Consider the following 72089-nt stretch of genomic DNA (forward strand, 5'->3'; position numbering starts at 1 on the left):
CATGAAAATAATGATAAATATAATTTGTATATTAGGTATGTTCCCCATTGTGTAAAGCCAGCATGCAATTGTTATAACAAATAAAAGGTTGCAAACAGCATTATGGTTATTATGGTCCTTGCAGCAAATAAATAAGCTGCATTTCTATGGGCACTAATGAAAAAGCAAGTCCCAATGAACAGGAATTGATTTTGTATCAACATACTTTACGGGATATGTTACAATGGCATGAAATGGCCATTGGGATATGGTGTGCATTTAGGGACTGAGTAATCATCATAGTAACTGTGTAAAATAATTTGGGCATCAATTTTAGATTATGCTACAGTAAGGCCTTTTGGTCCATATTAAAAATAATTAGGGCAATAAATACTAAATAGCGTTTGGAAAAAAAAACCAAGCAAGGAACAGTTTTTTGAGTGAAATTAAGTTCCTCATTGAAGTACCTGGACATGTATTAAATAGATCCTACACAAAATCATGATTGGACAGGATGTCTCAGTCGCAATGAAAGTTTGTTTTGAACTGAAAGCTTTAACTGCTCTCTGCTTGTTTGGTACTAGTTCTTGGGTTTTGCTCGGCTTTTCTTTAAAAAGGCCAGTGAGTTCCCCATCAATCTCTATCATATAAACAATTCTGCATATAAATAAATATATAAATCACACACACACACAATCTTCCAAGGGGAGAGCTGCCTAGAAGCAGAACTCATTTCTTTAAATATAGTTATCCAGAGGAGTGGCAGAACCTGGGGACACAGTCAAAAGAGGAATCAGCCTTGAGTCTCTATGTACCCACAAATGGACTAAGTGCAACCCTTTTGACTTCCTTTGATCCTTATCTAAGGCCAGAACAGTGCTAACCATTAGTTGAGTAGATTCCTGTGCATAGGCAAGAGTACTAATAGATAACTTTAATTGCAACTTCACATGTGGTCCTGGTCTTTCCTGCTTGACATTATCTTAAATGGGACATTCCAAAGACTGAAAGAAGATAGGACAGAGTACTCATTTTCCTACAGGAATTTGCTTCTCCAAAAATGCTTAGTAAAGAGGACTCCATTATGAAAATCTTTTTATCAAGAAATGTATCCGTGTGTGTGTATGTGTGTGTGTGTATACACACACATGTGCATGCATAATATATATAATGCAGAACTATGCATGCAGATAGAGACACTCACAAAACATACATACAATCAAAGGGACTGTATATACAGCTATTAGTGCATCTGCACCAAAACAAGCACACATACATACAGGGCCTATTCCTCCATAACTGTGCAAAGTCATACTTCAAATAAATTTTAGTTTTAGATGTCACTGTTGGCCTTGAAAAGGCATTGTTAGCCTATCTTACTTGCTCATGTCATAATTGTTTTAAAATTTTAAATGCAATCACAGGAAACTCTTGAACTCACCAAACACTCCCATTTTCTGTCAGTTGATTAACACCTAATTAAAAAATGGATTACAGTTGTTAAGTTGAGTGGGCAAACACTTCTTCAGAACTGTGTTGCAGCTTTTCCATCAGTCCTGGGTTCAAAATAATGTGAGACAGGAAGTGTTCTAAAGCATGTCTCTTGTGTTTCGGATCGCACAACAAAGGACCATGCTGAAGATCATGCCAAAGATCTGAAAAATGAGAGCATTATTTTAAAGGATGCAACATTTGTCACATATGAGCAATACTTCAGAGAATTTGAGTGATTGTTCTTTGGAATGGTTCTCTGTTCACTAGACATTTTGGATACTTCAAGATCACAGTATGATATCAAGTATTTTGTAAAGGTTTTTTTCTCCTTACTTTTCAGGAAAAAAAATATCAAATCTCCAGGTATCTAACTGATTCTATTTTATTACTATTATGTTCCCAGCCAGGCCCATGTGAATTATTCTGACTGGCAAATAAAACTCTGGGTTCTTGGTGCTCTGAGAGCTTGGTTGTTTTGTTGCAGATATTTTATTACCAAACTAGATAACATCATCAGTGCTACTAGGGATTTTGCTTTAATGCCTGATCTAACATCCCTATCTCAGAACCTACCTACCTACCTACATAGATAGATAGATAGATAAAATAGGTGATTGTTTATTTTAAATTTAACAGCTAAAAGAAGTTAAAATATATATTTATTTTTTAATGTTGTGCATTTTACAATTTTAAAGCTATTATTATTATTACTGTTATTATGCATAATAAAACTTGTTCGTTTATATTGTTTTTAGGTTTTTTTTGTATACCACCAAGAGTCACTTACTTTGTGGTGAGCAGCCATATAAATATGATTAAATACATGAAATAATGAAGTGCTATAAATATGGAAGATTAAACTTCGAAGAAAGCCCTTTTACTTCCAAGATCCTGGTCTTGCTTGTGTGGGAGCAATTAACATCTATATTTTCCCCCTAAAACATGCCATTTATAGAGAAGGAGCAGGATTGCATATTTTAATTTATTATATGGCACATTCACATCATATTTTCATAAAAACCCAAGGGATAAAAATATAAAATATGAAAAAAGATCTAAAATACTATAAACATACTGTATATCTAGATTACAGATATAATTTTTTGCTTCATTTTTCACAGCCAGAAAATCAACAGTCTCACTATTGATTCTATTTTGGCACTCTGACACTATGTGTTGAAAAGTTTGTTGTTCGGCCCCCAAGTCATAATTTGGTGATGGTATTGTGACTACAGTGGACAAGGAATCTTACATCTTGCATAGCTTCTAGAACATATTTTTCAACCTCAGCAATTTTAAGATGTGTGGACTTCATGCCCCTGAATTCCCCCAATCAACATGCCAGCTGAAGTCCATGCAAGGGACACTTACGGTGATTCTCTGTTCTCTTTAGTAATCTGCTATCATTTCAGTGGCTTGAAATATTTCAGGTTTGTATAAATACAGTGTTGTTGTTGTTGATGATGATGACAACAATAGTCAATATAATCAGAATTACTTACTGTGATTCCAGCAATTGCAATCCCCACAATGCCAAGTAAATGAAGATTTGAATTAACGAGACTCTCTATTTCAGTCAGACAGTTCTGTTCAAGACATGAAAGACATTAAAGTCTTCAATCCTTTCCTAAATCTACTAATATGAATTCTCAACAACCACTGCTATCTCTGGCAGATATGTTTTTTTTTTAATCCAGCACCTTATTATCTCCTTTTCTTATTTTCCTTTCTCTGATTCAAAGGGATGCTAGAACATCCGTTCTACTCCAATTTCTTCTATATTTTGCTAAGAATAATAATTTCAGCAGTGTCCTGGAAACAGCCATAATTGTTTCTGGCTGTATCTTCTGTTCCATCCTTCCTTCGTTGCCTTTGCTATAGCTGCAATGCAAACCCTGAACTGCCAAATATAGGAGGAGGGATTCATTTTAAAAGATGCACGTTTTCCCAAACACAACTGCAAGACATTTGAATTTGTGTAGAATCATAAATACTTTGCAGTTTTGTCTGGTCAGGGTCTCATGCCATTCTCCTAGTCTATGGAAATACTTGGTCCTCACATCATGTATAATTTCATTAAACATATACTCTTTATTTAAATCAATGCAGTTTGTGAAGACTATATCCAAAAGCTGGTTTAATGTAAGGATTTTTCGGTTTAGAAAGATGGAATTTGTGGAAATGGTAAAATTGACCTGTTTGATCAGTGATAAGATAATAAATACTTTTAATAAAGATGGAAACCTCTTATGCACTTTTTACTGAAAATGAAAAAAAAAGAACTGGTGACATTGATTTGTTGATTAAAAATGGTTGAATATGGGAAGAAGGGAAAATGAACTAATTTTAATGAGGGAGGAGAGATAATAAATTTGTTCGTCACTGCTGTAAAGAAAATTAGAAGTCATTTCTTTATATATATATTATTTGTATTTCATACTTTTTGTATATTTTTTATTTTTAAAATATCTTACTGTTTATTATTTTTTATTCTTTTGTAAAATCTTTAATTTAAAAAAAAAGATTTATAACAAGATGGCTCTTGTTTAACTGTGCTGCTGTTCCTCTTATCAATATAGCAAAGCAGCCTTGAATCATTGAAATAGTTGTATACATGGGCATCTGCAGAATATGATGGTTTTATCAGAATGACACAACAACTATCACAATGTCAGGATGCAAGCTGAGCCTCTTGTGTTTTTAATGCAAGCTTCCTCATTTGCCTTCCCTGCAGATGCCTACAAATTCATTCTCTTCTTTTCCTGGATTTCTGCCTCTCTAGTTATACAATGCGATTTTCCAGGCCTACACATAAAGTCAGTTTATGAATAAAAATACTGGAATACAGAATTGCAACGCATCACAACGTGGGGTAGTATGCATGGACAAGCTATTTTTGCAGGCAGGAAAATCAGTGAAGAGGAACTGAACTGAATTATCTATGACATTCACATAACTTAATTCTATTTTCACAGAAAATAAAATTAGACTGTCAACTATATATGGTTTATCTTGTCTGAACTAGTATGAAAGTTCACATAACCAAAATTAAGTTCATTTGATTAGGTCTGCCATATAGTTCAATTTGGCCCCAGCTCTAACTGGTCTCTAAGGGAAGGTCAACCGGAAATTTTGGCTCAGGAGCAGAAATCATATTAAGCTAAACCTCTCAAGAAGCCAGTCAGTAAGGGTGAGGGAATCAACAAGGTCTTTTAATCCAACAAGCTGCATGAATAATATAGGCATCCTTGCATGTACAAGTAGTGCTTGACTTACAACAGTTTATTTAGTGACTATTTGAAGTTGCAAAGGCATTGGAAAAAGTGATTTTTCACCTTTTTTCACACTTATGACCTTTGCAGCGTCCCCATAGTCATGTGATCAAAATTCAGACACTTGGCAACTGACTCATATGGAGAAACCAGATTCACTTAAGAACCATGTTACTAATTTAACAGCTGCAGTGATTCACTTAACAACTGTGGCAGAAAAGGTTATAAAATGGATCAAAACTTACTTAACCGCTGTCTCACTTATTTATTTATTTATTTATTTATTTATTTATTTATTTATTTATTTATTCATTCATTCATTCATTCATTCATTCATTCATTCATTCATTCATTCATTCATTCATTCAATTTTTATACCACCCTTCTCTCGAAGGACTCAGGGCGGTGAACAGTTAAAATAACATACATATAAAATGTGAATATAAGATGATTAAGCCAATTTGGTTCATTGGTTAAGAATCTTCAGCATAAAGATTTAGAACAATTAGAAGAGATTTATGCCAGCCCGGCTTGGTGAAATAGAAAGGTCTTAAGTGCACGACGGAAAGTACGAAGATCTGGGATCATTCGTATCCCTGGGGGTAACCTGTTCCAAAGGGTAGGTGCCCCCACAGAAAAGGCTCTTTCTCTGGGAACCACCAGTCGACATTGCTTTAGTGATGGCACCCTGAGGAGGCCCACCCTGTGGGAGCGTGCTGGTTGGTGGGAGGTTATTGGTTGCAGAAGGTGGTCTCGTAAGTACCCAGGTCCTAAGCCATGGAGCACTTTAAAGGTAAGAACCAACACCTTGAAGAGCACTCGGAAGACCACCGGGAGCCAGTGCAGCTCACGTAGGAGACGTGTTACATGTGAGCGCCATGTCGCTCCCAATATCACCCGCGCAGCTGCATTCTGGACCAGTTGGAGCCTCCGCGTGCACCTCAAGGGGAGCCCCATGTAGAGAGCATTACAGTAGGCCAGATGGGAAGTGATGAGGGCATGAGTGACTGTGCGTAAGGAGTCACGATCTAGAAAGGGTCGCAACTGGCGAATCAAGCGAACCTGATAGAAAGCTCCCCTGGCCATGGCTGTCATATGGTCTTCTAAAGACAGCCGCGTGTCCAGGAGGACACCTAAGTTGCGAGCCCTCTCTGTGAGGGCCAATGACTCGCCCCCAATAGTCAGCGATGGTATCAGCTGGCTGTATCGGGACGCCGGCAGCCACAGCCACTCAGTCTTGGAAGGGTTGAGTCGGAGCCTTTCTCCCCATCCAGATCTGCACGGCTTCGAGGCACCGGGACATCACTGCAAGGGCATCACTGGGGTGGTCTGGGGTGGAGATGTACAGCTGAGTATCATCAGCGTAAAGATGGCACTGCACCCCAAAACCATGGATGAGCTCACCCAGCGGCTTCACATAAATGTTGAACAGAAGAGGTAAGAGGACCGACCCCTGCGGCACCCCACAAATAAGGTGCCTTGAAGTTGACCTCTGCCCTCCTGCCAACACAGACTGCGACTGGTCAGAGAGATAGGAAGAGAACCACCGTAGAACAGTGCCTCCCACTCCCAGCCCCTCCAGCTGGCGCAGCAAGATACCATGGTCAATGGTGTCAAAAGCTGCTGAGAGATCTAATAGAACCAGGATAGAGGAGCAACCCCTATCTCGAGCTCTCCAGAGATCATCAACCAATGCGACCAATGCCGTTTCAGTGCTGTAACCAGGCCTGAAGCCGGACTGGAATGGATCTAAGTAGACAGTTTCATCCAGGTACTGCGGGAGTTGGTGTGCCACCACACACTCAACAACCTTCGCCACAAAGCGAAGGTTGGAGACAGGATGGTAGTTTGCTAGAATAGCCGGGTCCAGAGATGGCTTCTTGAGGAGGGGCCTCACCACCGCCTCTTTCAAGGCAGAAGGCAAGAAACCCTTATGAACAGAAATGTTGGGTTCAGTTGTGGTTGTAAATGGAGATTACCTGTATGTCGAGGACTAGTACATGTCTGTATTAACCAAACAATAGAAGGTATGTAATTATTTTCTTTTTAAAAAAATTAAACCACAAATTAAAGGAGCCTTGGTGGCACAGCAGACTAAAGCACTGTTAAGCTGCCTGCAATTACTGCAATTTCAAATCTCACCAGGCTCAAGGTTGACTCAGCCTTCTATCCTTTCGAGGTAGGTAAAATGAGGACCCGGTTTGTGGGGGCAATAAGCTGACTTTGTATAAAAAAAGAACACTGGTTGGGGGCCCCTGAAAGCCCTACTAAGCAGGTATATACAAAAGTATGAAGGCTATTGCTTAACGCATTGTAAGCTGCCCTGAGTCTCTGGAAAAGGGCGGCATATAAATCGAACCAATAAACAATAAGTAAACAATATAAATGATCACACTGGGGATGTTAATCTTTTCTTCTGCATTATGAACTTGATGAGGATAATTCATCCATACTGCTATTTGTTATGGAAGGAAAGTTTCACTGGTATGACGAGTAAATTAAAAAAAAAATTCTGCTAAGATGTTTCATTTTATGGAAACCAGGAAATGGTAATGACCAGTTCTGACATCCCAGGAGGTTGCAAGCAAATTGGAAGGGCCGAAGAAGCAAGTTGGCTGCAATAAATACTGCTTGCTTTATTTTGCAGTCTTCTTCAGATATATGAATGTGTGTATAATTGGCAAAGCAAACAAATTGCTTAGAAGTCATCTTGCTGGCATCTTACTTTGGTGCCAAATGGCTCCTATCCAGCTAATCTCCTCTGGCTCCAGGGATGATATTCCCACCATGTCTTAACCCATTCCTAGGCTATTTTTGACTTCACTGTCAGAATGACATGACAGAAGAGAGGCACTTACTTTAGACGGTCCAGCATCTTTTGGACAGGTGGGTTTTACTTGAACGTCACTGTCTTTCCCACAGCATTGAAGCTGGAGGGAGGGAGAGAGATAATATATTACAAATCTTCCCGAAATAAACATTTTCAAATGATTCAAAAAACCCAAAATATGTTTATCCCAATGATATTATTCAGAATTCATACTTATTGCAAACTATAACATGTATTAAGAAGGTCAATCCAATTTATGGATGCAAAGGAATCAACTTCAAACAAGTCAGTGTGATTATGGATATTAGAGCTGCCTAGGTCTGGAGATATTCCATCTTTAACCTTGGATAGGATAGTAATTCTCCATTCAAGAGCTGTGCGCAATTCAAGGGATCCTCCAGCACTCATAGCTCCTACCTTTTGAGTAAGTGGCAGCTATGACCAGGAAAACCTTTGCACAGCTTCATCTGGAGTACCAGTTGTGCCCTTTCCTGGAAGTCCTTTCAACAGTCATATAATGCCTGGAATGCACTACCTGACTCTGCTGTTACATCCTCAACCCCTCCTAACTTTAACCTTAAACTGTTTACTGTTGACCTCACCCCAATCCTAAGAAGTCTGTAAGGGGTGTGCATAAGCGCACCAGTGTGCCTTCCGTCCCTGTCCTACTGTCCCCATTTATTTGTACTCATTTCTTGTAGTTTATACTTATTCCTGTTATCTCATACATGTTTGTTTATACTTATTTGTTTATACTTATTCCTGTTATCTCATACATGTTTGACAAAATAAATAAATAAATAAACAAACAAACAAACAAATAAATAAAATATCCCTAATTATCTCATGGATTGATTTCTGTGACATACTGTACATGAGGCTGCCCTTAAAGAGCACTTGGAAGCTTTTTCAAATCCAGCATGCAGCAAATGTCCTCTAGATTTCTATTGATATTGTGAATGTTGATTTGCTTCTCCATAAGACTATAGATTTTTAAAAGCAAGCCAGAGGTGGTATTCAGCAGGTTCTGACCAGTTCTGGGGAACCGGTAGTGGAAATTTTGAGTAGTTCGGAGAACCTGTAAATACCACCTCTGACTGCCCCGCCCCATCTATTCTTTACCTCCGGAGTCCCAGCTGATCGGGAGGAAATGGGGTTTTTGCAGTAACCTTTCCCCTGGAGTGTGGGGGGGGAATGGAGATTTTACAGTATCCTTCCCCTGCCACGCCCACCAAGCCATGCTAGGCCCAAGCCACGCCCATAGAACCGGTAGTAAAAAATTTTGAATCCCACCACTGAAGCAAGCTGATAAGATTCCCTCTTCAATCCCCCTGCCTCCAGTTGTTTCTCATTTCTGATGTAGCCATCTCAAGAGGGACATCTCTTCTTTTTAAAACAACTTTTCTAATTTGAGATTCAGCCACTTCTGGTAGTGTTTGAAGCATGAGCTACCAGCATCTTGTATAAACTATTGATAGCTAACAGAGGAATGGTATGTATAAACAATCAAAAACTTTTCAAAGTACAGGGATGACTTTCAACACAGGCCTGCCAGGAAATGTGCTATACACTAGCCAATGTATTAGAGGAACATTAAGTATTGTCTGTGATAAGGACGGGCTCCCAAAAGCTGGAGGAACATGAATTTCTGCATTCACATTCTTCTATTGAATGTTACTGTTTCTTGGTTTATTGCTTTATCTCTGAATATTTCATGTATATTCAACTTTGCAGTTAAAGTTATTCTTTTGGTCTACTGTATTTTATCCAAAAAAATCCCCACCTCAGCTTCTATCTCATTTGTGGGTCTGTAGTTTTTGAATCCATTAACCTGCTGTCCATATATCGCTGTGGCAAAGCAACATGTTATTTTAAATCTTATGGCACTGGAACTAAAGGAATTTGTGTTTCTTCCCGAATATTAGCTGCTAAATGGCACTCCAGTAGTATGCAGTAGAATCAGGTTGGATTGGCTTAAGTTCAGTTTCTAACAAAGTCTCTTAAGAACTCAGGCTCAGCCAAGCATACAAAAGAAACAAACTGTGGGCTCTCTTGAGCCTTCTCTAAGTCTTGCCCTCTGCCATGGATTTACACACTTACCACAACTAACTAAGAAGGATCAATAAATGGCCACATATGTGGTAAGAAGTTATTCTAAACTTGATATTATAGCTGTTTCTGTGGTTAATCAGACTGAAAACCTACCAAGGAAATGAGGCATAGATCAACTGACAGGATAAATGATTCACTGGGTGTAAAAAAAGACACATATTTAAGACTCAAATAAATACTTACCCTGTTTCCCCTAAAACAAGACATCCCCTGATAATAAGCCCAACCAGGTTTTTGAGCGCATGCACTAAAATAATCTCCCCCTGAAAATAAGCCCTCCCAAAAAATATTTAAATGCATGAGCAGCCGGTCCCTACCATTTCCTCTGGTTTCCTTCATGCACCCCAAAATAATAAGACCTCCCTGAAAATAAGGCCAAGCGCTTATTTTGGGGTTCAAAAAAATATATGACAGGGCCTTATTTTCAGGGAAACATGGTAGAGTTCTACTTATATTAATCCTTGCATTGGATAGACTTGAAAATAATGATCAAATCTTTTGTGTGTGCTCTTTTTAAAAAAATATGACTGCATTTAATATGTTTATTATTTTAATATCTTTCTGCTGTACCCCATACATCTCACTTCTTGTGAGATGGGTGACCTTATAACTTTGATCTCTCTCTCTCTCTCTCCCTCCCTCCTATTCTCTCTCTCCTCTCTCCTCTCTGTCTATTCCACCCCCTCTTCCCTCTGGAGCTCAAGGCTCCAGACCATCAGACCACCTTTCATTTTTTTGCTCAGTATTACCTTGTTTGTTTTGTTTGTATTTTGTCAAATCTGGAGGATTCCAGATTTTACCTGCACAACAATAACCTGTGTGGTAGCTTTTGCTGAGAGTGTATTACTGGCCCTTAGTTTCTATGCTGAGGATGGCCTTGAACTCCAATCTTCCTAGTGCCACATAATTACTGTACTACACTGGTTCTCATATAGGTGTGTGCATATGTGCCTGGTATAAAGTAACTGCACGGTAACAATATGGCTAAAAATAAGAATTTGAGCCTTCTTTTAATAATAAGGGAGACAGCTCAACTCCAAATCTAAATCTGGAAGCAAATTCATTGCGGTGTTGTTTGTTTGTGGCCTACTTTTAAAAAAAATTCTTTATACACATGCAAAATGGAGGATAGACTATTGCACATGCTGAAGTAAATTTTTAATGCTTAGCAACACTCTAGGCAGAAACTTCAGAGAAAAGGTTTCCACTTTCCCTCTCAATTAGAGTATTTGGGAGACTGTATCTAGCAATTCTCCATTGCTAGACAGTAGCAATGGGAAAGACAGGGAAAAACAGTAAGCATTTAGGTTTTTTTTCTTTTATAAAAACTGTAATCAACAGACCACACTTTGGAAAACAGTGACCTAGGCCCTGTTAAGGAAAAAGTAAACTTAGCAACTGATGTCAGAAATACATGTGGCAGTGCTTTATCTCACCATAGTCATGCATAAAACAGACTATACTGGTACAGGTAGTCTTGCAAAAACCAAGAGAGTCATAATAAATATAATAAATAAATAAATAATAAATATTTTTTTAGAAGAATAGTGGTGGAAATATAGCCTCTATGCCTGAATTCTTACTATGCTTTCCTGCTAATGATGCCCACAGTGCTTCCAAGATATTACATGTGATTTAATAAAACTTCAATGCTTTACCATAGTCTTCCAGAGGGAATTTCCATATTTAGGAAGTTTAGAAGAATGTGTATGCCAAAGCCTGGAGAGATTGCTGACCATTATAGTAAGTTAAGAATACACAGGAAGGACTGAGAAATTGGGTGCCAGATAGAATCTTGCTTGATTTCAATAAGAATAAAAATTCCAGAAGAAGGGGAAATACAAACATTATGCAAACTGAATCATTGGATTCATTGTCTAATCCTGGTATTCTGAAACCATCTAAATGCAACATTGGTGAGCAAAATTTTTGAATTCATATTACTTACTGCATCATGAAATTTGATGAGTGTTTTGTTTTTGCTTTGATCACTGATGTAGTTTTCATAAGCTTTCTCATAGATAGCTTGGACTTCGTTGACAGCCTGCAGAAAGAACAACCACAACAAGCAGATATCCTAATTAGATATGAAGGTTAGTGAAGAAACCAGCAGAATTTCAGTAACAGGAAACCCATGGTTTTCCTCCAGTTCTCTGGTTGTTCTATCGCTTGAGATTGTGGTAACAACAGAGAGGGCTGCAGTCAACTTTAAGAATAGAAAGTTTTATCTATTTACATAAATAGATATGTTGAAGGTTGAACCGGTAGCATTTTGGGAGCACAAGAAAACAAGCTCTAGGCTTCAGCTAGGGTGCAACATTATTGATGGATGGGGCATAGCTAGTAAGACACAAAAGGAAATTGTCTGGGCAGGTTGGGTAATAAAATAATTGCCACACCAATAACAGAATATGCAGTTAGGAAATATCAGATCTGTAAATTAGTCTAAGAAGTAAAGAAAAATGTTCTCCAAAGAAAGCAATAAAAACTCTTTCTGTATATTTGCCAAGACACACCCATGAAATCACATGGGGTTGTGCATAATTTTAAAGAGATTTTACTCTTTGAAACTATTTTTCAGTTTAAGATATTTAGGGTAGCACACAATAAGCATTTCACTTACCGTTTTTTTGCCCAGAAAAGCAAAAACCCCTGCAGCAATTTCAGCAGCAAAAATCACCAACAAGCAAGAAAAAAACTACAAAAGAATGAAGATAAGATTACAGATTAAATTTTTATGGAAACTTGAATGCAACATGAAAATTCACTCTCTGGGAATTAGAAATAGTGGTTTTAATAACAGAAATACTTTACATAGGACAAGATTAATGATGCAAAAGGAAAGGTTCTAGTTCAACTTTCCTTAAATCAGAATAATTTCAAACTTTAAGGAAAGGATGGGATAAAGAAATATCAAAGAAGTATTTCTAACACTGCAACTTATCCAAAGCCTTTGCAATAGAATAAAACAGTGTGATTGGACACATAGAATTCTGTTTAAGTTGCATTGAAAGAGGCTGCATTCTAATAAATGAATACAGAATTGCAAATTAATGCTTCGTGAATTCTTATAACCTCTTAAATAGAAATATGTCCTGACTAGGACTTAAGGGTCATTACGGGTAGATAATAAAGGAATCTCCAAGTTATAGAATTTATACAAAAGTTTTACACGATCCACCTTCCTTTTTCTTCCAATGTACAGCAGATTGAATTTAATACATTACTTACTGCTCCAAGCAGGCACTGAGATTCTCGTGCTGCTCCACAGCATCCAAAAAATCCTACTGCCATCATCAGCACTCCTGCTCCTATCAGTACATACAGTCCTGCAAGGAAAGACAGTATTATCATATTATTTACGAACTCCCATGTGTTAGTTGGGAATCAGATAGCGTTTTTGTCACCATGGAGACCCACAAGTCCTGGTTTCTTGTAAAGAAATCATTCTAAGCTACCCACTTACACTGACCATCAGGAAGAACTATGTGACCAGTTTCCTCCTTTACTGGGACTTTTTAGATGCAGTTGCCAAATTCTATGGAGTTCAAACCCTCAACTGGGAACTGAATGCATGAGCCTTTGCACTTTAGATGACTACATGCAGCACATGTAGCTGGCTGACTACATTGGCTTTAGGAACTACTCACATCCTGGTGGTCGATGATAGCAAGAGGCAATATTTAGAAATTATCAAGATGTATATCCCATCCATTTATCTGGAGCAGAGAAATACATGGGGACATTTTAGAATGTAACATTTGTATCTAAAACTTATCTTTCTCACCCAACAGAACTGAGATAGTTCTCTTTTAACCAGTCCCTCATTTACAACTGTTTGTAGTTATAACGGTAATGAAAAAATAATTTTACAAATAATTCTTTGCAGGTCTGTAAAGTAAAGGAAAGCTGAAGTAAGATCATAAGAACAGTCAAGATTTCACTTGGTGACTATTTCGCTTAACAACCAACTGGCCAGCCCCAAGTGTGGTTATTAAAGAACTACCTTTATAGATATTTATGGTAAATGTATCCACAACTGTGACAGACACTTGAGTAGTTAAAAAAATTACAAGAGCACATTACAATATTCTAGATCAGTAGCATTGCTGTTGGTTTTTTATTAAATAATTCTTGTAGCATCAGGGGTATCTTAACTCCCTTTCTCTCCTGAAATAGCAGAACAGAAAACAATAAAACCACTCTCAGCGGCAGTGTTTAATGAAATAAGAGGGAAAGTAAAGATTTGAAAGATAGCAAGAATTTTTTTAATTACAGCCAAATAACAATAAATAACTTTTTAAAATTCCAGAATTATAGACACAAAAGTTGGATGAATGATTTCTCTAAGTAAGGAATAAATTTTCCAAGAATTTCTCAAGAGGAGGAGTCCTGTTCTTCCCTTCAATCAACACTACTATTGAAACCTGAAAAATCCAGTGGAAGCCCATTGTCTTCCTGATGTCTTTTTTTGGGATTTAATCAAAGCATGGAGAGCTAGGGAAGAACAGGACAGTGAAAGGCAGGACACCCAGTCATGCATCTAAGCTACCTTCTTAACTAAACAATTCAAGAATACCACTCTGCATCTTTAAATTTTTTCTGTATTCTGTATTTTCTGCTCTTTCCTGCAACTCAAGAAAATATGGCTATGAAGAAAATACAGCTGCTATATATTCTTGAATCCTGCTGAGTAATATATAAAATATAGCTAAGAACAACCCACCAAATTATTTTTGTAGTTCTGGCTTCCATTTTACACTTTATTTAATGCTCTCATTTGAGCAGAATTAGAGATCTTAATTTTTGCCTCCAGCTTCTTTTGCCAAAGATTATGTTATCTAGACAATTCAAATATATTTTCTCAAAAATAGAATAAAAATATAGTGCAGAATTTTAAGAAAACAAAAACTGATGAAGAAAATGTTCAGGAATGTTTTTACAAATATTTTAGTTCAATCTACAACAGACGCCACTATTCTGCCATTTAGAAAGGAAGTGAAGTCTTCTATGTGAAATTAATTAAAACATTTTTAATTCTGTAACGTTCCCAGCAGTTAGTTCTTGACAAACCAATTTATTGTATTGTTGTACACCACCTAGAAGTATTTTTTGTGAGATGGGCAGCAATTATAAATTTGATTAATAAATTAATTAATCACTCTTTAGAAAGAGAAAATATGACAAGTTGCAAAAAAAAAAGATAAAAAAGTGAAATATTCAAGATAACTATGTAAACTAGATAAAGGCTCAAAATCTGCCTGGCAATAAAAAGTTAGCAAAATTATTTGGAATAGAGCATATGGTTCCCTCTATATTAATTTATTTGATTCTTTTTGTTAGATTTTATTGTTTTAAATGTGGTTTTATATTCTGTAAACTGCCTTGAGTTGCCTTGGGCGAATAGGCGGCAGTATAAATTCAATAAATAAATAAATAATATATGTTCTGAATAATCAAAGTCAGTTAATGGATAGGCCCCAAACACTTCTTCCTAATAAGCAGCTTAGTACTAAATATTTCTGAAGCATAAAAGTAAAGCAAACATTAAGTACTTACAAGAGTACAACTTATGGTCTTGGAAATGCATAATGATTAATAATTAACTCATTTGAAATGAACATCTTCATCCATAATTTTAGGAATTGAATGATTCAGCAACCTGCTGTAGGAAATACAATATGCTGAATATCACTGCACTTACTTGTTCAAAAGGGTCATGTGGTAAATCACATTGAATGGAAATATGAAGACTGAGTTGATTTGGGAGTACACAGATTGAAAGGTGGGTGATTATCTGAAAATACCTTTTGCGGTTGGAGATGAAATAGATGCAAGGCTCCATTACTCCACAAGAGGGCGCAATATACTAACTCTTTAAGAGGTTATTTTTTATTATAAATGAATTTGTTAAAAACACGTCATTGTTTCAAGGACTAAACCTGCTGCCATAAGAATTTATTTTGATCCTTCAAAATAAGTTTTTGATCTACCTACATTATGCATAAATTAAATAAAATTACTCTGAAAATATAATATAGAGACAGATCCTTATTAACTAAATGCTTGCAACCTGAGTTTTGAAGCCACCTTAAAGCATATGCTTACTCTAGTAGATAACTTTGGTATATGTATACTTTGCTATTTTCCAGAAAGTTCTGATCTTTGCAGAATGGACCATTTTTCAAGTTGTTTTTACCTCTTTTCCTCCTAATTACTCTGTAGAATCAATGGCACAAGCTATAATCACATATTCTCTCTTCCAAATGCAATTGAACATTACCCGAGACACAACCATGATATATGAAAAATTTGACAAGATTTTTTAAAAATATATTATTTAGTTATTTAAAATATGATGAATCTTGGACAAGAATCTTGGCTGCTATTTTTGAAGGTAATAGATATTTTTGTGCAGGCATTATAACAGTCACTCTGACAACGAATGTATTTTAAGTATTTTAAAATATACTCTGCCTTTTGCATGGTGTAAACCAGGGAGCCCAAGCTGACTGCCTATTTAACTCCAATTGCTTCTTGAAAGTCAACTATGGAGCATGGCACTCCTTATATGGAAGAGAGGTGCAGCTTGAAAAAATCCTCTTGCTCCTCGGCCCTTCACTGTGGCCTCTTAGAATACATAAGCTCACCATCTGTGGTTTAAATACACTGTGAATGATAAAAACAAAATGCATGGGTCCAAAATGACTTTATCTTGTTTGAGTAATTTCTCTCATTCATATTTTCCAGATGATGTCACCACGAATGGAGGGAGGGATGCAACTCAGTACCAGGCTCTATTAGAACTTTGCAAGGCAGGGTCAAACCTGTTTAAGAGTGCTAATTTGCCACTCTTTTCCTTCTCTGGAGGTAGCCCTCCATAGAGCATCAGACCACTGCTCTTCCAGGAGAGAATGGGGGGAGTGAGATTCCTATTGCTTCCTGTTAGCCAGCCTTAAGAGAAAGCTTTACCTAAAGAGGACAGTTTGGCTTAGTGACTTATATGAGTGAAATGCCAACAGCTCCACTAGTGAAGGGCAGCACACACTCTTGTGTGTGGACAGAGCAGCAATGGTGGATTGCTACCAGTTCTCCCCAGTTCGGGCGAGCTGGTAGTGGAGATGGTGAGGTGAGAACGAACCGACTGTCAGTTCCAACCGTCAGTTGGGCCCTGGTGGTAACACCGGTTGAAACCCACCACTGCAGAGCAGGCTACCCTGTTTGCAGGGGCTGCCATGAGCAAGGAGAACAACATAGTCTTAGGCCATGGAGCAATTAAGTGTTATACTTTGTTATATGAAACACTTTCAATGTTTCATAGATTTAACAAACTATTTTCTTAGGTACCTCTGCTCTGTGGCCATTGTCATTAAGGGAAAGGTACACAATCAATCAAAAAGTGTTTGATGCACGAGAATAACATTATCCGTATTTAATAAGTTTAATTAGATTCAGATTTTAATTTAATCTATAGAATTAAATTTAATTTTTCATTTGCCAATTTCCTCATTTTTTTTTGTCCTGGTCAAATCTTGCTTGAATATTTGTGGCTCCTTTCATGCTATTCAAGAGCTGAATGTCTCTAAGTAGGTAACTGTGGTGAAGATGCACACCCTCTGTGTGACAAACATCCTTGGAAGAGCCTCTACAGTCAAATAAAGTTGCCTCATAACATGACCATCTCCGTTCTACTTTTTTTTCCAAAAATTGCCAAAAAGAAAAAAGGAGCATTGGCTTATTTCTTCTTACTTGAGGTCAAAGCTTTTTCCCCTTTGATTTGCTCTTAGCAATAAGAGAGTCCCATCTGAGTATGGCAGAGACATCAGTTGCCTTGCAACAAGGCCAAACATCTAGCAAGAAAGAAAAAGAGTACTTTGTATGAGGATCGAAGATGAAGACCGTCTTTGTCTCAAGTGGTGAATGCAGAATTCCATCTCACTGCACTGCTTATGGGATGGTTGGAGAGGACTCTGCAGCTGCGCAGAGGGTGGAGCATTGTTGGCGACATGAACTACTATATTACAGACAGAAAAGCTGGCCTTTCTTTGTTTCTTCTCTGCTTCAGAGCCCTGTCTCTAAGGTGACATGCAAACTTTCAGCTAGTGTTTCCACACATAATTAACCTCAGAGGAAGTTTCCTTGTTTATGCAGCTGATATCTAATTTACTTAAATCCCGCAGCACCAATTGCACCATGTCTAATGATGTAAGTCCTTCCTAGCAAAGCTAGTAACTGCAACCATTATGAAGAGACCAGACAACAGACAACTAGATAAGGAGCTCTCTGGTTGGTTTATATACAAACTGATTTAAAACAAAGAAAAGCAAAGCCAAAGAAATCATAAGACATACAATATTTATTGTAGCACCTTTATAGATGCTTGGAGACAAACATCAACACCAACACTTCCAGGGTTGTTATATTCCATCGATAGAATATAATTTGGAATACGAAAGGAACTATTTGTCTTTGTAATTTGGAGACAATTTGGAAGTTGCTCAGAGATGGGCATTGCAAGCTACTGGCTTCTTGTGGCCTCCAACCCGTCATTGTCATCATCAGTTACTATTATTAATATTGCGGTACATGCTGTCTCCAGAGTTTTCAGCATAAACCATTAAATAATAGAAATATATTTTCTAGCCAATTTTTGGATTGAGTAAAGAATGATAATTTAAGTCACAAAATTTTTCCTGACCCACAAATCAAAAGGATCTTAAGTCCCATTTTAGTTTCTCTAATGACATCAATATGTCACTGTCCTCACAATGGCCCTTGCTCCCAAAATGATGCATATTATGCACATGGAAAAAGTCTCTTTCCACATCTAAACGTTCCAGGGAGCTCTAGAACATTCACTTTTCTTGTTAGACCAGCTGTTCAGATTGTGAAACAAAAATTTTCCAGAAATAAACTCTCTTGAATAACATGTTATTTATGGTGTTCCAAATGTGTTGCACATAATTATGGATATGCATCAGGGGTGAAATGCTCCCAGTTCGGACTGGATCGCCCAATCCGGTAGTGATGGTGGCGGGTGGTTTGGAGAACCGGTAGCAAAAATCCCTGCCCCCCCCCATGTCCAACTGAACCGCGCAATCATCAGAGGCTGTTTTTTTTAACTTTTAAAAGCATTTTTTCTACAACCTCTTCAGCCGATAAAATGCTTTTAAAGGTAAAAAAAAAAAAAAAGCATCTGATGATCATGTGGCTCAGCTGGGATCATCAGAGGCTTTTAAAAGCATTTTTTCTACAACCTCTTCAGCTGAAGAGGTTGCAGAAAAAAATGCTTTTAAAAGCCTCTGACAATCCCAGCTGAGTTGCCTGATCGTCAGAGGCTTTTAAAAGAATTTTTTAATAATCTCTTCGGCTGAACAGGTTGTAGAAAAAATGCTTTTAAAAGTTAAAAAAAAAAGTTGGACATGCCCACCCAGTCATATTACACCCCCCTACCAAGCCACACCCACAGAACCGGTAGTAACAAATTTTACATTTCACCACTGATATGCATGTAGGTCCCAACTCTGCAGAGGTATCTACTACTATCCTATAGCCAGTCTGTAAGGTCAAATTGCACTGAATAATTGATGCTTTTGAATTGTGGTACTGGAGAAGATTCTTAAGAGTTCCTTAGACTGCAAGAAGATCAAATCAGTCAATCCTAAAAGAAATCAGCCCTGACTATTCTTTGGAAAGACAGATACTGAAGCTGAAGCTCAAATACTTTGGCCACCAAATAAGAAGAGGGGACTCATTGGAGAAGACCCTGATGCTGGGAAAGATTGAAGGAAAAAGGAGAAGGGGCTTAGGAGGATGAGATGGTTTTGGATAGTGTCATCGACATAATGAACATGAATTTGGATAAATTCTGGGCGATAGGGGACTCTGGTGTGCTGTGGTCCATGGAGATGGAGTTGCAAAGCATTGGCCATGACTTCATGACTGAACAACAATAACAAAAGGCCAAATTGGATAGAAAATAAATTGCTCCAAGTCACCCAGTGAAAGGCTATTTAATCATAGTATCCAGATTTGGAAAGCTCAGAACTTTTTTTTTTTTTTTAAAAATCAATGTTTCTCCTGCCCAAAAGACATAACGAAAAAGATAAAAATCCCTAGAAGTTTGGGACTTGTTTTTTTTTTTTTTTTGCTTTAATTTATATGCCGCCCTTCTCCGGAGACTCAGGGCGGCTTACAATGCGTTAAGCAATAGCCTTCATACTTTTGTATATTTTATACAAAGTCAGCTTATTGCCCCCACAACTGGGTCCTCAATTTACCTACCTTTGAAAGGATGGAAGGCTGAGTCAACCTTGAGCCTGGTGAGATTTGAACTTGCAGTAATTGCAAGCAGCAGATGTTAATAACAGTGCTTTAGTCCACTGTACTACAGGCTCTGTTTACAATAGGTTCATCTTTGCCATTCCTTTTCCACTTGATTAACAGAACAGAGACAAGAGGTGTATTGCCTTCTTTATGTTTGAAGTGCTGACACTGGAGTGTCTCAAGCTTCAAGAGTGATATAACTATAACTCCTTCCTATGTTTTTGCATGCTCATGTTTTATCATGACAGTATTATGAAGCTGAGGTTTGCCAGTAGCACACTAAGAAAGAACTAGTATCTTAAAACTATTGGTTTCAGCAATTATTTTCTTCATAGTGGATACTTTTCCAAGTTTTATTGCCAAGAATTCTAAATAGGTTTTTGTAGCATAAACAGCTCCCACAGATGCAATTGCATACAAGAGGCAGATATTAAAAGAGAAATTAAGATTTCCTCATTTTGAAAGAGAATCGAGAGACTTAATGGCTCAAGATAACTAGAAGCAAGGTAATTATATTTCTTTTCTCTCTTCCCTCACAATTTTGCCAGTGAATTGGAAAAAAGGATTATTTAGATTTATTTGTGTACTTATTTAATTGCAACAGTCTTTGAAACCATTTTATAGGATCAGCTCACAATGGTAGATAAACATTGTACACATATTATATAGAAACTTCTCTATGCCTGCGAAAATGTCTCTAACGTAATTAAAGACTTGGCGTATAGGACTCTAGCATGTGTGTTACCACAAATTTTTATTTGGGGATAGTTGAAGTGAATTGGTGGGGATGAAAGTATCTGATTTCTCTACCTAGCCAGTTCTATGGCAGCCAGATTTATTCTATTAAAAAAAAAGAAAAGAAAATGGTTCACAGAGAACCATTGAGAACTTTCTATATCTCTCTGCTGTTATCCAGTAATGCTCTAGTTTTCCGCAGCCCACAAAATCCATCAGGAAATTTCAGTATCTTAAAAACTGCATTGTAAAGTGGCCTCGTAGTAGTAGCTTTAAATGATTAATTAATTTTTACAATAGTTCTTTCATTATGGAAAAGAAGGAGGAGAGACTGGGACAGCCTTAGCAGTCTTTCATCTCTTTGTTCATCACAGATCAGAACAACTCAATCCACTTTTTCAAGTAGACACTGTGACCCAAACAGCATGTTACATAACATTGTTTGAAATGTCATCATTTTCCCCACCCCTGTTTAACAGATTCTCAGACAAGTCCCTGCGGTTTGCTTGGTAAGATTATTCAGAGGAGATTGCCTCTTCTGCCTCTTTGCCTCTTTCCTTGGACTGAGAGAAAATGAGTAGCCCACAATCATCCAGTTGGCCAAACTAGGATTCATGGTTTCTTACCTTACAGAGCCCGGGTTAAATCTCGGATGAAACTTAGGTCCCAACCAAATACCTTGCCTCTTTTCAAAACACTCCTGTTATAAAATACTAGACTTGTTCCTTATTACCTAAAGTAGAAAGCTACTAATTTAAGCATATGTCTGCAGGAATTACCTTCAAAACTGGGTTAAAGCTGATTAAATGTAAAAAAAGTATGACAGTGGGAGATCTGAAAGTAAATAATATTTATTGCCAGATTTACATATTATGCTAAAACCTGCCACATCACAAGCCAGTGAGTTCTCAAGCTGTACAGACACACAGAATAAACGCAGACTGCCTGTCTCCCATGCCACTTGCTGCAATTTGCAGTCTATAGGGAGGTGAGTGGGGAATCCTCCTCTTTTATGGAAAGGCATAAAGAGGGAGACAAACATGTTTTTTTTTTTCCTGAAATAGAGGCACATTGGCTGAAAAAGATCTGTTTACTAGTGGATTCATTTCCTTCTTTCAAAATGCCATCATTGCATAGTAGGTGGCAGCTAAAAATGCTGGGAGTTTCCCTAGAGGTAGATACTAGTTTTTCCTGCTTATGGTAGCACTGTATTATTATTTGGTTTGGTTGTTGCTTAATGTAACATATGAAACAAGCCTAGCAAGTCATATAACATGGCTTGGTGTTGCATGTTCAAAACTGCTGTCAGATTTCATTCTCCGGTACTCCACTTCTATATGCACCTTTCTTACAGTAAGGTTCCCCTTCCTTTGTAATTTCTTATCACATAATTGATATAATATACATTCTGGGCAGCAGGAGAGTTGTTTCCTCTCCCCCCCCTCTGCTGATTGTATGTGTAACTTCTTGACATCTTATAAGAGCCAGTTGTAGTTTCTTCCCCTTAGTAACAGATTTCATTTGGCTTTCACAGTTTGCAAAGTCACTAAGCAGGGTTTAATCAAAAGTAGTAAAGCACAGAATATAATTTTTAACTTCACAAGAGAAGGAAAGCTGCAGCACGCCTGGATGAAACAAGAAGAAACTTGCTCTTATTTTAGCTACACTTTTGTGTAGGCACCCACTTCTAAGGAGGAAATTTGCTAGCTTTGAGGGCAGACATGACTTCATATCCTAAAAGCACAAGCTGTCCCATTAAGGTTTTTCTAAAACAAACAGCAGCAGAAACGCCTCAGAAAAGGAAGGGTAGCCACTCCCTACCTAAAGTTTTACCCAGAGCATATCTGGCACCAAGAAATAATAAGATGGCAGAGAATATGCACCAAGTCAAATTCCTTGTGTGTCCAATCACTCTTGGCCAATAAAAAATTCTATTCTATTCTATTCTATTCTATTCTATTCTATTCTATTCTATTCTATTCTATTCTATTCTATTCTATTCTATTCTATTCTAAGCTTTCTTCCCAAATAAACCCAATAGAGGAGGTAAGAGATGCTAAGAAGGCTAGAAAGAAGACAATTTCTATTCAAGAATTCCCAAATGTTTTGGTTTGGTTGTTGCTTAATGCAATATACATCTTTCAACAAAATAAATACCCACACAACTTTATCAAAAAGTGCCTGACCACTCAACACCCCAAAGCACAGCCAACACAAGGTGTGAAAAAGATACTACTTCCGTATATCAAAAACATTGCTAAAAGCATAGGAAACTGGCAAAGAATGCTGTAAATTGTGATCATGTGACTGCAGAATGATGCAACTGGTTGTAAATGCAAGCACCTGAAATGCAATCAGATTACTGTGGGAGGAGGGCAGGAGTTGTAACTTCAAGGATGGGTTGTAAGTGGATTTTTAAAAGTCTGTAATAACCTTAAATGATCATTAACCCACCGGTTGTAAGTTGACAACTACTTCTATCAATTAATGGCAGAAAGAAGTATTGGTTTGGAGCAGAGTAAGGCTCAGTTTAAAATGTACAAATGAAGAACATGTTATTACTAAAATGTATAAACTTCAAACTGAAATTTGAAACAGAAGAAGAACAAGTGAAAGAATGTATGATAAAATGGGCTAAGAAATAATATAATATAATATACAAATGGAACAGTGGGAAAAGATATGGTTGAAAGGACTGACATTTATATTATTATAAATATTATATTATAATTTTTGTGAAATGAGAGTAAATCATTGGTATATGTCACCGGAGAAACTGCTAAAATGCATAAAGGTACTTCAAATTTATGTTGGAAATGTGAACAACAAGATGGGACATTTTACCATACTTAGTGGATGTGAAAAAAACTATAAAATGTTGGATTTAAATACATACTAATGTATTAAATAAATACTAATTCAGAAGATTTTAAAAACTAATATACAATTGAAGCCAATGACTTTCTTTTTGGGACTGATCAATAAACAAATAGAAAAAGTCATGGCATTTTGTTTTGATACCTAATAACTGCAACGAGGTTATTGTATGTACAAAGTTGGAAACACTTGAAATTACTCAGACAGGAGGAACAAATAGTGAAGATATTCACTATTCACTATTCACTAGTGAAGAATATTTACGGGACCGCCTACTACCACCAACAGCCTCCCACCGACCAGTACGCTCCCACAGAGAGGGGCTCCTCCAGGTGCCGTCGGCCAAACAATGTCGGCTGTCGGCCCCTAGGGGGAGAGCCTTCTTTGTGGGGGCACCGACGATCTGGAATGAGCTCCCCCCAGAGATACGGAGGATTCCGGATCTGCGCACCTTCCGCCGCGAGTTGAAGACGCTTTTATTTCATCAAGCGGGCCTCGCCTAAATCTTCTCCCTTTTAAGTGTAAATTTTAAATTTTTAATGTATTTTAAAATTATGGGTATTTTAAATTATGGGTATTAATTCAGCCAAATTTATTTAATTCATTTTATTTGATTTTAAATTTTGTATATCTATGTGTTTTATTTCATGGCTGTACACCGCCCTGAGTCCTTCGGGAGTAGGGCGGTATAGAAATTCAATAAATAATAAATAATAATAATAATAATAAGATGAAGGAACTTGCTGAGATGGCCAAATTGACATCTTCGATCAGAGAACAGACATTATCAAAGTTTATTGTTGGCTGGAAATCCCTTATAGGCTTCTTACGTGAAACAGAAAAAATGAATTTATGATCTATGGTTTTGATTATTTGAAAAAATAGATGATAGAAAAAATGAAAGTCATGTTGTAACTATGGTGTTGGTTGTCACTTTTAAAGCCCTACATGGCTTGGGACCAGGTTATCTGAAGGACTATCTCTTCCCAGTTAAATCCATCTGACCCCCCAGAGTAGGGAGACAGGGAATGCTGTGGGTCCTCTTTCCTAAAGAGAGATATCTGGTGGAATCCAGAAGAAGGGCCTTCTCCATGGTGGCTTCCTCCCTTTGGAACATCATCCCCATAGAGATTAGACTAGCCGCTGCTTTGAAACTCTTTTGCAAGGCCCTGAAGACCTGGTTTTGCCAAAGGGCCTGGGAAACTCAGAGTGAGATGGAGCCCGTGAAGTGGCTTGTTTGATTGCTTATTGTCATTAAAGGGATGGGGGTTACTGTTTTTACTCTTTGATATTGAGTTTTTTATTTCTTGTAAGCCACCTAGAGTCACTGAAAGTGAGTGGGCTGCCATATAAATTCTCTAAATAAATAAATAAACAAATTCTCAAAATAATTAAATAAACCATAGAGTAAGAGATAACTTTATACTTTTATGTTCTGTAAAGAAAATGGGAAGTTATTTTTTTAAAAAATATTTTCTTTCTTGTTTTTTACGTTTTGGGTTTTCTATTTTTTCTTGTATTTTTTTCTTTATTCTAGATATTAGCTTCTTTAAGAGTTTATCTTTATTCAAATCTTAATACAGTTACATCAACAAAATAAAGAGCATCGCTACTAATGGACCCCAGATCACATAAATACTGGTGCCGATCTTCCACTCTAAGGTACCTACAGTTCAGTGGTGGATTTCAAATTTTTTTACTACCAGTTCTATGGGCGTGGCTTTGTGGGCGTGGCATGGTTTGGTGCGCATGGCAGGGGAAGGATACTGTAAAGTCTCCATTCCCACCCCACTCCAGGGGAAGGATACTGCAAAATCCCCATTTCCTCCTGAGCAGCTGGGACTCGGGAGGCAGAGAATAGATGAGGGCGGGGCCAGTCAGAATTTTTACTACCGGTTCTCCGAACTACTCAAAATTTCCGCTACCGGTTCTCCAGAACTGGTCAGAACCTGCTGAAATCCATCTCTGCTACAGTTGCCAAATTATGAATAAAATTGTTTCTGTTTCTTGAACTGGCAGCCAGTTGTCTACTCCAAGTAGGTTAACATACTTGGATTGCAAACCTGTGGAGTTTTCTGTCTCCCTTTGCTGCCATTTCATTGATGTCCAGATCTGTGCAGCCCAAATACAGCAGCCTTTATTTCAACATCTATTTCAGGGAGCAAATGAGTGGAGGGTGGAGTCTGAGTCCTAACTGGTTTCTAAAAAACCAACTTGTGCTCTCATAATAGAGTTGATTTGAAGTCAGGAAGCTGCTACTAAAAAGAGCTTGAAAGTGGAGCCATGTGCAAAATGGGGGAGCCATTTCCCCATTGTGTCCTACGATTCATAAACTGGAATGGCCATATATGCAAATCCAAATGTCTAATTTATCATTACAGTTCTATCAGTGGTTGCCCCTGGATCAGATGCTGAGGAACAATACCAGAAAGGAACCATGACAACGTTTCCCAAGATTGGCTGTTGTGGGGTCTAGAAAGGTGGACTAGCAACACTAACATAGGATTAACAATGAGTACTACCTCCTCTGATTAGTGTCAGATCTTCAGAGTTTTAGGAATAACAGTTTAAAAACTTACTTTGTGAAATCTAATTTAACTGTTAAATCATAAGCTCCTCTGATATTTTTAATAACTCATTAGAATTGGTTGGGATGGATGGCTAATTTATTTATACCCATCTTTCAGATGGAGCTTTTCATCTTTTCAGATGGAGGGACCCAATGGCTCAGTGGCTAAGATGCTGAGCTTGTCGATCGAAAGGTCAGCAGTTCAGCGGTTCAAATCCCTAGGGCTGCGTAACGGGGTGAGCTCCCATTACTTGTCCCAGCTTCTGCCAACCTAGCAGTTCGAAAGCACATAAAAAACGCAAGTAGAAAAATAGGGACCACCTTTGGTGGGAAGGTTAACAGCATTCCGTGCGCCTTTGGTGTTTAGTCCTGCCGGCCACATGACCACAGAGACGTCTTCAGACAGTGGTGGCTCTTCGGCTTTGAAACAGAGATGAGCACTGCCCCCTAGAGCCGGGAATGACTAGCACATATGTCCGAATGGAACCTTCAGAAGCTAAGTTTGCAAAATAATGTACAAGCACTGAGACTCTGTAAGTGGGCACAAGAATCCTAACACATTGATTATGGATAGGCAGTTCAGTATAAATTTGTTACTTTCCAAGCACTTGTCATTTGGTTTGTAATCTCTGAGATCATAACTCGCACTCCATTGACAGGTAGATAGATTATGCAGAGATCAAACGGTGGGCACTCATACTGCCTGACAACCTTGGTGAAATTTAACTGAAGTCAATAAGAAATTTTATTCCACCTGGCATGGCCCAATCCTACATTGCAAGGCATGCTTGAGCTAATAGCACAGCTGCCAGCCTGTTTCCAAGGGGACGGAGCCAGTGGATGGAAAAGATGAGCAGAGAGCAGGTTTTCAGAATAAGGCCAGGAAAGAGATCCAGCAGCAAAAGCCTACTTTGTGGGCAGTGATGGGACTTAACACAGCAGGCGTGTGCCAAGTCAATGGAAAATACAGGACTATAATTGTAAATTATTGTAAAGTTAAAAATAGGGCAGATCTAGCAGAACCTGTTCAAAAATACACAAGAGCCTGAAAAGAGGAAGAAAAGTCCAGACAGTTTCTAGAAGTTATAATCAAGTCTTCATATTTCTAATCAGATAGTAGCAAAACTGACCTGAGCAGGAGGAGAAACTATAGGTAGTCTTTCATAAAGTTACAATGGAACTGAAAAAAGTGATTTATGACCATTTTTTCACACTCATGACCATTACAGCATCCCCATGGTCACATGATCAAAATTTGGATGCTTGGCAACTGACTCATATTTATGACAGCTGAAGTGTCCTGGGGTCATGTGATCCCCTTTTGCGAACTTCTCATAAGCAAAGTCAATGGGGAAGCCAGATTCACTTAACAACTGTGTTATTAACTTAATAACTGCAGTGATCCACTTAACAACTGTGACAAAAACATCATAAAATGGGGCAAAATTCACTTAACAAATGTTTCACTTAGTAACAGAAATTTTGGGCTCTATTGTGATTGTAAGTCGAGGACTACCTGCAGTAACTTTTTAAATCTCACATGCCAGTATCTCATTTCACAGTTTTTTCTGATAGCTGTGTTTTGTTTTGTCCTTCAGCCATAGAAGTTGCTCCAAACTTTTATTAGCTGACCAAGAAAAATGGGTAAATCTGCTTGTTAAAAAAAGGGCAGAGAATCAATAGCCCCCAATGCCAGCATTCCTCAATTACTGGATGCCTGAGAGTTAAAGTTCAGCAACTTCGGATTGGCCAGAGTTTTCCCTTTCTTGTACTAAACAAAGTAGAGGTTCACAGTAACATCTGAAATTCTCCGCAAGATTTTGCAAATGTAAAACTACATTCATGCCAAATATCAGCATACAATTTACAAACATCTGTAAAATTTAAATCAGTCTAACCTGGACCATATTTTTTATGAAATAGGTGTTTTTATTGGTTTATTAATTTGTTTATTTATTGGCATTCAGAGGACAAAGCCACAGGTCTCAGTGTAGGAAGGGTTATAGTGAAAGAAAGGGATTGTCCCAAAATCATCCAATGAGCTCTGTAGACATGTCTCTATGGGAGATTCAAACTCGGGTCTCCCTGTTCAATAACTTAATCATTACATTGAATCCGAAGTATACTAGCTGGGTATGCAAAGCATTTGGAGATGGCAGGAGAAAGTTTTCAAAGAGTCATGGGAGCCCAGAAAAAGATACAGCTGCTTTAATGATTTGGAGAAAGATGTTTTTTACATTGCAATGTAAAAAAAATATTTCAAGGGATTTGCATGGCTCTATTTACTAAAATAGTTACTGGCTATGAGAAAGTTCAGGTGGAAGATACATTTTCAGATATTTCCATGAGTCTTCAGTTGGCTAATAAAATCAGGCACCTGACAAATTTGTCTGCTTAGATACATGTTTTTGTTAGATGAGGGGCCATTTAAATATGATGGGTAGGCTTCCTTGTGGTTAAGATACTGGGCTTGTTGACCAGAAAGTTGGCAGTTTGATACCCAAGCACCATATGATGGGATGAGCTCCTGTTCTTTCTCCAGCTCCTGCCAATGTAGCAGCTCAAAAGTATGCAAATGCAAGTAGATAAAATAGGCACCTCAATAGGTACCAATTGGTGGGAAGATAACAGCATTCCCTATACCTCAGCATATAGCCATGCTGGCCACACGACCACGGAAGCATCTTTTGACAATGCTGGCTCCTTCAGCTAGGAAACAGAGATGACCACTGCCACTTAGAGCTGGACATGACTGGGCAGGTGAAACCTTTACCTTTACCTTTTTATAAGTATAATACATCAATTCTGCAATGTACTGACCTCTTCTGAAGTTTTTAACATAATTGTCTTTATGGATAATGGAACTTCATTGTACACTATAGCTTGTCTTATGGGGGGCATTTCATGCAAAAAACGGTGGGGACAAATGCAATATATCCAGGGTTTAATTTCCCTTTTGAGGAATTTGCTTCAGGAAAGTCATACCATACCAAAGAGGATCCATCTAAAACCAACCTACTGCATCCTTTGTATAAATACAAAGTCTGTGATTCTCGAAAACATGTATCTGATCAAAAAAGATGCCCAAAGAAGGAAATGTAACATTATCTTGGACTGATTTCATTGGAGGTGCTTGGCTCTGCGAAACCAGTGAATAGCTGTAACACTGCCAATGTAAATAACTAGGAAAAAAGATGTTTAATGTAACTCAGCAGATTTACCTCTCCCTGTCACATGGATTGCCTGTTATTCTTTCTTTCACCAAACTTTTGAATAGTAGCTTTGCAGAAATGCAACCACAAATAACTCTTACATCAGGCTGTTAGTTGTAATAGGCCAAAGAACATGAAACAGCACTAGTATTAACAGTGGTAAAATAGTAATCTTGTTATGTTTCCCACTCATATGATGAACGGGGCTCTTAGGCTCCAGAGAAGAAGCAAGAGTAGCCTTGGTGCATTGCACAAGTGGCCTCCAGACATTGAATGCAGCAGTGGTGAAATTCAAATTTTTTAACTACTGGTTCTGTGGGCGTGGCTTGGTGGACGTGGTGTGGCTTGGTTGGCGTGGCTTGGTGGGTGTGGCAGGGGAAGGATACTGCAAAAACCCCATTCCCTCCCCACTCCTGGGGGAAGGATATTGCAAAATCTCCATTCCCACCCCACTCTGGGACCAGCCAGAGGTGGTATTTGGCGGTTCTCCGAACTGCTCAAAATTTCTACTACCGGTTCTCCAGAACCTGTCAGAACCTGCTGGATTTCACCCCTGGAATGCAGCCAGCCTTGCCCAACCTTTGAGGCAAGGGTGAAATGCTCCTGGTTCGGACCGGATCACCCGATCCGGTAGCGATGGAGGCAGGTGGTTCAGAGAACTGGTAGCAAAAATCCCTGCCCCCCCCATGCCTAGCTGAGCCGCACAATCATCAGAGGCTTTTTTTTTTACTTTTAAAAACATTTTTTCTACAACCTCGTCAGCCAAAAAATGCTTTTAAAAGTAAAAAAAAATTAGCCTCTGATGATAGCGCGGCTCAGCTGGGATCGTCAAAGGCTTTTAAAAGAAAAAAACCCTTTTTTTCTTTTAAATGCCTCTGACAATCCAAGCTGAGTTGCCTGATGGCAGAGGCATTTAAAAGAAAAAAAGTCTCTGCCAATCAGGCAAGTCAGCTGGGATCGTCAGAGTCTTTTGAAAGCATTTTTTTTACAACCTCTTCACCAAAGAGATTGTAGAAAAAATGGTTTTAAAAGTAAAAAAAAAAAAATTTGGCCATGCCCACCCAGTCACATTACCCCCCCCCCCCAAGCCATGCCCACAGAACCGGTAGTAACAAATTTTAGATTTCACCACTGCTTTGAGGCATTATGGATTGTGGCAGCCATCATGTGTAGGCGTTCTTATAGACTTTTTTAAAATATATAATTTTATAAAATCTTGCTTCAATAAATGTAATATGACAATACAACTGATAGTCAAGGGCAAATTTCTAAAACAGCTGTTGATGGAGAAAAATGTCAAGAGCTGAATTTGATTTCTAATAATACTTTCTTCCAAATTTTCAACGTTGATGAATTATTTAATACAATTTTCCTCCAGAGCATCATTAAATAGCAATCTTGCCAGATGGATCACTATGAACAAAATGAGACAATGTAGGGAATATTTATTTTGAACCTAGTCATACTAAAACCATTTTAAAAGAACCCGTTCACTATCTCAGTGGATCTAATGCCTATCAAATTAATGATTTTTTTAATAAATGTAGTCTGCCACTTATCTTTTGTTCAAACTTTGCTGCTAATACATTTTTCTTTTAGTTAATATCAAAACTATTAAAGAAACTACAAATCTGCTTGGAGATTCTCTATATTTCATCTTTTTACCCTTAAACATTCCTATCAAATACAAAATTGACAGGACTTTGTTAGTGCTAACATTTTACCTTTAGATCTTGCTATCAAATTTGTCAAGCATTGTTTTAATAGAATCTCATTTTATAGTTGAGTTTTTATCCTGTTTTAATTTTTATTTTTTATTATACAATTTTGTTTATTTTGTTTATTTTTAAAATGTCTTCTTAGCTATCTCTAGTGTCTCTGGCTAAAAGTAAGGAGAAAAATATTTTTTTAATAGTTATATACTAGTCTGTTTCCCTGAAAATAAGACATCCCCTGATAATAAGCCCAATCGGACCTTTGAGCGCATGCACTAAAATAAGCCCATCCCAAATAAGCCCTCCTCGAAAATATTTAAACACATGCACAGCCAGTTCCCCGCCATTTCCTCTGGTTAGGGTTAGGGAGACAGAGCTGGAAATCAGGTAAGACTGCAAAAGGAGTCCTGTCTTGTTCCACACACCCCAAGATAATAAGACTTCCCTGAAAATAAGGCCCAGTGCTTATTTTGGGTTCAAAAAAATATAAGACAGGGTCTTATTTTCGGGGAAACACAGTATCTGGAAGAAGTGTAGTTACACTGCGATCCCCAAAGTATTCAGCTATAGTCCACAATAATAAAGCTGCCTTTTCCTGATCTTGGATGACTTACCTCATTTAAGAGTAAAACATTTATCAAACTAATATCTTTATTTTTGTCAGAAGTGTCAAGACACTGAATTGATTTGCTGCACTAGGATTTCTTTCTGCAATATTGTAGCCTGGAGAATGAGCTTTTGTGCTCTGACATATCTATGAAGAAATCAGGTGTTGCTTTTGATTTTGATCAGCCCTTAATATTACATCTGAATCAATTGCATCTATAATACCAGCTTTAATCCATTGGAAAGTCACAAACTTGCTTCAGAAGGATGGAGGGATGGAAAAAACTGTAGCTACATAGTAAAACCAAGACAATGTCTGTCACTCTCCTTTCCTTGTTCTCAGATTTTTCCAGTAGACTGCCCTTGAAACAAGGAGTCAAATAAGGCTCTTAGTCTATAGTACCCTTAAAGCAGGATCCTGCTAATAGAATAAATAGTCATTACTTTGAGTGTATTTCACAGTTCCTAAGAAAATATGGCTAGAAAAAATATTAATAGAAATTGTTAAAATTGTGGAATCTAAAGTACCTTATTTTGAAATTTCTTTGTGGGCTACACTTAAGAATATCTATATTGTGTGTGTTTAAGTTTGCTCAAGCATGAATACCTCTAAATATATTTACGGTAGACATACACCATTTGGTAAATACGGTGATATATACGGAAACTTTTGTCTTGTGCAGCACAGATCCTTTACAGATAAACAAGTAGAGGTACCTTCTAGAATCACCATTTTGCCAGTAAAATAGGTCTCCAGGTGTACTGGGCTACAATTTGCATCAATCCTGGCCAAAATGACCATAGATGACACAGAGCAGGACCAGGCTGAGGTGCATCTGTTTTTAATCTGGAGATCAAACAATCTGCATCTAGGGAGTTTTATTCAAAATATTCTTGCCAGCAATGTAGCTCTCTGTTTTAATAAAGCAGGCACAAAAAAAAGTAAGCAAGCAAACAAACAAAGCATGGGTAAAATACAGGACAAAAAAAGGGCAAACTTCAGAGTGCCTGAATGCTAGCAACTATTAATATATTCTAACCAGCAATTGGGATTTTATTTATTTCTCCCTGCCAGAAGGTTTACAGTCAGATTTAGAAAGATGCAGAAGCTTAAAGTGATGCATATTAATGGTGCAAGCCTATAGAATAGAATAGAATAGAATTTTTTATGGCCAAGTGTGATTGGACACACAAGGAATTTGTCTTGGTGCATCCGCTCTCAGTGTACATAAAAGAAAAGATACGGTCATCAAGAATCATAAGGTTCTTAATGATAGTTATAGAGTACAAATAAGCAATCAGGAAACAATATCAATATAAATCGTAAGGATACAAGCAACAAAGTTACAGTCATACTGTCATAAGTGGAAGGAGATGGGTGATGGGAACGATAAGAAGATTAATAGTAGTGCAGATTTAGTAAACAGTTTGACAGTGTCTATATGGCTATTTAAGTCCCAGTGAATTCAATGAAGCTTGATCTCTAGCATATATGTATGGGAGTGTAATTTCAGACTCAGATAACTCAAGGTGTTATATGGAGAGAGATTTATTTGGGGCTTAATTAGACATGGAATTCAAGAACTGTGTAAACATCCCCCCCAAAATATTAAACAAAGCATATCTTACATTGCCATACTGATTAAAAAAATATTTGGGCTACAAGATATTCTAAAACAATTCCGTTCAATATCTGCCTAGAAATCAAACTATGTTGAGAAACTGGCGCTAAGGGCATATGTTAGAGAGGTGCCAATTATTGGATATTTTGGTTTGTGTAATGCGTCACATCTGATGATCTTTATCCCTGAAAGGCTGGGCTACGAGCCAGGACTTCACTCCGTAAAAAACACTTAAGTTCTCTCAACAGTGGTTAGGCTCAGGCAAGAGAAAGAAAGGCTTTGTCATAGATGCTTTAGTGTATTTTACCCCCTCCCTTATATGAGTCTATCTAAGGCTCACCGGGCAATTCTGCTGTTAAGAAAGCTGGCTTACACATACATTTTCTTCAGTTTAAGATTGGATTAAACAAGTAAACATTTAAACATTGTTTAAACAAGATTATATACAGTTTTGCAAGATTTCACATCAAGTGAATAATACTTAAATGTCTAGATTCTAGCGCTCATTAACAACCTTGATATCACTATTCATTATTTCAAGATGCATAGTTCTGAAATCCTAGTTTCACTTCATTCTGCATTGGTCATAGTTGCTCTCCAGCAGAATGTCCAGTTCTGGACACCACATTTAGACACATTCAGAGAAAGAGTAACGAGAATAATCAAAAGACTAGAAACTAAGTCCTATGAAAGTTCTGAGAAAAACAGGGAAGATAAGAATATGATCAAATTTTAAAAATCTGGACAAAGGTGTCATCTTGAAGACACCTCTATTATCCCAGAGGACAGGATATGGAATAATGGATGTAAATTACAGGGAGATGGATTCAGAGCAATTCAACAATGAAACCTATTACCAGGAAGGTGATGATGACTTGAGCTGTCAACTGATGGATGTATTTAAGCAGAGCCTCCTCTCATGGATATTTTAATCTGGATTCCTGCACTGAGAAGGGGACTGAATTTAACATTTTAAAGGTTATCTTTCACCTCTATGATTCTCTGTTAGTGGTGAAAATTTCTACACAATAACTTCATTGCCTTAGGTAGAATTAATGATCATAACACAGTTTTGATTTGGTGTAGAGATTGTATGTAGGGTCATATAAGTAGTTGCTTGTTTGTTCAGTGTTCAAGAGGACATCTCTTATTAACTTTTAGAGTATATTTTTAAAATGCATTTATAAAACAAATGAAATACAGAAGCTGTAAACTTCTGAAAAGTGAAAAATAATCAATCTTAGAAGGGAGAATAGATGTGTGACATCACTTGTATCATCTAATTGGTGATGGTGGTGATAAGAAAAAATATTCCCTCCAAAGATGATCTTTTGAGAAAGTTGTAACTTGTTTAAAAATAAGGTGGTGTTCTATGAAAGGAAAAACATATGACTTGTCTATGGATGGAATTTTCAGTGAAAAACATGTGTGGAAAAAAAAAAGAATTAAGAATTTCTCTCTCCCCATTATTTTTCTACTAGCTGGATGCCTGTGTTTCGCTACAAAACTATCTGCTATGTGATAAATTGACACTTACAGCCTGAAACTTAATGTAGAATGTGTAACTCCGTAGTATCAGAGGTGTTGATACAATGCAACTGGCAGTTGGAACAGAGGGGGAGGGGGAGTAGAATGTCCCACCCCGCAGCATCCATCGGTATTCATCTGGCTAGCATCCTGTCAGTGTGTGAGAGAGTTGAGGGGTGTTTGGACACTCAAACAGTATTTGCTGTGTGACTAAGAAGGAGACAGGAAGGAGGCTGGGCATGGCTTAGCTCAACTGTTCTGTAGTAAAGCTGCTTGCTGCTGTGAAAGTAAAACTGAAAGTGAAACTCCTCTCCTCTGCTTGTGTTTTTGCATTTGGAACAGATTTTTTTTTGAGGTGGGGAGGGGGAGTAAAAACTCCTTAGCATCAGAGCTGGAACAGATTTCCAGCTCAGTAAAACTCCTAAGCATCAGAGGGCTGTTTGGAAAGTGAAACAGTATTTGCTGTATGAGCAAGAAGGAGACAGGAAGGAGCCTGGCTGTGGTTTAGCTCAAGTGTTCTGTATTAAAGCTGCTTCCTGCTGTGAAAGTAAAACTGAAAGTGAAATGCCTATCCTCTGCTTGTGTTTTGCATTTGGAACAGATTTCTTTTCAGGTGGGGAGGGGGAGTAGAACTCCTTAGCATCAGAGCGTGTTAATAATAATATAGGAAATACTAATGCTCTATTGGTCATTTTGAAAAAATCCTTTCTTAGTGAGCACCTAGAAGCCAAGAGAAACCTACGTGGCAAATTTCAAGTTTATGGGCTTTACGGTTCTGGAGATTTCGTGATTAAGGCATGAGTAGTTTTCGCTTTTATATATATAGATAATGATATGTGATAGATTATCTTCATGAATAATAGTCAAAAATCTATAACATATATGTTCAGGAAGCAAAAGCTTTCTTGCCCCGCATGATTATTGTTGTTGCTACCAAAGAAAAATTATATTTACACAGTAATACTTGATATGGAACTTACCCATAAAAAAATATTCTGGGGAGGCTTCATCAGTTGCTAAATCTCTTATAACATTTCCAAACCGCAGCCATAGCCCAAAAGCGATAACAGCTGAACCTGCCAACTGGAAAAGCAAAGCAAAGGTTAAATGCTGAAGGAAGATGGGTGGCAAGCACAGAAAAATCTGCAAACAGTTCCTTGTTTTTCCTGGAGATTCCCACAGCCATTATTCCAGAGCCTCATCTTCTTCTTACAGTATACAGATGGTGAATGGCATTCATAGGCCAAGATCATGCTTTTGTGCTCACCAGGGTTTATTAAGCCTTTTTGGGCCAGAGTACTCTTTGAAAGTCTGATAAAACTACAGTATATACAGTAGATAAAATGTACACTGTATCTACAGTATATAGATAAGCCCGTCGTGAATAAGCTGTGGTGGCGCAGTATTGCAGGTTAATTCTGCTGACTGTTGGCAATTCAATTCTCACCGGCTTGAGATTGACTGAGACTTCCATCCTTCTGAGGTCGGTAAAATGAGGACTCAAATCATTGGGGGAAATATGCTGACTCTGTAAACCATTTAGAGAAGGCTGTAAAGCACTATAAAGTGGTATATAAGTCTAAGTGCTAGTGCTAAAGCTAAGCCAACCCTCAAACTGTTCATATAATTTTCACAATTGCCTTATCTGCAGGAAATCCACAGATTTTTCATTTTTCATAGTATTTTGGTTAAAAATGTGTGTGTCAATTTATCCATAAGTTGGGCTTAGGTATGGGATATAAGCATGTGTGGGATATATGGGTATTTAAAAAAAAATTACAGTAAATAGTATACTCGCAGATAAACCCATACATGGATAAGGTAAACCCAATTTTGGAGATGCATTTTGGCATCTAAAATTATTTGTAATTATATAATATATGGGTTAAATGTGTATTACAAAGGAAACCAATTGCACTGTTAAATATTCTTAAAAATGATATACATGTAATATACAGTAGTAATGTGTCTGCTTCTTTATTATTCCATTAACTGAATAACTCCATTAACTGAAGGAACATGGTGGCTCATGAGGTTAGAATGCTGTGCTGAAGATTGACAGGCTTGCGTTCAAGACCTTGTTGCTGTCTTGAGGTGGGATGAGCTCCTGTCACATGCTCCAGTTCCTTCCGACCCAATAGTTTGAAAGGGGATGACTGTAAGTAGATACATGGGTACCACTTTGGTGGGCAACTTTCCAGGGACACAAAAGGAGCCCCCAACTGAGTGTCCCCCAGACAGTGATGATGTCACTGGCAAATCCTTTCAATATGGAAACACTTTGGTGCTTCCAACTTGGAAATAGTAGTAGTAACTGAATAACAAAACCATAAAGGTAGTCCTCAATTTATGACCACAATTGGGACTGGAATTTTAGTTATTAAGTGGTCATTCAGTGAGCGATCACATGACTGGACTATATTTTACAACCATTTTTAGTGCAGTGGTTAGGCAAATCCAGCTCCCCCAATTGACTTCCCTTGTCAGAAGCTGGCTGGGAAAGACACAAATTGCAATTGCAAGATGCTGCAACCCTTATAAATGTGAGCCAGTTGCTAAGCACCCAAATTGAGACCACATAACTGCAGGGTAATGCAGTGGTTGTAACTTCTATGACAGGTTATGAATCACTATTTCTCAGGCCGTCATAACTTCAAATCAAAATTATTAATACAGATGACTAAATTAATTGTACATTCCTTTTAGCTATATAATCTTTCCTGCAGCAGAAACTAATATAGACTGGATTTGGCATTTTTATCCATCAAGTCCTTCCCAAGTATCTGGGACAGGCAAATGTTGTTATTCAGTAATATTAAAGGTATCAACGCAGAATATAAGCTATTCCAAATAAAGCTGCCTTTTACAATTGACTGATGGTGATTTTATCAAGTGGTGCTCCAGATGTTTTGAGATTGCACCCAAGGTGCCTATTACTATATGTACTATATTTGGTTTTTTAAAATTTGCAGGTCTTTATATTTCATGATTTTCTCCAGTTTTTCCCCCTTTTATTCTGTGCCTCCACCAAACTGTTTCTTGAAGCTAAGGCTATAAATACAAATTTTGTTGGAAGACAGAGGTTGAGTCTGTTTTACACAGGCTTTTAAAGTGCCAACTGTAGTCACACTGACGGTCAGAGCTAATGCCCCTGCTCTTGAGTCTGATAAGCTGCAGAGTCTGAAGACGAGATTTAAAATTTCTTACTAAATGATCAATAACCAGGTGTTTTGAAGTTTAAATAAAGCTTTATAGATACTCCTTTCTCATTGTCAAAAGCAGGAGCACTGCTTTTTTATTTTGCTAGGAAAGCCCAGGCAATCCTTTGATTATCATAAGGACTTCAGACAGAGAATATGCCTATTCCAATCAAATGAAATGGGGGAAGGGAGGAAGGAGAGAGAAAGAGAGAAAGAAGGCAATCCCGTTTGCTCTCATGGCACAGGGTGACTGAACAAGAAACAATGGCTTGTGCTTTTGCAAAGCCAAACAACACACCACTTTGTGCTGCTGTTGGAATCCCAGCTGCAGCTGAGTGACACCAATCTCACAAATCTGTACTTCTTTACATTGCAATAGAGTTATATCCCACCCCTTTAAGAAAGGACATCATCACCCTCTGAGGTAGGGATGGGCCTACATCAAGCTTGGAGTATGTCCTTTTATTTTTACTGGGTTGGTACAGATACAGGATCACTAGCTCTGTCCTGAGGCCAGGAACACATGATGTCATCCTCCATAGCTTACCGGGAGACTCACAGATTTTTCCATCTATGCATCAAAAGTAGTGCTTTCTGACTTGTGCCAGCACCAGCAATGCTGTCTGGCTCACCCTCTCCATTTCATTTCATTGTAGGCAAATGCTACCACTCCGATTGACTGCCTTGTGCTGTCGCAGGAAACCTCTTGCGTCCAGTTGTTATCCCCCAGGGTCATTTAATTGTGATTGTCTGACCCCTCCTGGGTGGATCCCAATTGGTGAGCTTCTTTTTTCCTCCTCACTTCACTTTAAAACTATTGTAGAAGTTGGTGAAAAGTGAGCAGCTTGGTACAACTTGTGCAATCTTATACAAGTTGCAGAGTGGTGAAACATTAAAAAAAAGTTCATAGGTGGATATCAAAAGACTGATTATTCTTTTCTTACAAGTTCACTGTTGGCAGTGAAAATGTAGTTTACGCTCCCTCCCATTTTAGCCCAAATCATCAGAAGAATGGAAAAACAATAGTTTTCTTTTTCCCAGATCTACCATAGACATACCAGACAGGAAAGTGGAGTTTCACTACTCAGCTGGGTAACATCTTCAGTGCTAGAAGGGAATTGGGCTTGCTCTTTTGTTTATATACAGTGGCTTGCCCTGTCAGCATTGGTGGAGGTATTGTTTTCTCCTTGATATCCTTGATGGGCCCATTATTCCCTGCTTCATTGTTAGTCTGGTGTTAATCCTGGCATTAATTCCTGTTTATCTGGGTGTTGATAGCTGGTGAGGAAATGTTCTGGTCTTTATATTTTCTTTTTAACTTTTTTTAATGTTGTATATACTGTAAGTTTTTATGTCTATGTGCCTGTTGATGGCTAATTTGTCTGAGTTCGAAGCTTGCAGGAATTCTCTAACAGTTTGGGATTTAGCTTGGTCTAAGATGCTCAGTTTTTCGGTTGAAACTATGATTAAGTCTGTCCATGAGCTGTGAAATTAAGGAGTTTTCATTATGTCTTCTGATTGCTAATTAGTATTCATGGATTTGCTCTGCTAATCTTCTATATGTCTGTCCTACACAGTGGCTGTCGTAGTCCTTACACAATTTGTTGTAGATGACTCCTGTTTTTCCTTCTTGGGCTATTGGGCCTTTGGGGTTTTTTAAAGGTGGGTTTAGTTGATTTTTGTACTATTATTATACCATGTGGTTGCTTGTTTTGATCTGAGATGTATAAGTTAACTTTTTCATAGCTTTAAAAATAAGCACTGTCATATATAAAAACATGATTAAAAACAATGGCTTCTGTTATATTATTCATAAACCATTCATAAATTTATTTATGAATAATTATTTACTCCTATTATTCTCCAAACTTATGAACTCCATACTTATTCTCCACAGCACCTGAGGGCAGGAGAAGAATCAATGGGTGGAAACTCATTAAAGAGAGATCCAAAGTAGAACTAAGGAGAAATTTCCTAACATGACAGCAAGAACAGTTAATCGATGGAAAAGCTTTCTTCCTTCCTAGAACTGTAGCTGCTCCATCACTGGAGGTTTTCAAGAATATACTGGACAATCATTTGTAAGGATTCCTGCCTTGACCCAGAAAGGGGGAGGGATTGGACTAGGACAGGGGTCTTCAACTTTGGCAACTTTAAGCCTGGAGGACTTCAACTCCCAGAATTTTCTGGCTGGGGAATTCTGGGAGTTGAAGTCTTCCAGGTTTAAAGTCGCGAAGGTTGGAGACCCCTGGACTAGAAGACCTCAAAGGTTTCTTCCAACCCTATGATTCTACACCTCTTTTGCATATGAAACCATTCCTGGTTTTCCCTAAGGTTTCATTATTCCAGCAGTCAGATTTATAGGTCTTACATCTTTATAGTTTTTGTCTTAAAGTATTTGATTAGGCATCAGAAATCATCATTGATCCAGATTTACCAATACATTATGATCTTCTTCTTGTCCGCTTGAAGGATAGGAACCTCATTTTTTCCAAACATACCAGACCACCTTATAACTGTGTCAAGTATGAATGGTTGCTATTCCTTGAGAAACAATGGATTATGTTCCAAAAATAGAAATATGTGTTACTGTCTATAAAGATGACCCTCAAAAGGACACAATTCTAATGGAACAATACATGTTTGAATCCAAATTAGTCTTGTTGTCTTATCCAGGCAGAAATCTGCTTGGAGAGCTAAGCTTTTCTAATGCCTTCAAAAGATACTTCTATTTTTCCCCAGTGATATGATTACTAATTCCCTGAACACAGTAAAAAAAATCCCAGTTCCCTCAACTGCAACTTAATATGTTTATTTCGCTTATAGGAACAGAACCCCTTGATGAATAGACACCCAAACATTCCCCAGTTGTATAAGCAGCAAACTTGCCTAATGGATTATTGTTACTACTATTTTTCACACAACACTATGGTTCTTTCACACTATGCTACCCTCCGCTACCCTACTAAACTCTAAAGGCAACTAGAGCTTCCCTACTGTGTTAGTTATTTTGTCTGGCCCCAGGGAAGTTTTGATAATAAATTTTATCTAAGGGAATCCTTGTCAAGGAAACTGCAAGCAAGTTGACGAAAATACGTCTGTTACAAAATCAACCTTTGCCAAGCACTACACTGAAAGGGATCTCAGATTTCCCAGGAAAATGAGAGGTTAATTCATTTAATGATTCCAATCACCACAATTCTCACAGGACCATACCAAGGCAAATATATGGTCCATTTAAACTGGAGCAGACTATCAAACCTCTTCACTTAAGACAGTGTTTTTCAACCTTGGCAACTTTAAAATGTATGTACTTTAACCCCCAGAATTCTCCAGCCAGCACTGACTGCGGAATTCTAGGAGTTGAAGTCCACATATCTTAAAGTTGCCAAGATTGAAAAGCACTCTCTTAATATCTGAGATGTAAAGATTCTCTTTCTTTTAATACAAAACTTTCAGTACAAAGAACCTCAAGCAGATTTTTACTTCAATCTTCTCATTAATACAGTAAAATGGAAATAAACTACTGACAGGGCAAGCCACTAGTATATAAAATAAGAGCAAACCCCTTCTAGCACCGATGTTACCTAATTTGGTAATGAAACCTCTGCAAGATAACAAACAAGCTCAGAGAGCACCAAGGATCTCACAGTTTAATCCTGAGCTACAATATTCTCTTACACTGGGAGATTTAAATAGCGAGATTAATAGAAAAAACATAATTTCCCTCACACAGTGCCATTATTCCTTGTGATAAACATTCTATATCTTTTTGTTTCTTTTTAAACTGGCCAAATCTTCCACACAAAGCCCTATTTTCTATTTAAGTTTCAGGCACAACCTCTTCATTCTCATTCCACAACTCTCCACATCCTGCACACCAACTGCAACTAACTTTGTGTGTAATGCCTTTTCTTCAACTTGCCCAATGCAGCAAGAATTTTCTCCTCTCATATTTTATCCTCACAAAAACCTTTTAAAAGTAAGCTATTGGTTTTTCCATGAGAATTCAGATTATTTAGGAATGGATGTACTATTGAAATTGGTATTTTCAACCTTAGCCAAATATTCTAACCACTGTGCTCCCCTTCACACACACAAATGAGGTACACTTTGAGAAATCAACTCTGGTCCTGCAAAGGTCTTACATTATACATATACATTCATCCATTTGGAACTTTTTAAAAAACCATTCGGCAATATTATTTTCTGGATGTTTATTACTTATTTTATAGAATCTATTTCACTACTTTGTATTTAGAACAATTTGTCCTTGCTGCCTCTTTGTTAATTCACACAATTAACCTATTAAACATAAGAATATGACTGAAAGAGAAAGAATTTGCCAATAGTGAACGATTCCATTACATCATCACAAATCAAACAAAAAATAAACATTCCTTATAGCAGTTGTATTATTATATTGCTAGAGAAACTGAAGAATCAGCAGGGGCTAAACTCTCTTTTCTGGTAGGCTTTTCTGCAAACCCAGTGTAGAGTACTTTGGGCGAGCACTAAATTGGGGGGGCTGGTTAAATGTCCAGAGCAATTACTCTAGGCAAGTGTGGACATGTAATAAACCTCCTTTTCAGGCTTGAAATCATGGGAAAGGGTCTCTCTGCTCAGTTGCAGACTTGCAGGCAGAAGTGGGTTTCAGCAGGTTCTGACCAGTTCTGGAGAACCGTTAGCTGAAATTTTGAGTAGTTCGGAGAACCGGTAGTAAAAATTCTGACTGGTTCCACCCCCATCTATTCTCTGCCTCCCAAATCCCAGCTGATCAGGAGGAAATCTCCAACCTTCCCCTGAATTGGGGAGGGAATGGAGATTTTACAGTATCCTTCCCCTGCCATGCTCACCAAGCCACGCCCACCAAGCCATGCCACACCCACCAAGCCACACTCACAGAACCCGTAGTAAAATTTTTTGAAACCCACCACTGCTTGCAGATAAGCAGAAGTTGAAAACTTACTACCGTTAATTGTATTTCAGAAAAGCTCAACAGAGGGAATGCTGCTCTATTTACTTTTTCATTTAAGGTAGTATGTGTGTTTCTAATTATAGGTATATGTCTTTAGGTTTCAGAAAAGGAAAAAAGGCAATCTGTAGCTCCCCCCACCATATTTAAAGTGATGTGTGTGCCCATGTTTCCAGTTAGACTTTGCAAAAACATTTGTCTTTAACTTTCAGAAAAGAGTGGATTTCAATGATCTTTCCCCCCATTTTTCAGGCACTGGTTTTAAAACTTAAAATATAAAGTTACAAAATATAACTTTATTGGGACTTTAGTTATTTCAAAAAAGCACAAAACAGGGTGAGGATTATCGGTGGATGAGATATTCAAGAGGAGAGTTATGTTAATCATTGATTATAGGGCAGCTTTAATGGCATTAATTATGGTTAGACCTGGTCAAAAATAAATGAATTAAGCCTGTAGCTTTATTTTTTCATGCATTTCAGACACTGATTTTAAAAACTCCACAAAAATTAAGATTTCATTAGAGCTTTCTTTATTATAAAAGTGCACAAATTAGGGGTTGCTTAAACATAAAGGCAGTTAAGCCCTAATGTTACTAGAGGTCAATGTACTCCAGGGGAGAGTTAGCTTAATCATTAATTTTAGAGCTGGCAACCAGCTGTTCTTGATGGCACTGAGTAGCGCTTCCTATCCAATAGGCATGTGACCTTGTGACACGGCATTGGACGGAGTTTATTTTGATGATGTCACTGATTAAACATACAGATAAGCTCTATATACTATACACTATTTAAAAATATATTTTTAGAGAGAAAAGCAAATTATACCTCTGTTTGCTTAATACAGGTAGTCCTCATCTTACAACCATTTGATCAATCGAAGTTACAATTGCACTGAAAAAAGTGACACAACTGTTGCAGCATCCCAGGGTCATGTGATCTCCATTTGCAATCTTCCCAGCTGGCTTCCTACAAGCAAAGTCAATGGGGGAACCCAGACTCCCTTAATGACTGCATGATTCACTTAACAACTGCAGTTATTTGCTTAACAACAATGGCAAAAAAGTTCGTAAAATTGGGTGCAACTCACTGGTCTCAATTGTGATAATTAAATTGAGAACTACCTGTAACTACCTTGATATATTATTATTATTATTATTATTATTATTATTATTATTATTATTATTATTTTATTATTATTATGTGCCATCAAATTGTTGTGGATTCTTAGCAACCATAGAGATAGATTTTCTCCATGATGATCTATCTTGAGGGTGTCAAACTCGCGTTGTCATGGCAGCATCACATGACTTATCGGGACTTTTTCCCCCTTCATTAAACTGGGCATGGGTGTGGCCACTGCATGATGCATCCGGCCCACAGGCTGGGAGTTTGACAGCCCTGATCTATCCCTAACTATTTCAGGTCTCTCAATTGGGCACTCATTGCCACTGCAATTGAGTTCATCCAGCTTGCTGGAGGCCATCCTCTTCTTCTCTTTCCATCCACCAATCCTAGCATTAGAGCCTTCTCCAGAAAGTTATGTCTTCACATAATGTGTCTGAAGTAGGATAATTTGAGCTTAGTCATTTATGCCTCAAGTGAGAACTATGGACTGATTTCTCCAATGATGCATTGGCTTATTTTCTTGGTATTCATGATATTCTAAAGAATCTCTTCCAACATCAAAGCTCAAAAGCAAAATTCTTCCTATCCTGTCATAATAACAACAAACCTTCACTTCCATAGGATATCACAGAGAATACCATGGCTTGTACAATTCTGAACTTTTGGTACAACCTCAGGCTAATTAAAAAGCAATCTCAAAGCAGAGACAAAGGGGGCATGCCAGGTCATACACACTTAAAACCAGCACTTTGGATTTGGAAGCAAAAGATTCTTTGGAGCAGGTGGGGATATAAATCCATCTTCAACTCCTTAATAGAATCTATCTGCAACTCCTTAAATAAGAGGCAACTTTTCCTGGAATCATGTGGCTGCTGCAGTGTTATCCTGAGAAAGGAAATGGTCCATATAAGGATTTAACCATTAGTATTATGTGTGGCGACCCACACACTCCAAAATACCTTTTTGCTTTTGAATCCTAACACAACAAACAATATAAAAAGTGGGTGTATTAGAAACAAATACTAATGTTTAGTCAAAAAACAGTGATGTCAGGTAAGAGAGAAAAGGCACTGTAAAAAAATATATTTCATCAGATCCTAAACCAATAGAATACAGGCATCTTTCCATCCATACATACATACATACATAGTAGCAATAGCACTTAGCCTTATATACCACTTCACAGTGCTTTACAGCCCTCTCTAAACAGTTTACAGAGTCAGCATCTGGGTTCTCATTTTACCGACCTTGGAAGGATGGAAGGCTGAGTCAACCTTGCATATATTTCAACAGTAAAAAGAAAGATAATAAATTTACACAGTCATATACTTTGAGACTATGCAAAATATTCCAAATTCTTTAGAATAGTCCAGGTCATTTGGGCAAGAATTGTTATGTCTTACATAATTATATTGAAGTGCACCTGAATGACAGAGAATGATTTGTCTAACACTGCATCATGGTTATTAAAAAACAAGTGTACAGGTAGTCCTAGTTTAACCACCCTAATTGGGATTTGAGTATTCATCACTAAATAGCTGTTAGATGACACATCATGTGGCCACTCCACTTGGCAACAACAGCTTTGGTACTCATGAATGAAGGCAAATATACATGTCCCAAGATAATAATGCAGGATCCAATCTGAGTTGGTTACTGAGACCAGAGGTTTAGTCTTCCAAGCTTTTGGACTTGGAAGTTCAAAAGCTCAGAAGATTAAACCTGTGGTCGAGGTGACCGACCCAAATTGGATTCTGTAGCTTTGGTACCCTCAGTTGTGATCGTTAAGCCAGATCACACTGTCATTAGGTGAGGGCCTTATGCTTCTCCTGTCTTGCTGCACTCACCTCCATTTCAAGTCCTTGTATCCCCAAATCTGCCCCATTTCTGACCTTTTGGCTGCCCTATGCTCTGCCTTGCACCCCTACCAAACTGTGCTCTGCCATCTCTGCTGCCTCCATTTGACCTTCACCATCTTCTTCCTCCCATTACTGATGAGGTGTGCCAGGCTTGGCCTTTCATGAAGCAGCTGCTGGCTGTTCGAAGACTTCTTCCTGAAGCTTCCAGCAGGTTTCCTGAGGCAACAGGGAGAGCCAAAAGGTGAGTGATGAGGGGGAGACAGTGTGGGGAGAACTGAAGTGCATTCTGTGGTCATAAATATGGGCAAGTTTCCAAATGCCCAAATTTTGATATCATAATCATGGGGAGATTGCAACAGTTGTAATCTCAAGAACCAGGCATAAGAATCATTCATTCAGCACCATCATAACTGGACTGTTAAGCAAGGACTACCTGTTCGTATGTTGGTGAATAGTAAAAATCCAAAATCCAAAACTGGCATAGCAGATTGAAGGTCTTGCTAGATCTAGCTATTGTATAATGCTACTACTAGCTATTGTATAATACTATTACTATAATACTAAGAATCTATTCTTTCTTTCAAAGAGCAACAGAGATAGGATTCAGACAAGAAAAGGCTCTAGAAATTTCCCAGTCTGCTGCTGGTTTTAACTCCTGAGAACTGCAAGGAGTGTAGATGGAGATTTCCTGAATTTACCCTAATGGTACCAAACTGGTACCATTAGGGTAAAATTGGCAGAGGAAGAATAGTCAGAAACATTAGATATAATTAGCTTTGTTTAGTTGTCTAGATTCATTTTTTGGTTTATTTTCATTGTTTAGATGTCTAGATTTCATATAACTTGGTTTAGCATTCAATTCCTCAAGGATTTATTCCCTTGCATTTATTAAATATAAATATACTTTATTCACTGTTAGTTCAGTTAGTTCAGATTTCTACTAGGCCAGTTGAAAACTGCTTAAGCCGATTTACCATGATACAAAGCAAAATAGAACCATTTGTTTATAAGTTTACTCCTAAGGAGGGTGGGGAAATGGGAAGGGAGATTCCAGAGTCTAGAAAAAAAAGGGGAGGTGGCATCTCCCAACTGAAGAACAGGTAAGGGTAGCCCAGTTACCAGTCCTGAGTAGAACTCTTTCACCTGGGGAAACAGTCCCATTCACACAAAGCAAACTTTACATAAGAAAGGTGGAGACCTCAGCTCAGGTTAGATTCAACAGCATTCTAGGAAAAAGCTAAAATGTTCCCACTTTTTCCTGCCTCCCCTCCCACCCCATAACTAATCTGCTTAATCACTGCATGAATCTGCAGAGCAAAGATAGGGGAATTCAGCTTCTGCTTTGGAGAAGTAAGGAAAGAGAGGTGGAACAGATCTTATTGTGCTGGGAGCAAGAATAAGCACCACCATTTGCATACACTGGCAAAAAAATCTGGAGCCTGCCACTGGGAGATGTGCTGCAGATCCTAATCATCTCTATTCATTCAAAGAGCATTATATACTCTCCAGACTTTAGGGAGAGAACAACTATCACGTCTGTAGAGGCCGCTTTAAAAATCCATTTTTAAAAAACCCAATTACAGAATAGAGAAGGACATGGCAGGACTCATTTTCAGAGCAAATCACAAAATATATTCTTCATCCTTGAGTTAAACCTGCCTGCCACAATATGAGTTAAGTTAAAACGGTTTCTGTCATTTATGGTTAAGAGTGCTGTAGGAAGTCAGATACTGTCTTAGCAAAGAGGAAGACAATCCATGGATTATAAAGCAGGAATTTTGGTGGCAGATTTTTTACCTTCAGAATTAAGAAGTCTTATTCTCAAAAAGATTGGGGGGGGAAATGGCTTCACTCCTTCCAATCACATCATCCTATTGCTAAATGCTTTCCTGAAGCCTTGAAGAAGGTCAAAAGACCCTAATCCTCAAATGATGTCCACTTTTTTTAGCACACCAGGTGAACCAGATTATTATAGGAAGATAGTGGGCTGGGAAAGCATTTGGATATCCATCCTTCTTATCAGATCTTCACGTACAGGAAAACAATAAAAAAACCTTCTCTCTTGGTGATATGTTGGAAATCTTTGGTCCTCACAATAGCTCCAATAATATTCATCCATCCATCCATCTATCCATCCATTTCTTAAAGTCTTAAATGTTTCTCTGTGGGTAATTTTGGTAATAAGCTAAGTAGAAAGTTTGAATCTGTTCTTACATTTTTTTTTTCTTAAAAACAAACCAAACTTGACTTGTCCAAACCTTTTTACCTCCCAGGTTTCTGAATATCACATACTATACATCAAACAGATGGAACTTCAGCTAAGTGCCCGTTTCTGAATGCCTTACAGTTCTTGGTGTGCTTAAATGGATTAATGTCATTATTTGAATGAGGTGCTGCTGCTCTTAAAGCAATGTAATTAAAAACTTCTTGGCCACAAAATATGTAAAGCACTTTGTTTTCAAGAATATAAGAAGAACCTCAATGAATCAGGTCAAAAGGTCCATCCAGGCTAAATGTCTGGGTCACACTGACTATCTACCTGCCTTTAGAAGTAACAGCCCTTTTCTACTGTCACTTTCTAGCAAAGACAATTTGAAGAATGTTACCTGTGATTAAAGCTAATTATCTTCCAGGACAGGCATGAAGATTTCAAAACATGAGGCTTCACAAAGAACTAATAAGTCTAATAAATGTTTTGATTTACAATATTTTGTGTAGAGGCTCCTGCAGGCTGGTAATGATTTTCTCAGTATGTGCTTTGAGGAAAACAATAGAAGCATTTGTGATACTTTTTTTAGAGTCCATTTTTTTAGCACATACCCAGCCACTTCTTTTTTTCTACAGGCAGTAAGTCTTGGTGAAAGAGCTCTAAGATTTAGGATGTCTCCAAATGATACCTAGAAACTTTCTTTGGAATTAAAAGAACTTTAAAAGCACAGGTGTCTAATTTGTATTACTCTGTTGTTTCATAACAAATTCTTGTTGAGACTTTATTAGGAATCCTGTTCTGAGAGTTAGACTTTTATTTTCTTTTTTCAAAGAAGCATATCCGTTCTGAAAAGACATCTGGTTTGGTTTAAAGGTTAAGACACCAGGCTAGAAAATGGGAGATTGTGAGTTCTAGTCCCTCAGGCATGAAAGCCAGTTGGGTGGCTTTGGGCCAGGCACGATCAGCCAATCCACTATCAGCCAGAGTGATTGTAGGGAAAATAGGATGAAGAGGAATACTATGGATTTTCACTACCTTGAGTTATTTATAAAAAATAATAAAGGTGGGGTAAAAATAAATAAAATAATACTAATAATTGGTGGGATCATAAAAGAGAAACTAAAGAACTAAAGTGCTCTGGGACTTTAGAATTCAAAAGAACATGCACTTGTCACATAACACACATAACTTAACAATTGTCACTAAGGAAGACAAAAAAGTCTGGGTAGTGGACATGGCAGTGCCTGGAGACAGTAAAATAGAAGAGAAAGAACTGGAGAAGATAACAAAATACAAAGACCCACAAAAAGAAATAGAATGACTCTGGCAAAAGAAAGCAAAGGTACACTTATGGGATCACCACTTTCAGGACTTATAGTGGAGGTAGTTATGCAACATCTAGAAGCCATAGCATTTCCACAAATACAATCCAAAATATGGATCAGATATGTACACAATTTCACCATAATAAAAAAGACCAGCTAGAGAACACCCACAGAACCATCAACAACATCTTCAAAAGAATTGAGTTTACCAGAGAAGAAGAAAACAACAACTCACTGTCCTTTCTGGACATCCTGATCTGCAGGGACCACAATGGCAGACTAGAAACACAAGTAACAAAAAACCCATCCACACCAGTTAAGTGCTCTACTACCAGAGCAACAACGAAAACTCCCACAAGAGAAGCTGTGTTATTTAGATAAGCACAAACTCACTGAAGCAGCTCTGAGCAGCAGAAAAGGGAAACAGAGCATGTGTACAACATATTCCAACAAAATGGATTTCCATGCAACTTTATCAAAAAGTGCTTGACCCACTCAACCCAATATAGAAGAACCAACAGAAGTGCTAAAAAGAATAACACTACCATACATCAAGAAATTTCAGAAACTACAACAGACTACTAATGTGTTTCCCTGAAAATAAGCCCTACCCCAAAAATAAGCTGGGGGGATGGGCATGGCCAGCAAGAGATGGTGAGCACACGAGGGCCAATGGTGTCTGGCACAGCCATAGCCCTCCAGCCCCTTGGTTCAGCGCAAATACCGATAAGTTTGAGCATGGAGGCAAAGGCGGGGAAGTAGAAAACAGGTGATCCGAACATGCTGCATGGCTGCCTAACTCATGAGAGGCTTGAGCAGCAGCACTGGCAGCAGGCAGATATATGGAGGATAGGGGAGGCAAGTAATCTAGATGCCCAACATGGGTGTTTGTTCGGTGCAGCTGCAGGCAAGCCGAGAAATAGTGGGACGGAGTGGGCATCATGTTGGGATCGCCTCTGCCTCAACCTGGCTCTGCTGCACACTTTTCGCCCAGAGGCAGATGAAACTTTGCTTGCAAAGGGGATACTTTGAAATGGAGCTAATTGCTCTGTTTCAAACCATCCCCTTTGCAAGCACATGAAGCTTTGAGTCGCTGTCATTTCTCCCTCTGGGTGAAAAGTGTTTGGTCACCTGTGGGGTGCTTGGGAATGGACCAAATTGCTCCGTTCCCAAGCGTCCCATAGGCTTCCAAACACTTTTCATCTGGATGGAGAAATGACAGAGACTCAAAGCTTCATGTGCTTGCAAAAGGCATGGTTTGAAATGGAGCAATTATTTCTGTTTCAAAGTGTCAGGCAAAGCTTCGTCTCCCTCTGGGTGAAAAGTGTTTGGCAGTTACCATTGGCCCCGCCCCTTCGTCCCATTGTCTGCTTGCCCATGGCCTCAATTGTGGCCAAGCTCTCGGCACACTCTGGCCTTCACTCGCCCTGCCAGGAGGCCGAAGAGCCCCCACAAGGCCAGCAGCAGCATAGGCAGCCGCTTGGCGGTCAGCACAGTGACCGCCATGGCCAAGAAGTGCCCAGGCTATGCCAGCAGAGAAAGGAAAGAAAGGAAAGAAGTGGGCATACTGCTACACGAATATGACAAACAGTGGGCAGAGATGGTCAGTGCATGTTTTGGACAGCCCAAAAGTTACTTCACTGAAGATATGGTATGTTACAGGTATTTTTTTTCTATCCTAAGGGAAGAAAATCCAAATGATTTAAAAGCTCAACTGACAATAAGCTGATCTAAAAGTATTAAGATTTCTACTTGACCAAGGCTTCCATAAAAGCAGAAAATAAAAAAAAATAATTACCTATTGTTTTCAAACTACTAGCTCCTGCCATGTTATCACATTAAATAACTTTCTATTTATTTATTTATTTATTTATTTAAATTTCTATACCGCCCTTCTCCAGAATAGGACTCAGGGCGGTGAACAGCCAGAGTAAAAAACAATACATACAAAATTTAAAAACAATTTAAAATAATTAAATATTATTGGCCGTAAATTAAAATAACCCAATTTAAAATCAATTTAAAATTAACTCAGGCCAGCCCCGCTAGTTGAAATAAATGGGTTTTCAGGGCCCGACGAAAAATCCGGAGGTCTGTTATTGTACGTATCTCTGGGGGGAGGTTGTTCCAGAGGGTGGGCGCCGCCACAGAGAAGGCTCTCCCCCTGGGGGTCGTCAGCCGACATTGTCTGGCGGACGGCACCCTGAGGAGGCCCACTCTGTGCGAGCGTACTGGCCGGTGGGAGGCTATTGGTGGCAGAAGGCGGTCTCGTAAGTACCCCGGCCCTAAGCCATGGAGCGCTTTAAAGGTGGTCACCAACACCTTGAAGCGCACCCGGAAGACCACCGGGAGCCAGTGCAGCTCGCACAGGAGAGGTGTTACGTGGGAGCACCTCGTCGCTCCCATAATCCCCCGCGCGGCCGCGTTCTGGACCAGCTGGAGCCTCCGGGTGCACCCCAGGGGGAGCCCCATGTAGAGAGCGTTGCAGTAGTCCAGGCGGGAAGTGACGAGTGCCTGAGTGACTGTGCGTAGGGAGTCCCGATCTAGAAAGGGGCGCAACTGGCGTATCAGGCGGACCTGATAAAAAGCTCCCCTGGCCACGGCCGTCAAATGATCTTCTAACGACAGCCGTGCATCCAGGAGGACGCCCAAGTTACGAGCCCTCTCCGTGGGGGCGAGTGATTCGCCCCCAATAGCCAGCGATGGCGTCAGCTGGCTATATCGGGACGCCGGAAGCCACAGCCACTCGGTCTTGGAGGGGTTGAGTCGGAGCCTGTTTCTCCCCATCCAGGCCCGCACGGCCTCCAGGCACTGGGACATCACTTCAAGGGCATCGTTGGGGTGGCCTGGGGTGGAGATGTACAGCTGGGTGTCATCAGCGTACTGATGGAACTCCACCCCGAAGCCACGGATGATCTCACCCAGCGGCTTTACATAAATGTTGAACAGAAGGGGCGAGAGGACCGACCCTTGTGGCACCCCACAAACAAGGTGCCTCGGGGTCGACCGCTGCCCCCCTGTCAACACAGATTGCGACCGGTCAGAGAGGTAGGAGGAGAACCACCGCAGAACGGTGCCCCCCACCCCCAACCCCGCCAACCGGTGCAACATGATACCATGGTCGATGGTATCAAAAGCCGCTGAGAGGTCTAACAGGACCAGGATAGAGGAGCAACCCCTATCCCGAGCCCTCCAGAGATCATCCACCAACGCGACCAATGCCGTTTCCGTGCTAATTGTTTCCATAGCACAATGTTCTTCTCCATGCTATTACAACAGTCTTACTATAACACACTATCAGCCACAGTTCAATTGCATTTTCTTCTCCTGTCCACACAGCTGTGAGGTAATAAGATCAAGCTGAGCAGTCATTCTCCATGTGTTTGTTTAATGGAGTGTCACATCCCACCTACAGCTTAAACTTTCAGCAAGGCTTTGCAAAGAACAAAAGAAATGACCAAAGCCCTTGCTTTATGCCCATATTTCCTCTCTGCAGACCTATATTTCAAAAAAGCTGTTTTTTTAAAAAAAAGAAAGGCCTGGGTTTTCAGAGGGATCGCTGTGATTGTCTCTGAAAGCAGAAACAATGTGGTGTCTTGTGTACCTTAATGATAAACAAACTGATGATGACAGTCTAAGGGTTTGTGATTGACATTCCACTTCATCAGATAAATGGAGCAGTTAGTGAACAGGAGAGAGGATGAATGCAAGAGCTACTGCCAAGTTTCCGAGGGGTTAAAGGAGAGCACGGTCTGTGCATCAGACACAGGCAGGAAAGAGTTCTTACTAAGAGAAAAAAAGAAATAGTACAAACTATTAGGAATCCTGCTATGACCAAAGGATGTAATTTTGTACATGGCAATAGTAGGCAGAGCCCTGGAAGACTTTACGTTCATATTTCAAAACATCAGCTTTCTAGACTTTTTGAGTAGGACTGTAAGCTCAAAATATATGGAAAAAATTTGTTCAACAACCGCAACCAGGAATGCCATGCAGGATTTCCACATGTGATGTACAGGGATTTGGTACATTTTCCCCTCTACAGTAGAATAAACTGTATTACCTCAATTGGCACCACTAGCTGAGCAAACTTAAGTCTTTGTTTAGCTTTCTAGATTTGGGATGCCTGTAAATGTATGTGTGTGTGTCTATAAAAATGATATATGAAAACTCCTGTTTAAGATGTCAATGCAACTGCAGTTCTCAGCTAACCTCACCACTGCAAGCCCATTTTCAAGAGGAGAAAGACAATACAATATATACAGTATATCAAAGGTCAGGTCCCATAGGCTAATCACAATGCTTTATTATTATTTTTTCAAAGAAAAAATTCCTATTTTTAGGAATGTTCAAAGGCCATGCATTATAAAGGAAATTCATAGAAGAAAATGGCAATGAATGCAAATATTGAGTGTAAATTATATAATGAATGGTTATGGTATTCACTTTTGGTATACCCTTTTGAGATATTAGAAAAACGGTTTGCATATATATGGAGGATGCTTTTCTTTGTTGATCCTAATCTAATTATCTACTTTTTAAGGGGTAAACAAGGAATAATAAACATAGATAGGTTTTAGTTTACCTGTGACAAAATACAGACTTTTCTGGATACGGGTGTTTGTTTTTTGGCAATAGCATGCCAAGCTTTGAGAGATTTTATGTTCATATTTTGTATGTAGAAAATTAAGGCTGTAGTCCTATGTAAATGAAAATGTCCCTTTGAATTCAGCAGAGGTTACATTTGATTAGACATGCAAAACCATATTCTGTCAGACTGCAATATTTCTATTTACTCCATTGATCACTGGCATGATGTAAAGAGCCACAATCAGGGCCTCCAAATCTAAATATGTAATGGAAAAGTCACACTGGGCAAGTGCATATTTATGAGATCCAGGTTTATGTAATGTGTACCCATATTTATAAATTCAGTAATGACTTCCTTATGAATTGCTTGTTTTTCTATCTCTTTAAATTGGTGATCAGCTGCACTGTTCAAGCACAGAAAGCCACATAGCTCCGGAACATGTTGATAGTAAAGAGTGTCAAGGATTAACAAATGCGCCCCATTGTGGTTGTTTATTTCTTTTGTTGTTTCTATGGTTTCAGTGAAGAGGGTTTTTTTTTTCCTACTAAAGTTAATGTTAGTATGAAATAAGATCAATACAGAAGTTATAGAGTGATGTTTACTAGCAATTAAAGTGATGTTCCTTTCTTTAGAATTGGGGATAAAAAATGAAAGGACATTCTTTTATTAATGGAAACAGTCTGGCTGAGACATCAAAGCACTGGATTCTTTCATGCTCACTGGAAAATTTCAGAAGCTTAATTCCAACACTTAGCAAGATAAAAAGCAAACTTATGTTAATTATATATCTTAAAATGAACTCGGCCTCATGGTTATTCCTTGACTCTGTCAATAGAGCTGTTGAAATTAACAGATCAGAAATGTGATCACAACGCTTGAAACAGAATATTAGTCCACCGAACATATGATTCTCAAAAAAGACTCTTACTATCCCCAAAAGCTAATCATCAATAAGAAAACTTGATTGCAGATTGTAAATTAATGATGTTATCTGGGGGCTTAATAAAGATAACCAATTGATGCCAGTCAAGGAAAGAGCCCTGCATGCTTATTCTTCCCCTTGACATCAGAAGCCTACTTCAGTTTACATTAAAAAAAACCTACAAAAATAATCTAAAATTTCAGTTTAAAAATGCAGAAATTTTAACTAATATGGGTGGGTTAGTCATGATGGTGGCCACATGATCAAAGCTCCACCCCCTTTTTTACTGCATGTGACCTATGTCAAGAACTCTGTGCAGTTGCGGCTGCCATTTTGACTTTTTTGACCCCTCAAATATACTTCTGTTTAACAGAGATATCTTGGACAAGAAAGTATAATAGTAAAAGGCAAACTAAAATATTTCATGCCCAAACTTCCAATAAATCATTGTGTACTAAGGCAGCTTTCCATATCTGCCCCCCCCCATGAAGTTTTAAACTATAATTCCCATCATCCCCATCTAGCACTATCTTAAGGTAAAGTTATTAGTCTGGGTTAGCATTATTTAAGGGAAAAGCAGCTCTCACAAAGAACCACCAAACTGATATATTGTAGCTTGGCTTCTTTGCAGCGTTTTGACCAACACTTAGATACAACATTTCTATTTAAGACTTATAAAAGTGTCTTTTGACCAACTTCAGATAATAGGAAGAAGAATCCTCTACTCCAGTATTTTGGAGACACACCATTATTGGGTAGGCATTGGGAAGTCTTGGCAAGGTGATCTATATGTCCTATGAGGATGAAATTATTGTTAATCCACCTAAATTCTTGCCAGTCCCCCCTTCTGAACTGTCAAGCACACCTGTGCCCAGCATCTTAGACAGCCTCTTCCTGCCCTGGCTAGGGAGGATGGGAAATGTTATCCAAGATGAAGTGGCTTTTATCATCACGGGTGATATGGTGGGATGTTGCTAGCTTCTGAGGAAGGCCACTGCACACCTCAGTTCACCGTGTACAAACGCTTACTTCCAGATAACCCTCTAGTCTGCGATAACCCTCTAGTCTGCGTGTGCAACAGCTACTGCAGGGAGAGAGGGACCCACAGAAGCGGGAATCCCAACACCAAAAAGAAGCCTGCTTTCCCCGTTGCACAGATGTCTTTTCGTTTATTCCCTCCTCTGAACCCCGAGGTTCCAACATCGCTCGCCTTTGTTGTTCTTATTTCGGATTATAACCCAAAGACGCGGCGAAGTGGGTGGCGAAGGATGCTCGGCTGCAGGGAGCAGCGGGAAATTTGGCGGGTTGGGACGGCGCGGGCTACCTGCACAGCGGACAGCGCCGAACAGGTAAACCCGATCAGCAGCCGCCCCACACGGAGGAAGAGCCTGGCACGAGGTCGTCTCTCTCAACCTCACAGTTCCGGCTCAACAGCGCGCGCACACGCACGGATACACAGGCACTTGCAGAGCCGGCACCCCGGTCCCTTTCAGCCCCCTTCGCCTTTAGCCCCCGAACGCCTTCTGCTCCTCCGGCCCCGCACTGACCCAGAAGATGAAGTTGAAAAGGAAGAGCAGGAACTTGACGCAGCGCATCCCTCCTTGCACTCGCCCCATGGCAGCAGCGGCTCTTCCTCGCGTGCTTTCTTCCTCCTTCTGCAGGCAGCCAAGAACAAGCCCGGCGATGATCCCTCTCGCCCAAGAAACCGCGGCAGGCGCCTTTACCCCCTTTGCCGCTTTCCAGCCTTGGGAGGGCGCAGGGGCGGAGCCTGCGAGGAGGAGGCGGGACGGAGCTGCGGGTTGTTTAGGGCCCTTTGACCTTCCGCTCCCAACGCCCGGACTCGGCTTCTAATGTGAAGAAAAAAAAAAAGGCTCGAGGGGCCCAAGAAATGTGGCAGCCTTTTCTTTTTGTCTTAACTGGGACGGGACGAGATGCGCTTTGGCGGGAATCGGGCCAGCCTTGAGGCAAAATTCTTCTCGTGGGAACCGCCTCCAAGATTACATTTTGGCGCTAGACTCATTCCTTGATATCGCACCTCCTTTACCTGTCCTCTTCAGGATCCGTTTAATTCTATTAATGCTTGTCCAAGACATGTTTCTGACTATATATAGATAGATACCCCTGTATCTGATCACTAGGCTGGGAATAAAAAGCTACCCTGTCCACAGAACAGCTGTGTTCCCACAAAAGACAGTCGAACAAAACAAATTCATCATTTTAGCCTACCCTGACAGTTCAGTCGAGCTGCAGAAAACTGGATTTTTTATGCAGTTTTAACTGTAGTTAAATGCACGTGTCCCGGGAACATAGAAGAAAGTTTACAGCTGCAAACGTTGATGCTGTTCTAAGATAATATATTTATTATCTATAATATTTACTAATATTTTTCTCATATTAAAAATAAAAAAAAATTTCAAAGCTTTCTGCAACGGATTTTATTTTCCTAGGGAGAAAAATTGGCATACAGCATTACGCACAGCATCACTTTTCTACTTGTGACAATTTTTCATTTTACACTAATACTGGATAGTTGTTGTTTTTTTTTAATTTGATTTATATGCTGCCCTTCTCCGGAGACTCAGGGCTTACAATGCGTTAAGCAATAGCCTTCATACTTTTTTATATTTATACAAAGTCAGCTTATTGCCCCTACAAACTGGGTCCTCATTTAACCTACTTTAGAAAGGATGGAAGGCTGAGTCAACCTTGAGCCTGGTAAGATTCGAACCTGCAGTAATTGCAGGCAGCTGTGTTAATAACAGGGTGCTTTAAACCACTGTACTACCAAGGCGCCTAGTACTAAAAGAGGTCACTGCTTTTAATGAATATATCTTTAAAAGGGGAAATAGTCTCAGCATGTAGTTGAAGATAGATTTGTATGCCTAATTACCACAATAATATATTAAAGTCCATGGTCTGATATCTAAATTAAGGTAGCAATTGGAACACTGTTGGTTTATTTGGGGACTTACAATAGTATTTGGGGAGTCAGTAGTGATTGCCTAGATAACTCCTTGCAGTTTTCATGGCAAGATTTTAAGAAGTGGTTTGCCACTGTCTCCTTCCTAGAACTGAGAGAGAGTGACTGGCCCAAATGGCTTTGTGCTCAGTGCAGGGTTAGAAGTCCTAGTTTCTTGCCTGGTACCTTAAACACTTACACCAAACTGGCTTCTATAATAACTCAACCACATATTCCCTAATTTAAGAAAAACTTGACCCATGAAGACAAGTTCTGGCCATCAAGCTTTATCACAGAAGGGGCTAAATTACGACTGCTGAATCAGCCTGTTCTCACCTCTGCTGCTTTTAAACCATGTGCTGGGAAGGCAGGGAATAATGGCTTGGATTTCCTCTCAAAGGGGAAACACAGGACAGGAAAGAAGGATGCAACTGCTTGCCTTTCCATCATCAAGAGGGAAGGAAAAAAAATTACATGGTGGCTGCTCAGCTGGATATTTGGACTTGCCTGCTTCATGGTGGGACATGGCACTTCCTGGATCAGGTGTGACATATCCCCATCTCTGAGAACAAGCAATTCCCATTTTAGGAATCATTAGCTGTGCTAAAAAGTTCTCATGCTCACACATCCCTCTTAAGTACTGTGGCAAAATAAAGGCTAGCATGGAGTTTGTTGATCTAAATTTTGTAGGAACCCTACACATTTAAAACAGATTATTTTAAAAGATACTTCAAATTGTTATTTTTCAAGGTCATAGAAGGCAGTGGAAATGCTCAATGAGAATGTGAGATTACATGAACAAATGCATGAGGACTAGAATGCCTCAGTATAGTCTAATCTTTGCTTATCTCAAAAAGCTACGAATAAATATAGAATAAAGAGATGCTTTGCCACCAAACTAAAATTCCTAGCAGAAGAAATGTTTTCATATAAGGATTTGGTGTCTGCACATAGAAATGACAGAACATAATTTGCAATGGTTTATATAGGAGGTTGTTTTGTGCTCTTAACAATGCTATGTAGTTTGCTTCTCAGAAAAGTTTTCTGATAAAAGTGGTCTGCAACCTGGAAAGTTTCATTATCTGACATGTAAACTTGTCTAAATGTTAAAGCTACATCCTTATATGGACAAACTATCATTAAAGGATCAGCTCAGACCTTAGTCTTCCTGTATATGCATGAAAAATCATTGCTGAATTATTCTTAGTAAAGGCACAATTTTAAAAACACATCACCCTCCTCATTTACAGTTTTAAGTCTAAATTTTAAAAAAATCCTTGCTTAACAAAGAGATATGAAGGACATGAACAACTTGCATCATTTAATGATATTTAATTTGGTTCAAATAAACATTGCTCAACAACTGAATTTGGTTGATAAGTTCTATAACCTTTCCCACATGATGATGTCATTAAAATCCATTTTCTGAACCCAAAAGCTTATTCAGAGGATCAGTTACAGAATAACAAAATTGAAAATGATGTTTTCTAGTCCAAACCCCTCCCAAGCAGGAGATCCTATACTATTCCAGTTAAAAGGCTGTCCAATCTCTTCTTAAAAACCTCTAGTTTTGGAGCACCCATAACTTCTGAATGTATGCCATTCCACTGATTAATTGTTCTCACTATCAGGAAATTTCCCCATAGTTCTGGGTTGAACCTGTTTTTTGATAAGTTTCCATCCATTACTTCTTCTCTTGCCCTCAAGTCCTTTAGAGAATAGGTTGTCCCTCTCTTCTCTGTGACAGCCTCTCAAATATTGGAAGACTGGTATCATGTCATCCCTAGTCCTTCCCTTTGTTAGACTGGACATACTCAGTTCCTGCATCCATTCATCATATGTTTCAGCCTCAAACTCCTTAATCATCTTTGTTGCTCTTCTTTGCACTCTTTCCAGCATCTCAACATCTTTCATGTATCATGGTGACCAGAACCAGATGCAGTATTCCAAGTGTGATATTACCAGGGCAGTATATAGTGGTACTAATACATCACATGACTTTGATACTATTTTCTGTTGATGCAGCCTAAGACTGCATTGCTTTTTTGGCAGCTGTAGCACATTGCTGGCTCATACTTAAGTGGTTGTCCACTAAGACTCCTAGATCCCTCTCACAGTTACTACTATTGAGCCTGGTACCACCTATTTGTACCTGTGATTTAGTTTTTCTTGCCTAAGTGTAAAACCTTACTTTTTTCCCCACTGAATTTTATTTTGTTAAATAGGTCCCAGTGTTCAAGTCTGGTAAGACCTTTCTGGATTTTGACCCTATCTTCTAAAGTGTTGGCTACACTCCTAGTTTGGTGTCTTCTGTAAATTTGATGACTTACCCTTCTATCTCTTCATCTAAATGTTTTATGAATATGTTGAAGAGTACTGGGCCTAAGACAAAACCTTGGGGTACCCTACTACATACTTTTGTCCATGTAGATATAGTTCCATTGAGGACTACATATTGAATGTGGTTTCTCAGCCAGTTACAAATCCATCTGGAGGTGATGCTGTCTATCCCAAAATTTTCTATCTTACCAAGAAGTAAGTTGTGGTCTACTTTGTCAAATACCTTACTGAAATCCAAGTATACTATGTCTACAGTATTTCGCTGGTCACTAATTTAGTCACTTTGTCAAAGAATACAATAATATTTGTTTGGCATGATCTGTTTTTGATAAACTCATATTGGCTTTTAGTAATAGCTTTGTTTGCTTCTAGGTTTTCACAGATCTGTTGTTTGATTATCTTTGCCAGGATCTTGAAAATGATGGAAGATTTCTTACTATTAATACAAGTGCTGAGTCCTACCATAATAAAGTGAAGTAAATTTCTTGTTGCATAAAAAGAGAGCATGTGAGTCAGTTCAACAGGAAGTTGAAAAGAAACAAGCTGAATATGAAAGTTTCTTGTTAATGAATGTGGTGGGACTTTCCAGCCCTTTTAGCACAATCTATCAATTATCTTTTGAGAGAGATCAATGTTTGATCATGCCTGAGATGGAAATACAGAATTGTTCTTCCCTTAAAAGCAGATGATATACTTATTCACTTATTTAGATACAACACTTCAGAATTGATTCTGTGTACCTATTGAATGGTATCTTTCCTGTTTCTTATTATCTGATTATACCTTTTCATTCTGCTAGATCTCTTTCAATTTGATAACAATTTGATAACAATGTTAAACATTTTTACTTATTTTAATTTTTTTTATTATTGTGCATGCACATGCACATACATGTGCATTGATAATCCACATGTATGAAATAATACACAGACAGTGTAAGTATAGAATTAGGTAAACAAGTCTGTCATTTCAATTGTGGTGGCTTATTTAATTTTTGTCTCACATTTTCTTCATCAAATGCTGAAGGGAATGTATGAACCTTTCTCCTCCATAACTGATCCCTGTTAACAATGTGCTCATTAATAGAACACAATTGCTGCATTTTCATAACATGCTATGTCCAAATCAATAAACCATAGTATAGCTTCACAAAATGGACTAATCCACATGAAGAGCTAAATCTATTGCTTAGTTTCCACAACACTCTGAGGTATGCATTATTTAGCCCCATTTTAGCCTGATTTAATATATTGTATGAATCTGGGCATGTATGCTTTTTCCTTATAATAGCCTATGGGATGGAAAGTTGGAGAGAGGGATTCATAGATTTACCTACCTAGTGAGTCTAGTGTCATGCAGATTAGATATTGATTCTGGATGTGGATCTGGATTGCCAACCCTGGTCTAGTATTTCAGGCACCAAAGTCCACATGCAATTAACTCAGGAATCTATTCCGGTAATGGATGGGATGCAAGACTTATCATGAAAAAAATATGAAAGTGCTACTTTCTTAACGTGGAGTTTTTCAGCTCTGTGGTGGTCTTGCTACTCTGAATCTCTCTACATATGACAGATTATAATTTAGACAATGCAAATACATCTGCTAAGTAATGTATGTAAAGGAGACTTTTCAGAGTTTATTCTGGGAATTCCTAGAGTTATTTATGAAAAGGCCTATAATAGCAAAATAGTTTTCCCAAAATAAAATTGTCCCAATTACCTTGTTTCCTTGCTTACGCACAAGGGAAGAAGAACCGGAGTGTCCTGGAAGAAATGTACTTAGGGTTTGGGGAATAACTATAAGCACTTCTCATTAGCATCCACTCTTTTTATTCCTTCAGAAATTCTTTGTGAAATTGGCCTTTAGCAGATACACTAATGTCGAAAGGGCTTCCTGAACTCTACTACCCACCATAGTGAAGTAAAATTAATACTATTAAATATGGGCTGCAAAACTCTGGATGCCCACTAGATGGCAGAAGGAGATGCAAAACACTTTTAATTCCTTTTTTGCATCAAATGTGCCACACACTTTCCTTGAGCTTGAAACATATGATGGTATGAAATTTGTTGCTTTGATGTCAGGGCTGATGCTGTCCTTTCTATTTTAGTGTGGGGAAAATTAAGAAAAGCAACTAATAGATTATTCTGGCTGGTTCCCTCATGCCAAGCATTACCCGCTAACTGAACCAATCATTCTTCCCTAATGGATGGGTGCTTGGAATGACGTTAGGGGTGGTATTTATTTACCTTCCCTACCGGTTCGCAAATGCATGCGCAGAGCCTCCAAAACGTGGAAAAATGGCACGTTCATGACATCGCGTGGGTGGGCGGGGCATCCCGCAGTCGCTCCTACCAGTTTGCCCCAACCGGATAGAATTGGCTGAATACCACCGTTGAATGACATGTTTTACCCCCACTAAATTGCCTTAATAACAAGAGACAGTAATTAATACCTGTGACTCACAGGTACATACCTGTTTTTGAACACAGGTAAATTTTTGTCCTAAACTAGCCTGGGTGACAGGCTGCAGAGCTGGAAAAAACTAAATCTGGCTAAATCCTCCCAGAGAATAAGGAGAGGCAATTGACGATCACTGGGGGATCTCTTGCTGGAAAGATCGCATCTAAGCACCAGAACCTGCAACATGCTGTAGACTCCAAGCCTGTGACAATGGTGTCTTTGCTCAATGGGAGAGCAATGCCCTGAATGGCATAAAAGTTCAAGCAACAAACCCGGGCTCCTCAAAAGTAAAGGGATTGCTCAGAGTGGATAACTCCTTCTTAAGAGATAAAAAGCAGCAACTGTGGTGCTTCTGCATAAAAGACTTAGCACAAGGATAAGTTCATGCTAGATATATTAACTTCTGCTTATGTAAATGCCTGACATTTAGTTTGCTTTTTGACTTTTCTTTACATTTGTTCTGATTTTAATTCTGGTCTCTGCTGTTTTAAATCCTGTGTTGGACTTGGATTATCACTACAGCTTTCTCTACACTATAAGTATCTTTTGCATTCTTGCTTTTGTTTTTTATTGCATCCCTTAGGCCTGGGAATATGTTGGGATTGCATGTTCTGAGAACAGAGCTACAGATATATTTGCATTTACTATATAGATCAGGGGTGTCAAATTTGTGGCCTGAGGGCCGGATGCATCATGTGCTGGCCATGCCCATGCCTGGTTTAGCAAAGGGGAAAAAGTTGTGGTACGTCACATGTCGACAATGTGATAACGCAAGTTTGACACCCCTGATATAGATCCCTAATCCATTAATAAACCAAGGCATATCTTTTTATATATGCATCTTTGTATGTGTACATATATATGTATACATATGTATATATCTGCACATCTTTGTTATTTGAGCTTTTGTTAAAACCTCTTTTTTGAATCAGCTTTGAGATTGGGTGGCTAAAATATTTTTACTGGCCTTTGAGAGTTTCCTAAGATCTGGGCATTGCGCCATTGTTCCAATGAATAATCCAGTCTTGTCCCTTGGACAGGACAAAGGCCACCTTTTTCTTTCAGTGTGTCTTGGCTTAAATTAACAAATATATTCTCTGTGGTCTAAATGCATGGAAAATAAAAGCTTTGGCTTTTCTTCCTAAACAAATACAAATTTGATATACTGTACTTCTAAGATTGGTTTCAGTGTATATAAGCTATACCTGTGATCAAATGTATTTTGTGCTTATTTTTTCTTTAAAAAATACCTCATAATCTAAAGCTATAAATTATCATAAACATTATTATTAAGCAAAGGAAATTGTGGTTTTAGTTTCCATTCTTGTAAAACAGGCCAACCATTTCTAAAAAATACCTATTTTCAAAGCCTGCCTATGCACATACAATGTATCACACTTCCTTATTCTTCCTAAAAGTGTACAGGCTTAGGAACCTGGGTAAGGATTCTTGTCCTATTTCTTTCTGTACATTCCAAAGAATAGGGTTTTACTTAAGCATACAAAGGACTACATCGAAATTGGGTGGAGGGGATCTCAACATGAAATTCTATCATTTAATTTTCCTAAATCACAAAGAGTTCAGTGCAGTTTTTAATTAAGGAAAAGTCCAATCCACAACTTAAATAAGTACTTCTGCTCTATTATAGATGATCCTCTCTCTCTCATTTGAGTGGCAATGAAGAGTTCAAATTATGTTTTACCCATTGGAGAGACTGACTTGTTTTCCTAGAAGAATATATCATGCAAGATACATAGCTGTATGATATTTTCCATGAACAACCTCCTTGCACTTGACCTGAATGAGTCTGTAGATGCTGGGGTAGCTGCCATCAAATAAAAAGAGCTTTCAGTGTAATATGTGAGACTTGCAGCCAATGAATAGTGACTAAAATGATGCCAGGAGTTCACAGACAAACTTGCTAGTCAGAGCTTTGTCCTAGGAATGGCTATAAAAGACATCAGGGCAGTCCAACTCAAACACTGGATATGGGGAAGGCAGGAGCCAAATTGTGAAAAACAAAACCTGGATGGAAAAAAGATTCCCTGCTCTGTCTAGACTATTAGCATGTTCTTTGATAAATCCCTGTGCCTGCTATTTATAGACAACATTGCATTGACGTCTGATGATCTCTTCGTTTAATTTTAAACATTAGCAGGCAAATCATTCCAGAACAATATTCTTTGTTACAGAAACCCAAATCACAGTTTTGCTTGTAATAGATTATGATCCTTTTTCCCCTTTTAGCGAGTGCAGCCTTTGCTTTACATAGCTGCTATTAGGAATTCTGGGCTTGTCGCAATGTCGTCCTAACCAAGTTGTATATATGCCCCAGCAATGTTTTTACATACAGTGTTCTCATGTTGTTGCCTTTATTTCACCCTAAACCTCCTGCATAGGCAGGCTAAAGCAATCTTTAGTTACTCAGTTCTAAGACAGTGTTTCCATCTTCTTTTGACACCATTTTTGCCATGGATATAGCCAGAGGTGTTTCATCTACTATGTGATTGATGATGTGATCAAGGCAGCAACCCACAATAATGCCTGGCAAGTATTTTTTATATTCACAGATTAAGCACACCACCTCTCTTAATCCATCTAATCCTTGACTGAAATTTAAGTTTAGAACAGAAACAGCTAGTTTAGATAGTAAGAAAATTATAAATCCTGCAGTATTTTTTTTCAGGGACTTCCAAGGTTTTCATTTAAGCATAGTAAATATAGTTCTAAGAGTCATTCATTGAAGGATATTGAGATGCTTAAAATATATCATTTTCATGGTGATATGAAGTTCCATGTTATTCTTGGAGTTCCATGTTATTAAGTAAATGCAGTATAATCTCTGTAACAAAATGATTGCCATTCTGAAGATAATTGAAGAAATACTGCAGTTATTGGTTAGCACCTAAGCAATTCTTCATACAGCTACCATACTTACGAATTTTAAAATGGGAATAGATCTGCAGAAGTATTAGATGAACTGGAGTCTTTAAATAATAGTATTTTGTAGAATCACAATCTGATAGACAGGAGAAAAAAGAATACAACTGCAGTTAGAATAAATGCAGCTCACGTTGAAAGAAGTGTTTACAAATGTAATCAGATCTGTACCAATTTCTCCATATGTTGTCATTTCACAACTTTAACAAAAGATACATAACATTTTCAGCATTAATTCTTCTTTGCTAATCATTCATATAATCCATATCTTAAGAATTGCAATTCTTCATATGTGTCAATAGTGATGCAAGTTATGCCATAGTGCTACTAGTGAATCTGAAAGCTTTTCACTGGCTGTGTTCTGAAGGTTTTTGTTATATTTTCCAGTAGCCGTGGTGTTAGTGGGTGGGACAGTTACATTATGACATCATGCAAACAGGCAGTACTTTTATTATTCTGGATGAGTTCAGCCTTTCCAATGACTCACCCTTCTTTTTCTTTCCAGCAAAATTTCATGGGAAGTCTTGCCTCCATTTTCAGGAATTGGATACCAACCTTTGCTAGGGTGATTTTTAGCAGACTTGCTGCATTTATTCCAGGGCACTTGGTTGTTCACCTCTGTGCAGTGTTGTTGGAAAATGAACGCGGAGAGAGATGAATAAGATTTGACAAATGTTTCAAAGATTTGCATTTGTATGTGTGGGGGAAGGGGTAAATTTAATATTCAGGAAATTAGGGGCTGATGGACAGCTTTTTGACTCAATTTTAAGTTAATATATTTGTATTAAAATAGATATACAGTCTCTGCAAAAAAGTCCCTGTTTCCCAAATAGTTAATGTCAGAGAAAAAGGATCTTCTTAAAGATGATCACTTATTAGGGACATTTTAACTGCACTAATGTTGAATACTCTTTAATATCAGGACTCCATAAGCATTGCTGAAAATTCTGGATGTGAAATCCACATATCTGAGGGTTGCCCAGATTGAAGAAGATTGAACGTATTTTTACATTCAAAATGCTAATGATGCAAGTCTCATCATTAAACAACTAATTTAATTTACCTAATTTTATAAAGAAAATGCATAACATTTCTGCCCTTAGATGAAGAATCTTCATAGATTCATATTTCTCTGATGCAAATCATTTGGTTTGTTCACATCTGTTTTCATAATACTCGTTTATACTGGAACTAAATAGTGCAAGTATCTCATTCTTCATCCCTAGGGATTTCTTTTTAAAGATTTTCTAAATGAAATTCTCCTTTGTGTAATGAGTGAGGAATAGTAGAAAAAACATGGGAGAGCTCTATCCAGCATCCATTTTATTTTATCTGTGTTGTGAACTAGCATGAGGATAAAGCAGGGGTGAAATCTAAAATTTTCCCCTACCGGTTCTGTGAGCGTGGCTTGGTGGGCGTGGCAGGGGAAGGATACTGCAAAATCTCCATTCCCACACCACTCCAGAGGAAGGATACTGCAAAATCCCCATTCCCTCCCCACTCCTGGGGGAAGGATATTGCAAAATCTCCATTCCCACCCCACTCTGGGGCCAGCCAGAGGTGGTATTTGTCGGTTCTCCGAATACTCAAAATTTCCACTACCGGAAATGTCTCGAGAACCTGTCAGAACCTGCTGGATTTCACCCCTGGGATAAAGCTATTGTCCCAAGGTGGACCAGAGAAGCTCTTGGCAAGATAGAGAGATGGAGATCTGAAAATGGCTCATCTGAAATTTAACTCCATGGTTCTCTCCATATGTAAGACTTCACATTTTCAAAGCCCAAAAGTTTGATTAAAAGCAATACTGTATAAGATTCTGGTCACGTTAACTATTATATAATTGTTAATAACAACAATATATTACATGAGACACACTTGCTAAGGAATGCATTTCTTACTCCTTTGGGATTAAGGCTTCTTTTAGCTTCCTTGCTAGATACCAAAGTATACATTTGTAAGTTTTTGAGTGTAGGAACAATTTCAGGCAATTTCAGACTGCTTGGTCATTGGAGATATCCATTCTGTAGTTCCTGGAGGTGCACAAGATTAAACTTGTTTAGTGGGAGAAAGCAAAATTGTACAGGATTACTTGTCAATGAGATCAATGTTGGTTAATTTTAAAACAGAGCAGTGTAATGTTTACGTTTATGTAGTATTTCTTAGAATGTAAAGAATGGAGGAGATCTTGGAGTTCATCCAGTTCAACTCTTTCCCGTGTCGGAATCTACTTTTATAGCATCCCCAACTGATGGTCATCAAGCTTCCAATTAGAGCAAAAGAAATCCTCCTTTCCAAGATAGTCTTTTCTTACTGCTAGGAATTTTTCCTGATGTCCAACTGAAATAAGAATTTAAACCCATTGCTTCTTCCCCAATTTTTATATGACAGCCCTTGATCTATCATGTCTCCAGCCAATCTTCTACAAGCCAAACCACATTCAATACTTCTGTTTCCTGTAGACTTTTTCTTCCTTATCATTTTGATTGCTCTAATAAAATGTAATGTCAGTAACTTGACAAAAATTCTAACAGTGATCTGACTGCATCAAATAGAGAGGAATATACAGTATAGTTCTGTGATCCAGAATTAGGATTGCAATTTTTGTGCAGCTGCATAATTGTGGGGTCATAATCAGAAATATGATCCATGAAGAGACCCCAACCCCAACATTTTGAAAAAAGTGCAGGTCAGTAAGGACCTCCCTCATCAATATGCAAGCCTTGTTCTTTCCTTGTCCAATGTAGGGCCCTGATTGTGAGTGTAAAAAATGCAACAAACACATTTTTGGATTCTCTTTACTTGAGAAACCCCACGACAGCAATTTTTGCAGATACCTTTGCTGTTCTTTGATGCTAACAAACATCAAAATCACTCACAAAGCTTTCCAGTTCAGTCTGATTTTTAAAAAGGATTATAGTTCATCTCATAAGTTCCAGATAGGCTTGAAAATGCCTCCCTTCAAGTCATGTTGGGACTTCAGCCAGTGTAAACTCTATGACAATAATTGTAACATAAACAAAACTGGTATTCTTTTTTAATAATAATGTTAAACCTTCCCACTACTTCTCCTTTAGTGATTTGTAGCATCGGTCAGCCAGCCTCTGTTCAAATTGTTATATCAGCACAGTGATACTTGGATGCCTCCAGAAGGCACTATGAATCATCATTGGGTTTCCATTTTAGATGGACCAAGGAAAACCCAGTTATAAAATTGCAGATTGGCCTTTTACTTATTCTATCAGGTTGGATATGTTTATTATATAGTAAAGATAAAAAGCTAATAGATGACAGCAACATCTATTTTTTAGATGTTTTTAGGTAATTTGTCCAAAGATGTCAATATGATGCATCAGATATTTATTTACAACATATACACTATGTTCTTCAGCTCGAAACTGTTCTGGAACTGATATGTCAACAAGGATGAGTAAATGTTATCCATGTTTTTCAGGTGATGGCACAAGGATAAAGTCCAAGAGTGATCGCACAACAAAAGAAATCCTTCTCACTGAAATGGATCAGAGAGTGATAGGCTTTCCTTGACTTTATTCACATTGGGGCTGACCTTCATTGGGCCATTGTGGATTCCTTCTTTCTTTCCTAAAAGCTCCTAAAGAGAGGTAATAGCCTTCTAGTTGTCTTTGCGGTGGCTGGGAGGATATAAAAATGGTTGGTTTCCTGTCTGATGAGAATCATGCACTTAGCACTTTTCTTAATATAAAATAAGATATAATCATGTGATTAAGGCTGCAGTGTTAAGCATACTTAGTAAAACATAACTACTTTATATGAAGCAGTTCAATATTTAGATATAAGATTAAAAAGTAACCAGGTTGCACATTAATTCTAGCAATGTGCAGCAACAAAACAAAGGTGAAAATACAATAATAAATAAAAGGGGAAAGGGGAAAAGGGGAAAATACAATAAAAAATAAAATTAGAATTTCAGGAATAGTGACAGACAGAACATATGTCAGTAATGAAAACGACATTCAGATGTGGCATCCTAAATCCTAATTTAGGAATAATATTCATAAAACAGTATTGCTTAATACTGATCTGCATAAGTATTGCATTGCAACATGCATTTGGAAAACCAAGATGGGCAATATTAAGAAAAATTAATGTAAACAAATGAAAAATAAGAGGGCACTGTATTTCCTTCAAAATAAAGAAGTTGGGGTGACAAGAAATTCTGCATCAAGAACTGTGTAGTTAAATCTGAATGTTTTCCCCAGAAAGAAAATGTAAAAAAAATAAATTATGGTATTGGGTAATTAATGAGAATGTATATGAAAATTTGAAATTTGAATTATTATAGGCATCCAAATCTAGGTCAGCTGAAGATCTCTACTTCTGGTGTTTTAAGAAAGTGTTTTGTGTTAATGTTCTTACTCTTTCCAGAAGTGAGTGTAAACAGCCTTGGTGAAAGCAGCATATTAACTTTGCACATCAGCAGGGTGTATTGAAGATAATTTAATGCTGAAAGCAGGTTATGAACATTAATATTCTGTCTTAGATATTTACAGTAACACATTAAGAAGTCACTGAACAGTCAGTGGTGAGAAAAATTAATCCAGATATTTCAACATAAAATAAATATTTTTTCCAGAAGCCTGAACCTCTTTAATTTTACATGCAGCTTGAGATTTGAATTTTTCTGTAATGATCCACACTTTAACTGCAGTGCTCTGAATATATACGGAAAGGTTGAAAAATATTACATTCTTATTCCTTTCTGTTTGTTCTTCACTATGTTTGCAGTATCTGTTTATGTGCAAATTAAGCTAGAAATATTTCTGTGTGTCTTTGGGTGTTCTTTTTACCACCTAATTATACATCAGAGACTCAGTAGGTGTTTGTTATAATCTAATGCTAAACTTATTGACTTGAAATTAATCTTCATTTGCCTTCAACTTTATCTAGTGTTTCTAAAAATGCAGGTACTGATGTTTACTTAGTTGTAAACCCATTATGTTCAGTGAACATACTTTGTAACCATGTCATTATTGTATCAGTCATATAAAAATGAAGTTATAATTTGCTAAAACTAGATGTTAACTTTGAGAAACAGATGCTTCTTAAAGTGGGACAACAATCTAGATATCTAAACCTATTTGTCATGACTTCTCAAGGGCAGAAATATAAGTAGGGAGGATTAGTTAACTCAAGAAGCTAAAAATGCAGAAGAAAAAAATAGTATTTGTTTTGAATGTTATAGCTCCCCTGCCTACATTTTAGCAAATGGTTTGATCAGGTGTTGCATATAATTGAGAAAATATTTTTTCTTTCTGAAGTTTGATACCATGCTAGGGATTTTACTTTCTCAACAGCCCTATAAGGTAGGCAAACGTCCTTTTGTTTTACAAATGGGTAAGTAATGCTAAAAGGCTGCAGTTTGTCCAATGGCGTGTAAAACACAGTTTTCTCAGGCTTTGTATAACTTCAATAGCAACATTTCTCAGCCTTGGTTTGTTGGCTGTGCAATTCTGGGAGTTGAAAGTCCACGCGCCTTCAAGTTGTAAAATCAAGAAACATAGCTCTATATATATCCTTAGTCAAGAATCATCTTATTCTGTAGAAGACTTTCTGATATAATATGACAGATTAGACTTTAGTGCAGACTGGAATGAAGTCATACATGCACCGTTTTGCCATCTTGAGTTTAAATTCTAGGTTTTTGCTTCCATTCTGAATTAGCAGTTACTTGCTATTCTCTTGATGATTTGTGAAAAGTCTGATCTGATCTAATAGTTTCTCTAGACTGGGAACTTCTCCATTTCTTACAGGCTCACAGGTATCATAAACATGATTTTTAGAATGGTTTTATGTGTTCATTTTTTTTTTTTTGACCAGCTAATTTCTGGTAATTTCTGAAAATACACATTAGTAATGAAATAAACATCTGTGTTGTTATCCTTATGGGAGATTTGCATGCATTTTAAAAAACCTTCCTATATGAAGCAGCTCTAGATTGTCCCATATATCTGCACTCCTAAATTATAAAATAACTTCAGAAACTCCTTAAGGAATGTGAAAAGAGCTGAAAAGCATAATGACTGCCTTTTCCTAATCAGATTGCTTCTGATTTGCCATTGTTCTGCCTAAGGTTCAGTGGGATAGATGCCATAATTTTAAATTTGTAAGTCATTCACTTGCTAAAGGACCCTCCAGCTTGGCAAAACCTTTAAAACTTTCTTAATGCTCAGTATTAGGTCATAGAGGCAGCCTGTTCCGGGGTCACAGAAGACCCTTGGGAGAAACTGAAAATGTTTTTCTGCCCTGCCTACTTAAAAAAAAG

The 72089-nt window shown here is 38.3% G+C and overlaps 1 protein-coding gene across 2 annotated transcripts; it reads right to left on the minus strand.

Moving 5' to 3' along the window:
* Window positions 1-1330: 1330 nt before the first annotated feature.
* TSPAN2 (tetraspanin 2) lies at window positions 1331-56763 on the minus strand. Of its 2 annotated transcripts, none has more exons than XM_070939870.1 (8): window positions 56632-56763; window positions 35857-35959; window positions 12919-13016; window positions 12311-12385; window positions 11636-11731; window positions 7604-7675; window positions 2976-3059; window positions 1331-1634 (listed from the first exon to the last, which is right to left on the minus strand). In XM_070939870.1, the coding sequence occupies exons 1-8, from the start codon at window positions 56698-56700 to the stop codon at window positions 1569-1571; spliced, it is 663 nt and encodes a 220-aa protein (XP_070795971.1). In that variant the 5' UTR covers window positions 56701-56763; the 3' UTR covers window positions 1331-1568. The 2 variants fall into 2 exon arrangements, with proteins under 2 accessions (XP_070795971.1, XP_070795972.1); XM_070939871.1 differs by lacking the exon at window positions 56632-56763 and adding an exon at window positions 49781-49836.
* Window positions 56764-72089: the final 15326 nt, after the last annotated feature.

The sequence above is a fragment of the Pituophis catenifer genome, unplaced genomic scaffold (assembly GCF_029215685.1).
Source record: "Pituophis catenifer annectens isolate HBS135680 unplaced genomic scaffold, rPitCat1.0.hap2 SCAF_3, whole genome shotgun sequence".
NCBI lineage: Eukaryota > Metazoa > Chordata > Lepidosauria > Squamata > Colubridae > Pituophis > Pituophis catenifer.

Bases quoted from the DNA above. Each gene is read 5' to 3' on its own strand.
- TSPAN2 (XM_070939870.1), bottom strand. From the start codon at position 56,700: ATGGGGCGAGTGCAAGGAGGGATGCGCTGCGTCAAGTTCCTGCTCTTC. The intron at 3,060-7,603 runs GTAAGTGCCTCT...TGTCTTGAACAG, and splicing joins AAGATGCTGGACCGTCTAAA to AACTGTCTGACTGAAATAGA. The intron at 1,635-2,975 runs GTAAGTAATTCT...CTCATTTTTCAG, and splicing joins TTGCAATTGCTGGAATCACA to ATCTTTGGCATGATCTTCAG.